General features: G+C 45.6%; 1 long non-coding RNA gene across 1 annotated transcript; it reads right to left on the reverse strand.

Moving 5' to 3' along the window:
* Nucleotides 1-10,242: 10,242 nt before the first annotated feature.
* LOC142786437 (uncharacterized) lies at nt 10,243-58,690 on the reverse strand. Its single transcript, XR_012889048.1, has 2 exons — nt 57,761-58,690; nt 10,243-10,383 (listed from the first exon to the last, which is right to left on the reverse strand). It is a non-coding gene; the product is annotated as an uncharacterized LOC142786437 (long non-coding RNA).
* Between the last annotated feature and the right edge of the window lie 13,399 nt (nt 58,691-72,089).

Consider the following 72,089-nt stretch of genomic DNA (forward strand, 5'->3'; position numbering starts at 1 on the left):
CAGGGTCGTTTGCCAGTAACAGGAGACATGTAAGCTTCAACACAAGCTGTGACCCAAGAACTGACCCTTTATGCGCGCTTGCAAGCGCAATTAGACATATTACTTGACTGTCTTTCATGTCCAAATACATGGAAAATCCAAAGACATCCCCTGGCGGATAACGTAAGATGTATGACATCACGTGGGTTTACGTACCACCTGTGTCGAGTGCTTTGCAGCACTTCAAGATTCAATCACAATGTGACATTGCTGAATAATTTTATAGGCCCAACCACTTGATTCAGCGACGTTTCTGAGGATCTTATCGTGCCATTGACTATACTGATGCCTTGCAAAAGACAAACTTGTAGGCTTGTGTTGATTGCATGGTTCAGCGTTGGATGGAATATATTCTTACTCCACACATTTCTAGGTCTCGTACTGTTGCTCCTGCTTTTGTAGCTGCTGGCTGCATCACTCATGTCATCCTTGGTCCCAACAGATAGAGAAAGCCAATATGGACCGACAGTATTCCACCAAGCCCTACCTCCCAATGAGCAATGGAATTATTGAAACGTAAATAAATGACATTCAAGGCAGAAATTGGTTGCAACACTGTAAAACTTGCTTTAGGCGTGACTGTTGGTCTACCGAGTGACCATGTTCTTTTACTATGATTGAGACGAAGCCCACCTTACTGCCAGTGAGTACGCATCTCGTCTATGTTAAGTCATAAAGAAGCTTCCCCCTGTAGCTGTGTGACAGCGCATTGAAAGGCAAAAATGGTAGCAGTGAACTAGATTCTAGTACACGCATGCATAATGAAATATCGGCTAACCATCCCTCATTGGTGTCATGCTGCCAACTTTAAAAAACCTTTCTCTCAAGTAACTTTTACTGAAGTTTCATAAAAACGAGACAGATGATTCACTTCCTATGCATAAGTCATCATAATACACAAATGACCTGAAACAGCAAAACTATCCCACTTACAGAACATAAATAAACATTCCCCACAATGCCATGAATAAAATTGCATGTTAACTGATTGTCAAGTTAATCTAGCTAATACAGCCTTTACCAGCATCAGTTCTTCTGGCAAAGTGAACGTATTTTTTTGTGTTTATGCACTTGTTATATCTGAAATATTAGCTTATGTGCGAAAAACAAAATACCCAAATGAATTTGTAACACCTGAGCTATGATGGCTACAAAAATCATTTAATAACAGCTGTAATGTTATCATATGATTCAGTAAATCTGTGTTTCGCACGGGTATGCAAATGTGCTAGTTCCCGAGTGCCACAAATAAAAAGTGAGACTCTAATTTCAATATTTGATTGCCTGGTACTTACGCTCAAGTGCTATAAAAAATAAAGGGTAACTTCATGTTTGCTGTGAGCTTGACCTCTGCAACCAGACCTCACTTAAAAAAGGTTGAGGCACTACTCTAAACACCTGAATTTTCAATAGGTTGGAATAAAAGACTGTGTGGATTTGCATTTTGGGCTTTGCTTCATTTGTAGATCAACAAGCTCGTGGTCGTAAGTCATGCCTAATTGTCTTTCCTAACTCATTCACATCATAAAAACACTGAAGCTCGTAAACCCACAATTACAAAAATTAAAGATTAAGACCGTGCATGTGTCCCCGAACAGCAAAGAGCAATATTCACGTAACCAATGTGAAGAATTCTGTGAACCCTGTCGTATATCAAACGGTCCTCCAAAGATTTTGAGAGGTATGGTTGGCAATAACTATGACATGGTTTAGCAATACAACTATAGGACCCAGAAAGCTTGAATATGACTGACAGATTAAGTTGGTATGAATTCAGGATAATAGAACAGTACTACGAGGAAGATTGAAAACAAATCAGTTACAGGATCACAAGTGCGATTCGCGGCTGAAATTTAATAAAAAAACAGTACAGATACATACAACATCCACATGGGATTGCGCAAAACGAACCAGCAATACCAAAAAAAAGAAGTTGTTACAAGAGTCAAGGATTTGTTTACCCTTCAGTATTATTGAAAGAAAGCTGAGGCATCATTGTTTTCCATTTTACTCTACCTTCTATATTAGTGCTTTTTTTTCAAAACTTCATCACAGGACAACTCAAGAAGTTTTTGCTTGCACGTGTTACTCAATCGTCTTTTTTCCTTCTTTGTCATGCCAATCTAAAAACCAGAAAACTTACTGGATATCAAGATTAGTTATAGCAGTTCTTTCCCTACTTGCTTATGTGAAAATTCACTAGTATGAACTCTTTTCGGCTCCACTGTTTCCATAATAGTTGTGTATCTTCTGCCTGAGTAGTTCTTTTTTTAGTCAACTCTAGCACACTGAAATAATGCTACAATTCAGACACCCGGCAGCTTTAGTGCAAGGAACTGAATTTGTCACTGACAGTAAGACAATGCAGCAAAGGTTTTTCTGCAGTTCACTGAATCAAACACATATTCAAGTCAAATCAAGTAAGAGGACAGCTAGTGATGGCATTTTTCATATTGAAAAAGTTGTTTGGAGCAAGGCACAGCATTAGATTTTAAGAAAGGCCATATAAATTTGGGAACATGTCAGCCTTATCTATATACATTTATTATTAATAATCATAATAATGAACATGAGAACCGAGTCTGACAGGGGCTATACAAAAAAGCACGCTCATTGTCATTCCCTGATCAGTTTCCAAGCCTCACTTTACCTTAAGCAAGCCTGGCCTTATCCACTCAATGCATGAAAATAAATAGTAGAAACACACTACAAATATCTTTTTATAAAATACACAATGTCATTACAGCAACGATTTGTTTTTTTTTTATTTTTAACACAGTTCAAGTTTTCAATAACTAAAAGACGTCTCGAAGTTTACATGTCTCCCTTACTGATATTTATGTCTTTCATGCCTTTCAATAGCAACAACTACTACACTAACATGTCAACGAGATAATAAGAAATGGCTCAGACGTGAAACGTGGTCAAGGATGACAATGCAGGCCGTTGCTGATTCATTCGAAGAGCACAATATGCATGCAGCCCCACCAGTGCCATCTGTTTGCTTTAATTTAAACACACTCCCAGCAACGATGAAGTTGGTGAGATTATTAGAGAGAAATTCGGTGAGACGTTTTCTATAAACCTGTAAGCAAGAGTATTTTGATCACGTAAAATGAGGTGTGTCTGTGTGTTATATGCCCCTGTTTCACATCATGGCGATGGGCACCAGGCCATAGGAACATTCTTATCGTGTTTGTGAGGTCGAGATTTTGGTTGGGAACGTTGAGTGTTCCCACGGTTCAAGATTTCTTGCGGTATCTTCTCAAGCATATGTTCATGGTTGGTAGTTGACGTGTTCATTGTGTCGCATTGCAGTCTGCCTTCATGTCTCGTCCACTTGCAGTCAACACTTTTGATGGAATGTTCAAGATATAACTATCAGTTAAAGCATACGAAAAACAGACAGGAAGAGAGGACAAGCGATTTCTCGCAACTAAACTGTTTATTAGAAAGGGCAGAATATATATATACAGGCAATTGAAAAACATGACGCATGCGTGTGCAGGCAAAAAAGTACATCCGTGGCACATCGAGAACACATTGTCAAAAAAGACAAATTATCTCGGAACATGATCTAGAAAAACAAACTCTTTATCGTGCAGCAAAACCGAAGGCTGGCTGACGCATTGTTCCCCTCTTTTTCTTATGTGAAAAGCTTCTGTCAACTCTCGAGTTAATCTATTTTTAAACCGAAAAACCACTTCAGTATCCTGAAAAAGAGGATAACAACCGCACTCTCTACAATGAGCCGCGAGATGCGATGCTCCCAAAGATGTCAAAGAAGAATCGTGCTCTCTGAGACTAACATTGACGCATCTTCCCGACTGACCGATATACACTTTACCACACCTAAAAGGAGTCATTTAAACAACGCCCATTGCGCAGTCCACGAACGTTTTGCTGTGTTTCATGCGACATTGCGGAAACTCTCTGCGCATGCGTGAACAAATAGACTGTAGTTTCCCTTTGGCTGAGAAGAGCACATCTACTTTATATCTATTAGCTAGTTGCTTAAGTTCATGTGAAGTCGTATGAAGGTAACGAATTACTGATATCCTCGCACCTTTTCTACTCTCTTCATGACGCCCCGAGTGGTTCCGTTCAAATTTAAGTTTCTTAATCATGTTGTTACAAACGGACGTGATGACAACACTAGGATACCCTGCTTGTACTAGTTTCTTCACTTGACTATGAAAGTTCATTTCCATTCTGTGTTGACAGGACTTTTTTAGAGCAAAACCCAAACTCGTAGTAACGATACCTCTCTTCATCAGCTTAGAGTGGCTCGACCTGTAATTGAGTATAGGCTTTACGGATCTGGGACAATAATACCAGCAAACATGCTGGGGTACGAAGACCAAGTTAAGATCTAGAAATTGCAGTTGATTTAGACGCGACAATTCAAAAGAAAAGTTTAGTTTCTTGCCTGTTTCTTTAAAAATCTTGAAAATATTCACAACATCTCGCATAAACTCTGAGGACGTAGTGAACACAAGAAAATTGTCGACGTATCTGAATACGCGAACCGGGAGTCCTGAAAAAATGATTTTTAAGTGCTACATATCAAGTTTTCCGAGAACATTTAGCTTAAAATTGGAGCTACTGAAGAGCCTATGCATATCCCTGATCTCTGGACAAAAAGATTGCCACTCCAAGCCACAAAAGTTGACTTCAGGTAGAAGCTAAGGAAATCTAGAAAACTGGATATAGAAGTTTCACATTTCAGTCTAAAAGACAATTCATCATTATCTTGCACGATGCAGCTTTGAACACTCGCCATCAGCTCATCTTGAGGTATCGAATAGTACATCTCCTCAATGTCTATACTGAAAGCCCTAGATTTGCTAGAACTATCGGTGCTCAAAAACTGTACCACCTCTTCGCAATTACTGACGCGATAAGGATCCGGGATAGCAAGAGTTTCTAAACAGCTTTGCAGCTATCTCGAAACAACACTTTGCCACGTGTCTCTTTCGGACACAATCGCTCTGAAAGGCATTTCTGGCTTGTGTGTTTTGACCAAAAAATATATAAAGTTCAGATCGCTTAGCAGGTTTGACCCCAGAAGCTAACCGCTCAAAATTCTTGTCAGACAGCAAAGAACAACCATTTTTCTTTACTTTTGAACTCTTGCAGTTTGCAGGCACAAAGTTTTTGTCGAGTGCTTTCGCGGCCCTCTCCAAAAAGATTCCCTCATCCATAACAACAAAGAAACCTTCCTTGTCAGCTACAAGAAATTGTAGTTTTTTATCTGCCAAAAACTTACAAATTGCGCGAACTCTGTCACTGCACTGTGCGTTCGTCTCAGTCTTAACAATGGCATCCACACACTCCGAAATGCACCTGGGTCGCTCCTCTTCCACCACTTGCCTGGAAATAGACCGTGCTAACACCAACTTGTCCACCCGCTTGAGTGACGGCTCGAAACGAAACTTGGGACCAAGACCAAAAACATCAAGGTGCTTGTCAGTAAGTATTGTGGCGCTGAGGTTCAACACTTTTCCAGTTTGCGCAGGCGACTTCTTGCTCTTTGGAAGTAGTGGAAAAACTGGTCGCCAGAGATACTCGGCCGTGTCGTTGCCAGTGCGGCACCAGTCCCTGTAGAACGACTGCCAGCTAGTACCATGAATCAAGCTTGCCGACACCTTCAACCAGTTCTTGTATCTCCTTACTTCCCAGAGCAATTCGGACCACAGAATTCGGCACATTGTTCTTGAATGCCTGACGGAGGGTTGAAACCATGCACACATGGCTTGATATCGGGAGCACAGGTTCCATAGCGAATGTGCCAAGATGCCACTCTTGCCTTGCAAATGCATACGGCAATCATTTAGGCCAGCGTGGCCGGGTCCGATAAATTGAGGTGAGGAAAAGAATTAGTGCCCTGGGTACTAGAAATAAATTGCAACAGAATCGATAGTTGGGCTAATTGGATATGCATAGTATAACTCTCAGTTAAAGCGTACGAAAAACAGACAGGAAGAGAGGACACGCGCTTTCTCGCAACTAAACTGTTTATTTGAAAGGGCAGATTATATATACAGGCAATTGAAAAACACGACGCATGCGTGTGCAGGCATAAAAGTACATCCATGGCACACCGAGAACACATTGTCAAAAAAGACAAATTATCTCGGAACATGATCTAGAAAAACAAACTCTTTATCGTGCAGCAAAACCGAAGGCTGGCTGACGCATTGTTCCCCTCTTTTTCTTATGTGAAAAGCTTCTGTCAACTCTCGAGTTAATCTATTTTTAAACCGAAAAACCACTTCAGTATCCTGAAAAAGAGGATAACAACCGCACTCTCTACAATGAGCCGCGAGATGCGATGCTCCCAAAGATGTCAAAGAAGAATCGTGCTCTCTGAGACTAACATTGACGCATCTTCCCGACTGACCGATATACACTTTACCACACCTAAAAGGAGTCATTTAAACAACGCCCATTGCGCAGTCCACGAACGTTTTGCTGTGTTTCATGCGACATTGCGGAAACTCTCTGCGCATGCGTGAACAAATAGACTGTAGTTTTCCTTTGGCTGAGAAGAGCACATCTACTTTATATCTATTAGCTAGTTGCTTAACTTCATGTGAAGTCGTATGAAGGTAACGAATTACTGATATCCTCGCACCTTTTCTACTCTCTTCATGACGCCCCGAGTGGTTCCGTTCAAATTTAAGTTTCTTAATCATGTTGTTACAAACGGACGTGATGACAACACTAGGATACCCTGCTTGTACTAGTTTCTTCACTTGACTATGAAAGTTCATTTCCATTCTGTGTTGACAGGACTTTTTTAGAGCAAAACCCAAACTCGTAGTAACGATACCTCTCTTCATCAGCTTAGAGTGGCTCGACCTGTAATTGAGTATAGGCTTTACGGATCTGGGACAATAATACCAGCAAACATGCTGGGGTACGAAGACCAAGTTAAGATCTAGAAATTGCAGTTGATTTAGACGCGACAATTCAAAAGAAAAGTTTAGTTTCTTGCCTGTTTCTTTAAAAATCTTGAAAATATTCACAACATCTCGCATAAACTCTGAGGACGTAGTGAACACAAGAAAATTGTCGACGTATCTGAATACGCGAACCGGGAGTCCTGAAAAAATGATTTTTAAGTGCTACATATCAAGTTTTCCGAGAACATTTAGCTTAAAATTGGAGCTACTGAAGAGCCTATGCATATCCCTGATCTCTGGACAAAAAGATTGCCACTCCAAGCCACAAAAGTTGACTTCAGGTAGAAGCTAAGGAAATCTAGAAAACTGGATATAGAAGTTTCACATTTCAGTCTAAAAGACAATTCATCATTATCTTGCACGATGCAGCTTTGAACACTCGCCATCAGCTCATCTTGAGGTATCGAATAGTACATCTCCTCAATGTCTATACTGAAAGCCCTAGATTTGCTAGAACTATCGGTGCTCAAAAACTGTACCACCTCTTCGCAATTACTGACGCGATAAGGATCCGGGATAGCAAGAGTTTCTAAACAGCTTTGCAGCTATCTCGAAACAACACTTTGCCACGTGTCTCTTTCGGACACAATCGCTCTGAAAGGCATTTCTGGCTTGTGTGTTTTGACCAAAAAAATATATAAAGTTCAGATCGCTTAGCAGGTTTGACCCCAGAAGCTAACCGCTCAAAATTCTTGTCAGACAGCAAAGAACAACCATTTTTCTTTACTTTTGAACTCTTGCAGTTTGCAGGCACAAAGTTTTTGTCGAGTGCTTTCGCGGCCCTCTCCAAAAAGATTCCCTCATCCATAACAACAAAGAAACCTTCCTTGTCAGCTACAAGAAATTGTAGTTTTTTATCTGCCAAAAACTTACAAATTGCGCGAACTCTGTCACTGCACTGTGCGTTCGTCTCAGTCTTAACAATGGCATCCACACACTCCGAAATGCACCTGGGTCGCTCCTCTTCCACCACTTGCCTGGAAATAGACCGTGCTAACACCAACTTGTCCACCCGATTGAGTGACGGCTCGAAACGAAACTTGGGACCAAGACCAAAAACATCAAGGTGCTTGTCAGTAAGTATTGTGGCGCTGAGGTTCAACACTTTTCCAGTTTGCGCAGGCGACTTCTTGCTCTTTGGAAGTAGTGGAAAAACTGGTCGCCAGAGATACTCGGCCGTGTCGTTGCCAGTGCGGCACCAGTCCCTGTAGAACGACTGCCAGCTAGTACCATGAATCAAGCTTGCCGACACCTTCAACCAGTTCTTGTATCTCCTTACTTGCCAGAGCAATTCGGACCACAGAATTCGGCACATTCTTCTTGAATGCCTGACGGAGGGTTGAAACCATGCACACATGGCTTGATATCGGGAGCACAGGTTCCATAGCGAATGTGCCAAGATGCCACTCTTGCCTTGCAAATGCATACGGCAATCATTTAGGCCAGCGTGGCCGGGTCCGATAAATTGAGGTGAGGAAAAGAATTAGTGCCCTGGGTACTAGAAATAAATTGCAACAGAATCGATAGTTGGGCTAATTGGATATGCATAGTATAACTCTCAGTTAAAGCGTACGAAAAACAGACAGGAAGAGAGGACACGCGCTTTCTCGCAACTAAACTGTTTATTTGAAAGGGCAGATTATATATACAGGCAATTGAAAAACACGACGCATGCGTGTGCAGGCATAAAAGTACATCCATGGCACACCGAGAACACATGGTAAAAGAAGACAGATTATCTCGGAACATAATCTAGAAAAACAAACTCTTTATCGTGCAGCGAAACCGAAGGCTGGCTGATAAAGAGTTTGCTGCACCGGCAATAACGTTCGAACGACGGGCCAATGATGCCAGCCTATTTGCATGGTTTAGTCCATATTGACTGCTGGCTGTAACTCGGTCCGTTGTGGCCGTTCTAATACGCTGGAATGGCCAATAATGGCTGGAAGTTCTGAATGCTGGTCCAACATCATTATTCTATTCTGCTGGCACAGCCATTAATGGCGGGACATTGTCACTGCTGGTCCAACAACGCTGTTCTATCAGGATGGCACAGCCATCATTGACAGTACATATTTCATGTTTGTCTAACATCGCCGCTCTATTCGGCTAGATCAGCCATTATTGGCGGTACGTTGTCAAATCTGAGCCATTCTTGGGCCATGAACTGTCAGTCTATCCGCAACATTGGGCCTTCGTTTTGTGCTGCCTCGGGTTATATACAAGCTGTCATATACCTCACGTCTTACTGGTCATAACTCCGTACCAACATCCGAGCTGTACCAAATGCTACAGCTAGGATCATGGTAAGTTTAACCTCACTACATCCAAGTTCAATCCAACCTCAGTTTTGTAAAGTCAAAGTTCAAGCGAAGTTCAGCCTACCTACAGCCAAGTTCGGCGTAATCCAGTAATAAAAAAGTATGAGACCGGTCAGCTTTGCTTTGCATCTAGCTTTGCGTGGATTAGTGCAAATTTAGAGACGTATATTTGTACCTCGGCAAAAACGCATGAGTGAATTATTCTCACATATTTACATGTACAAATAAGTCTATAAACCTCATAATTTTCGTTAAATTTAAGTGCCGCTATCTATGAAGTGATAGCGCACAGATGTTTTATTCGTAATGTCAACTATTTGATTGCTCTTATTGGTTGTCAAACATTCGGGCGTAAAAGAACAGATATGGGCTCTGGTTCGTGCAGTAAACGTGCCTTCGCTGTGGTCCTCACTTTATTTGATTTAGCTGCGAGAGATTCTCCTGAGCGTGCACCTAGTTTATATTTATGTCGTACAAAAGCTTCATCTTATTAATTGTTTTTAAAGTCAGAAACCAAATCTATGCGTCTTCCTATGAAACAATTGGTGTTGCTGTACCATCTTTCATGTAATGCCATTTGACCACACTATTTGAGATTACCTGGAGGAGAGAGAATACATTGCAGATCTCCTTCTAATATGCAAATGCTAGTGAAGTCTATGGGCGAATTTCACGCCTATTTTACTGCTATATACGTGAGATATTTTTTCATATTATAAGGATATTTTATTGCAAAACAAATCAATATAGTGTACATACTGCCGCACGAATAAATTTTTTCTGAAAATTATTCCTGGAGGTTCAACGTGCATTGCAACTTCAATAACTACATTTACCAAGAATCGGTGACAAACCGAGTTAACTTTATTTCTCAACAAAAATAGATCATGCACTTCACAATGTTCCGGGCAGTGTGGGGTGGTTAGTGATTTATTAAAACTTGCAGCAAACTCTGTTCTCAGGGCATGAGTCCTCTGAAGGTTCCCTTCTGCCGCATCCTTTATTTTTGTCCTTGCACTTTCCCCCTCCACGTTGGCAGCCGTATCTTTCCCCGCCTGCCGAAGAAAACAGCTATGTTACTGCATCTCTCATCTTGAAGTGCAATATAACAACTCCAGACTTTGCTGGTGCACTCTCTGTCAGTTGCCAATAACGAACAGCATATAGGCGGCACAATCCTACGTCCTGGCTAAAAACCTGCTTGCAGGGAGCCCGGCAAAAACCTAGCTGTAACACTCGCGCGCCGAGAAAGTACCGCCTATATGCGTGAAACAGGCGTGAAAGAAGGAAAATAAAAGAAAAATGGAGACTAGCGCCAGCGCTGTCTAGTCACCTCGGAACCTCGCACACGCGTTTAGCATGAAATAAAAAAAATCACGGCATATCCACACAGTGAATGATGCTGTGTGGGGCAAAGCATCTCTGTCTGTCTGTCTGTCTGTCTGTCTGTCTGTCTGTCTGTCTGTCTGTCTGTCTGTCTGTCTGCCCATTTGTCGATTCTTCTGTCGACCTGTCCGTGTGTCTGTCTGTTTGAGTGATTGGGTTTCTGTCCTTTAATCTGTGCTTGCGTCCGTCCTTTCATCCGTGTGATCGTGCATCCGTGCATGCGTCCATGCGTCTGACTGTCTCCTCCACTCGGCTTTCTCCATGACCTACCAACGATTCGCCATGTACGGTGACAATTCAGGAGACTGAGAGAGGCACTCTTGCGTCGCGCAACCAGGCACAACCCACGCAGCAGCCAATCGGAAAGTAGTGGTACAGAGCCATCTAGACCATTCTCACGCAACTACAGTTTGTATTGTATGTAGGAGGGATGAATGGATTGATATGGCTTTACCCCTCAGATCGGGCGGTGGCTAACGCCACGAAGCCGTAATACTTAGTGAACCACAAACTTGATTTATTTTTTTCTTTAAATAGCTAGGTTGAGGACTCGTACTTTGCAGCGAAGGGTTTATATTCACTCGTGCCTTGTGTTTAGCCACCAATCAGACAAACTCGTTCTAGTTAAATCTACCCGCTTAAAGTGTATTTGGCCTCAGCACTTTGAAAAACTCTGCGCGTCATACTGAACTATAGAGTGAAGCCTTTTACAGAACAATATCAATTGTTCGGCAGTTTTCTCTTCCACTGCCCACGCACTGCAAACCATATCTACCCCTTCGTAATTGGCCCGATATGTCTTGATTCACAATACTCCCGTCGTGGCCTCAAACAGTAGAGAAGTGCCCTGAGTATAATCATAGATACTTTCCTTGGCAATTTCCTGCTTAAAAGTTCGATAGATCTCTAGTGCGGACTATTTATTCATGTTAAGTCTCCACATTTCAGTCTCAGCTTTTTTGACCTTCTTCTTAACCGATCATTTTTTTATTTGGCCCCTGCTGTTATCTAAGTATTTACCAGTCAATTTTCTGGTTCGCTTCCTCCAAGTTGTATCGATATTCTTCATGTAGAAGTAGCTGAATACCTTCATAGTCGAACGCTCCTCCCCCATTTTTCTCAATCGCTTCTCCAATTTTATCTCGCTGCTAGCTTCCCTGCCCTTCAATGATAATCATCCCATATCACTTTGTACTTCCTAACTTGGGGTATTCCCTGAGCTCCTAAGGCCAGCCTACCTAGTCTACGTTGCTTAATTACAATCTTGCTTAAACTTCTGATCTGATGCACAAGACCGCATTGCTGAACGTCAAACGAGGAACCATGACAAATTTCCATATTCCTCTCACAACATCAAGCCTAGTGTATTCCCACAGAGCCCTGTTTTTCATCCTCGCTGCATTTCTGTTACCTTTAGTAGTCACGTTTATTTTGTGTTCCCTCAGGAACTCGGCCCCATTGCTTATCCTTACACCCAGATATTCGTATTTATCTGTTATCTCTAGCATGACCTCTTGTATTTTAAACTCACTACCTTCATTATCTATAAAATTCATGACTGCTAATTTTTCCGAACTGAATCTGAAATCTAACCTATCTCTCTCATTTTTGCAGATGTCTATAAATCTCTGCAAATCCTCCTTGTTGTCGGCCATTAGCACTATATCATCTGCATACATCAATGCTGGTAGTGTCTGTTCAATGAGTTTTCTTTCTTTGACAAAAGAGAGGTTGAAGGCCAGTCCACTTCCCTCTAATTTACCCTCTAATCCTTGTAGATACTTCATGAATAACAAGGGTGACAGGAAACACCCCTGCCCAAGCTACTGTTTATTTCTGCAAGCTTGAATACCTGTTTTTCCCACTTTATAACTGCCTTGTTATCTTTAGAGATATCCTTTAAAAGATTAGTGACTCCATGTTCCACACCTAGTGTGTCCAGTATTTCCCACAAATCCTCTTGAACGACGCTATCGTATGCTCCCTTGATATCCAAAAATGCTAGCCACAGGGGCTGGGTTCTTGTTCTGCTATTTCGATGCACTGCGTCAGTGAGAACAGATTGTTTTCAAACTCCTGTGTTTCCGAAACCCATTCTGCAGTTTTCCCAGCACCCTCTCGACCTCTATCCATGCCTGCAGTCTTTCCTTTATAATCTGCATCGCCAGCCTGTAGACCACTCATCTTACTGTTATAGGACGGTAGTTGTTAATGTCAGCTTTGTTCCCCTTTCCTTTAAAGATCATGCTCATCCTGCTAAGTTTCTATCCATCGAGGACTTTACCATCGATTATTATATTGCTCACTGCCTCTCTCAAAGCCTGCTTAGACTTCGGACCTAATGTCTTTATCAGCATAATTGGAATGCTATTTGGGCCTGTTGATGTATAACTAGGAACCCTCTTCTCAGCCCTTTGCCACTCTCGTTGTGAAAAAGGAGCCATTGGACACTTGATTCATTCTTGTCTATAGTGGTGCATAAAGCACTTCTTCGTTGAAATTTTTTCGTCACTCTTGTTCTTATATAATTATTAGCTTCAACCCCTTCTAGCCTACCACGTTGAGCTGTAGTTATAAATCTCTGCTCTAGGCTCGTCTCATTTCTTACGGAGTTTAGATGGTTCCAAAATTTCGCAGCTGCCTTTCTATGTTTTTATGTACTTCTGCCAGCCACTGAGCTCCCTTTCTTCTAATCTTTTCATTGATGACAAAGAATGCATCCCTTCTATAGCTTAGAAAGTTTTCATATTTTATTTCAACATCATCTGTCGATTCACCCCGTTGCTTAGCATGTCTCTGTTCCCTAGAGGCTTCGTGACGTTTTGCCATGGCTCTCTTACCTTCTTGATCCCACGATTTCTCGGGTTTGTGTCTTCTTTTCCGAGGTGACTTGTAACGATCCTTAGAAAGCTTTAGCTCAAACTGTCTAATTAGATTCTTGTATGTACACACTGTTTTGTTGTCCTCAGTGATTAGTTTCTCAACTTGTTTAGTAGCTATTCTATTTGCCTTTCTGAATAAAAAATTTCCTGTAGTTGCTCATCTAGTCTCCTTCCCACTTTCACTGCTCTTCCAAAGCTTAGCCTAATACATTTGTAATCACTACCCAGACTTTTGGAGTCACCTTCATCTATCTGTATTCCCCTGAGCTAAACATACCTACTATGTTACATCAGTGCGTAATCTATCGTTGACTGCAGCCTTCCTACCTCCCATGTTATTTGCCCTTCACATTTCCTAGTACTGTTGCAAATGATCAAATCATGCCTTTCACACATATCCATGATCATTTTGCCTGTTGGTCTGTATATCCATGTATATTTTCTATGTGCTCATTCATATCTCCTAGTATAATTATATCGTACTCTCCTCATAACTCCTCAATGTCTTTTGATATACACACTACTATTGCCTGGTTTTCTTCTCTGGCCTTTGCTCCCGTCCACAAGTACACCAAACCAACGAGGGTCATTTGCCTTGTTTCCCTTTTAGCCATAAATGTTTCTTGCACTCCTGATTGACCCTTTGCCAGTCTACTATTATGAATGAATACTCTGATACTACCCACCTTTCTGTTGCTTTCTGTTCTAATGCAATATTCCCATGCATAGTCCGGATTGTTAGGAGGTTGTTCCATGTCCCCAAGATGTGTTTCTACAAAACCGTATACCATGGGCCTCTCCTCTCATAGCTGTTCTTCTATCTAGTTTCACTTCATCTTGTTCCTGCCCCCCCCCCTGCATGGTAATATACCCTAGGTTGAATTGGCTCGGCGCTCGTGGCTACGTCTATTTCTGCCCTGGACTCTACCTTAGATACTGGTGCCACTTTGAAATCGTATATGTCCAAACAACCTGTCAAAGTGTCTCTCTGGTTGTTTTCATTGTTACCAGCTATTCTGCACTTTGAAGGGCCTGCGTGCCCTCCAAAACAGCTACTGCGCCTTCTGCAAGTCGCCAGCCCACCCCATGACCTAGGCACCCATCGAAGCGAATTCTTTCTCGTTGAAAACGACCCCACCGGTGCACCTCTCTGTTTATTTCCATCACCTCAAAACCTTTCTCTCGACTCATCCGCCAATTTTTTCGGTTTGCGTTGACAACCACTTTTTGCAGGTTGCCGTCACGCACCGGTATCTCCGGTATCGTGCATAACACTACCTGTACCTGAGGAGCAGTGGCGCGCATGTCATCGACCCCTTTCGCCAGTGTGGTTTCTAGGCCTGCCGTATCTTCATTTAAGATATTGTTTACACCGCTTGAAATTATCACGAGGTTTCGTCTGTCAGCTGTAGTTTTTAGTATTGCGCTCGCCTTCCTCATGACTGCTTCCAGCTTGCATCCTGGAAACGTCTCTACTGCAACTCTCTTGTCACCTCTTACCCTCTTTCGATTGCTTCTGCGTAACGATTTATATTCGAGTCCCCGGCAATGATCACATGCTCTGACTTTTCAGCTGGAGCATCCTGCACCTGGAGATTACTGGCACCTTTGACGCCAGCTGCTTTGTTCTCTTTCAGCCCCACCACTACTTCGCTGTAGCTGGGCCTTGCGACAATTGAACCAGCTGAACCTGTTTTTTTTTTCAAACTTGCTTGCTCTTTCTTCTCCGCCGTTCTAGTTGCCGGTGCCCTACTGTTCTCTCCGTCGGCCGCTTCTTCGTTCACCTTGGCTAGTGCCCCCTCGGCGGAGTTCAGCTTTTCTCCCATTGCCCTGGTTTTTTCTTGCTGTGTCGCCAACGCAGTCTACAGCTTGGTGATTCTCAACAGGAGTTCACTCTGGGCAACCATCGTTTTCTCCATTTTTTCCTCGACCTCACAATGACTACACTTCGCGTCAGCCTCCTCTCCATTTGCTTCTGCACTTGGGTACATTTTCAAACTCATCCCGCATCCTGAACTCTTTACAGCCTTTTTAACCATGACTTTATGACACCAATTGTGCCTTTGACTTGTCTTACTCTATAATTACAAAACACAATCCTTGCCCTACGATAAAGAGAAAGTCTAAGCTCTATTGCAAAAATTTGCCTGTTCAATGTAAGTGCACCTTCCCCACGGGGTGGCAAGAAAAAAATACAAAGAAACAAACACACACACACGAAAAAACTAGTAAATACCTGACGACTGACACCGGAAACGCTGTACAATGTAATAAGTGCAACAAAAATTTTAACAGCTGCCTTATTAATTATAAAGGCAAGCTCGAAACATGCAAAACCACTTGCGCAGTCGATCGGGAGTGCTCAAAAACACGTCTGGTGGATGGACGGTGGATGTACGGTAGATGGTGGTTGGACGGTGGATATATTTCTATGAGACAATACATCTATTATACTTTTCGGGAGACACTGTGTTTTTCAATCTCGTCTATTCTTGATTCGGTTTCATCTTACCCAGGACAAGGTGAGAGTAAGAGGACCTTCACCCATAAATAGAAGCCACTGCACACCGACCCCCTCTCAAGAACTCCTGCTACCGGAGCCGGTATTTGCTGACGCACACGCGTTCACAGTGGCTTCATGCGCCGCTCTTTCGTACCGCTGTCTTCTTATGGTCGTTTCCGAATCACTCGGTAATAGCAACCACGTGTGCATGTTTTGTGTTAGCAGTTTGACCCTCTTCTAGACGGGACGTGAAGTGAGCTTTGCGCTGCGTATAGTGCAGGCGCGTTCGTTTCTCGCAGGGCTCCGGCCAGCACCTTTCGTTAAAGTGGTCGAGAAATCTCAGCAAGCAACATCTCAATTTTTCATTTAACTGTGTGTTTTTTATTTATTATAAATGTGCTGTAAAGAATTTGTAGATCTCACGTACTGTGGGAATCGATAATATGCGAAGCACCAATGAGGAAGGTTGATATGTCCCTTAATAATCACAAGGTTTCCAGGCGGACGTAAATATAGCCATACATGACTTCCATGTCATGATTATCTTGTGTGAATGCGTTATTTGTCTTCTTCATTATTCATGTCACGTGATACCAAATTTAGTAACACGTGACGTCATATGGGGAGCTAGCAAAACGACCACAAGAAAGTTATGAGCATAGCATGTAGTCGCGTCTTACATCAGACGCATGTCATGATTATCGTGTTTGGACGAGTCATTTACCTTCCTCATCTATTGAGGTCTTATGAAACCAAATTTGGTATATATGGAGCTAACAAAACAACCCCGAGCACGCTATGATCGTAGAAGTCAAGTTTTACATCACACGCATGTCCTGATTATCACGCTTGGACGTTTCATTTACTTTCGTCGTCGATTCACGGCTTGTTATAAGAAATTTCGCATATGTGGAGCAAGCGAAACGGCGACGAACACGCTATGAGCGTAGCTTATAATCATGTTTCACGACACGCATATCATGATTATTATTTTTTGACGTGTCATTTATCTTTCACGTCTATTCTGATCACCTGATACCAATCTCGATATATGTGGAGGTAGCAAAAAGGCTGCGAGTTGGCTATGAGCGTAGCAAGCAGTCATGTTTTACGTGACACGCATGCCAGTATTATCAAGTTCGGACGTGTTATTCACCTTCGTCGACCATTGCTATCAAGTACTAACAAATTTGGTACATTGGACGCTAGCGAAAGGGCCACAACTGCATCACGAGCGTCGTATGTTGTCATGTTCCTACATGACACTCATGTCATGATTAGCTTGTTTGCACCAGTCATATACATTCGTAATCTATTCGCGACTCGTAATACCGAATTCGGCATACGTGAGCGGAACGACCGCGGGTGAACTATGAGCGCGGCGTGTAGTCATGTCATGTCATGACCCGAAAATTATGACATGCATGTCATAACTTCAATGTTAGGGCCCCTCACTCATGTTCACTATGCAGTCATGTCATACCATACCTGTTTTGCAAACTGTCATTTGAACGAATCCACCGAAAAATCAGCAAAACTAAGATACTTTACTTATGACATTCATGACATAAATATTATGATTTTTATGATATGACTAGTCAAATATGATCGTCATACAGTCATCTTATGCCATACCAATTTTGGTATTGATGCTACTATCAAGACGATCAGGAGAGCTAAATGTCGTGCATAGATAGATAGATAGATAGATAGATAGATAGATAGATAGATAGATAGATAGATAGATAGATAGATAGATAGATAGATAGATAGATAGATAGATAGATAGATAGATACGCTCAAAGTCGCCGAAGTTGGCTAAAAAATGCTTCGCTTTCAAAAGTCGAACCAGAATTTTAAATGAAACGTTTATCATGAATGCTGTAAACCTAATGGAGTTCTGTGTTTGGTATCCTTTTTCAAAAAGACTCGTCTGGTGAAGCAGCAAGAGTTTATGGTCTACCTGTTTTTTTTACTAGGTGGTCTGCGACGGCAACATTTTCCAGTGTTCTACGGCACATCTTATTCAGAATGTCATACATCTGCCCGCAATTGAGCACACACTGGTGCCAGCACAGTCCCAGTTACTGTTTTGAGTTCAATAAAAGACTACGAACAAGATCTATTTGATCCGTTGTAAGAATATAACGTTATGACGACAAAAAAATTACTTGCACATGCACCACACCTAACTTATACACTAGCCTGTAAATGTTGAAGCTCGCGTTTTACAGAACAATTTGAAAACATGGTGTTTGAAAAGCTCTGCTCTAAAAAAATAAACGGAAGCCAGCGAGACAGACAGTGATCAACGTTTAAAAGTTGTGGATTGATGTTTTATAATGGTTGTGGAACCGCATGGCAAAATTGAAAAGTACTACGACGAAGTTAGCGGGAGAGTGTCGGTAACCAAGATTTCCTCTCTCTTGAATATCTGCAACAGTTCTTGTATTATAGAACGGCATTTATTATATCGAACTACAATCAAGCCAACGTGTTACCTGTGTACTGCTGTGCATACAATGTACCAGCTATTAAAAAGTCTTTAGTTTCTAAAAAGATACTCTTTCCTATTGAGGATTGCTATAAATAATTATATATCCCGATTCGTTCTGCACCATCTCTCAACTCCGACTACGTGCAGAAGTTGTTTAGAGATATGTACAAAAGCGTTAACTATTTATTTGAAGGGAGACTTACCCGTAACTAATTTGTCGACGTTATAGTTAACCTTGGCACAAGTTTCGGCATCCGCTTGAACAGCAGTGTGATGCAGAGTGAAGGTAAGACTAGGCACTCCCCATAATGAATGATGAAATGATGAAATAAACATTTTATTTTTTGAAACAGTGTTCCTGAGTTGGTGAGGTCGGGGTCAACCTAGGTGGGAGGGTCCCTTTTTTCAGGAATGCTCTGGCCGCAATCGCATCCCGGGCCCTGGCGACAAGTCCTCGTTGGTGGTCTAGGTCGGTGTGCGGCAATCTTGGCCTCCCACGTCTCGGCTAGGAGGTCGATACGTGCAGTCGTTGAGGACTTGGTATTGGCATCTTCGTGGCGCCACGGGCACTCGAGTAGTAGGCGGGCCAGTGTGTCTGGCACGTTGCATATCGAGCAGTTCTAGGCGTATAGCATTGGGTAGATTCTATGCAGTAGGGTGCCTTGTGTATGGCTTGAAGTCTCCAAAATGCTGTGGCCTCTTCGTTAGTCAGCTTGGGGTGAGGTGGTGGGTACACCCTGTGAGCGAGACGATAGTGTTGTAGGATGGCATTGTATGTGGGTGGTAGGGTCTCCAATTCTTCTGCTGCGCTTGCTAACCGCGAGTCAAGCAAGGCGCCGGGGAAGGCCCGGTTGACGTGATTGTGGGCCGTGGCGTGAGCTGCTTCATTTCCCTCGAGCCCTTCACTCCCCGGCATGTATAACACGCAGGTGTAAGGAAACGGAGTTCGGCTTTTTCTCAGAATTTTGAGAGTTTCGGTAGAGATTCGGCCTCGCGTGTAATTGTGGACAGCGGATTGGGAATCTGTGAAAACTACGACTGCGTCCTTACCAGTTCTATTTGCAAGGGCGATCACTGTTTCCTCGGCAGACTCGGAGCTCCGCACCCAGAGAGTGTGGGATGCCAGCTCTTGTCCTTCCGCGTCGAACACACTTAAAGCTTAGGCATTTTTTCCAGGGTATTTTGCCAAGTCGACGTAGCGAGCGTCTGGATCGTGCTGTTGTCTTCTGCGAATGGTGTCTACTCGAGCGATTCGTCTTTCCCAATGGTTCTCGGGATGCATGTTACGCGGTACTTGGGCGATGCTGAATAATTCTCGCATGTACGGCGGCATCTTCTCTTTGCAGTCTGCCTCGCAAATGTAGCTCTCGCTGAAGTCCAAGAGCTCAAAGACGGATCTGCTCATCCACGTAAGCTTAAGTCTCTCGAGTTGGCTGGTCCATTGGGCTTCTGCAAGTTCTTGCCAGGTATAGTGTATACCCATTCTTAGGAGTCTGGTGGTCGACGCCATTGGAGGTAGCCCTATGGCGAGCTTGGTAGCTTTGCGGATGAGAACATTCAGCTTGTCGACTTCAGATCTCTTGAGGGCGAAGTACAGGGCTCCATAGGTGATTCGGCTGGTTGGAATAGCCTGCACAACTCTCAGGGTATCGTTTTTCTTCAGACCACTGCGCCGTTTTGCGACTCTCCTTACGGGGTGCGTGAGCTGAAAGACTTTGCTTTGAAGCCTAGGAAGCGTGGCGGCCCCTGATCCGTCGTAGTGCAGGTGCAAGCCGAGCACGCAAAGCGAGGTTGCCTTCGGTATTTGGACCCCATGAAGGATGATACATGGATCTGGCGATTCGCAGTTTGGAGATCTTCCTCGCGTGGGGTCCTTGAGTACGAGTCATTCCGATTTTTCAGGTGCACTATGGAGGCCGCAGCTTTTGAAGTAGTTCTCTAAGACAGTGACCGCCTCCTAAAGACAGCTGTCTTGATTTCCAGAGCTCTTTCCTCAAGTCCAAAGTGTAATATCGTCCACGTAGATGGCATGACGTAGGCCCTATATTTTTTCGGGATGCCGGGGGAGCTTAATAAGTGCCACTTTAAAAGGAGTGGTGACACAACACAGCCTTAAGGTGTACCCCTGTTCCGCAGCTCAAATGTTTCGCTCCCTATGTTGTATATTCCCACTGTGGCCTTTCGACCGGTGAGGAAGCTGAGGAGATTTTGTAGTATTGCTTTATGGGTAACATTGTCGAAGGTGCTTTTACCTTCAATAGCAAGAAGGGACGACTCGCTATTCTCGCTCAAGCGATCAGCTATAGTTTTCTTGTGTAAAAGGATGTGCCGCGTAGAAAGCAGCTGGCAGAAGCCAAACAGGGTGCCTGGGAAGTACCAGTTGTCCTCAAGGTGCGACGTGAGCCAGTCATGGATCATGTGCTCAATACAGCTTGCCAACGCACGAAGTCAGAGAAATGAGTCTAAGGTTGTCAACAGCTATAGACTAGTTGAGCTTAGGTATTATGATAACTTTCGAATGCTTCCATGCGGCTGGAAGCTTTGTTTTGTCCCAGCAGTGATTGTAGTACTGTAGGAGAGCAGTGTAGCCTGATTGAGTAGCTGTCGGAGGTGATTGTTGACTATCCTGTCTTTGCCTGGACTCGTGTTTCTTGTAAGCTTGGAAAAAGCTGCTTGAAGCTCTGCTGGTGTGAAGGGCCTGTCAAGGTTGTAGTTGGGAATGCCCTTGTATTATGGGTGCGGTGGTGGCATTGTCGCTGATTGGACAGTACCACGCAGCTTGTTGCATAGTTTTTGGAGCAGGTCTTCCTCCGAGCCGTCGTATTTGTGTGTTAGCTGACGTGATCGTTCCGGCTGCTGCGTCTTGGTGGGGCGGTCACCGAGGGGAGTCCGCAGGAGGTGCCGCGTCTTCTTGGTGCTGAGCGTACTCTGGAGCTTATCACAGAAGTCACGCCAGTTGTGTCTCGCTAGGTGTTCGGAACACTGTTGCGCCTCTTTTGTCAATAAGGAAATTCTTCTCCTGAGTTTCTTGTTCAATTTTTGCTCTTCCATCTCTTCTGTAAGACTCGTCTAACCTCCCAGAGATGGAGTGAGTGGAAATCTGTTGCGGCATTATCTTAGTTAAGCTGCATTACTTTGGTGCACCATTTGGCCATATCCAGAATCTTGGTGAGCCAGGCGTTTATGTCCGCTATTGCGTTGTCACCATCAAGCTCGTTTCTGAAGGCGTTCCAATCTGTCAGTCTTGCTGTGCCTGTTTTTGTAGGTCGTTGGTCATATTAGATTTCGAGTTGAATTATGTGGTGATCACTGCCAAGCGTTTGAGGGAGACAGGTTCATCCTTCTTGACATATCGTGTAAAGCTGAGGTCAGGCGTGGTATCTCTCGAGGCGCTGTTTCCCACTCTCGTGGGCTGGAGCGGATCATTCAACAATGTGAGGCCATGCTGCTCAGTGGAGTCGTGAACTCGTGCGCTTTTCGCGGTGTTGATAGCCCTACGACCACTAACCGGTGACCTTTTGTGCTTTTTCTGAGTTTGCGGAAGAGGTAATCGCAGTCTCTGAGCTGATCTCGCAGTGGGCTGTACACGTTATTGACGTAACGGCTTTGTTGCGACTTTTGTTCCAGTATGACTTACAAGAGGAAGTGTTCAACTGTAGTGTCTTCTATCTCGTGGACTTGGACCGCAGCAGTTTTGTTAAGTAGAATAATGGTTTTTGGGGCAAGAGCAACTGTGTTGTATCCTGCGAGCCGCAGTTTTTCAGGATTGTTCTGTTGTAGAGTGATCAGGTCGGGTTGATTTACTTATATATATTCTTGTAGATTATCCAGCCGGGGTCTGCATGATAGACAGTTCCACCGCCAAATGCGAAAAGTTGGTTTCGGAGTAGAAATCCTATTCTTAGAGCCTGCCATTTTCGTAAATATCTGGTGCGTTTACCTGCACGCCATCGGCTAAAGAGTGAGAAACGTTTTCTCTATTTTGGCGTGGTTTTTTCTGCCATGGCAGTCTTCAAGTTCCGTGTGACTAATGCAGTTGTTTTTGACTTGAACCACGAAGTTGGTTAGCTGCGACTTGAGATCGTCGATTTGGACTGTGTGAGTGTCCATCCTACGGCTGAGCGTCGTGAACGTGTCACCAATTAGGGCGGTTATGGGCTTCAACTTCGCCTGGACGAGTGCTTCGAGCATCGACTCGAGCGCTGATGTGCGTTGTAGTTCTACTGTCGCCGTGAGCTGCGAGTCGACAAGGGCGGCGACTTTTGTTTCTATAATGGAGAATACTTTGGCCTCCACGTCAGCTTCAATATCTGGTGTGATGAGTTTCGTGGCTAGTTATTTAGCATGGTGCTCTTCTTTGAAGAGTCAAGTGAGCTTATCTATGCTTGCATTCTGCTTCTTTATGATCTTTTCTTGTTCAAGACATAGTTTTACGAGCTTATCGACAACTGCACCTTGTTTTTGGAGCTGGTCACGCTGGCTTTGCAAAGCTTTTTGCTGATTCGAAATCATTTTTTTTCCAAATTCTTCAAATTCTTGAATGCAGTGGATTCAGTAGATGAGCAATCTGGAGTGTTGTTGTTGTTTTGTGAAGTCAAATCTACGCGTGTTGCATCAGCATAGCTGAAGCGTTGGGCGGAGAGTAAGCGGAATTTTGCGGGAGACCTTGAGCGTGATCGCAGAATAGGCCTAGACTTGCTTCTGCCACGCTTGTCGTGCAATGTGCCGCTGGGCCTAGGAGATGGTTTGTTAAGCTCGGTGAAGTCTTCACTGCGAGAACTACAAGCATTCTCTCGGCCTTTCGCCTTCTCGAGTGTTTGTTGTCTAACTTGAGAAGGTGGTGGGTTTGGTCGTAGCTTCTTCTTGCATTCCTTACTGGAGATTTCGGGGGGGGGGGGGTGTTCGCATATTTTACAGTTAGAAATACATTCGTGATTTGTGGTGACTGCGTCTTCTCTGCACTTGTAACATAAGCCTTCTCTGGGTCTGGGACAGATGTCTTGTCGGTGCCAAATGACACCGCATTCGCAGCAGAACTACGCAGACTTTCGATGGGGTTTGCAGTGGCAGTATCCGCTTTGCTATGTGATGTAGTACAGGACGTGTGGGCATCGAAAGTTATGACGGCAGTGGAAGAATGACCAAGCATGCGAGCGCCAAGGACCGTGTATCATGAGTCGATTCTGAGGCCTGCTACAATTTCGGCACTGCTGGTTCCTTGGAAAAGTCCGTAGATGACAGCTCTGCAGACGTCGTCGGGATGTATTACGTGGGGGTTCACACTGAAGAAAGTGCCGTCTAACTGGACGGTAGCGATCTATCTCAGGTTGTTTGCGCGTTATGTGTCGCGTTATTAGCAATTTTAATGTTTTCAACGCTCTGCACTTGAACTCGAACGTTGTCGTAGAAACCCTGTTGTTTGAGACCGCTTGATCGCCCGATAGCGTGCGTAATTGATGTTAGACTCCATTTCGATAAATTGAGTCCGGCTTGTGGCCTGTAGACGATTTTAAAGTCGCCTGAAAGAAAAGAGGGCATCTTTAAGTTCCGTTTCTTTGAAGCTTTTTGCGTGGGAACGGGCTCTTTCTCGGGCTTCTCGTTGAATGCTTGAATCTAGTTCGGTGCTCATTTTTCTTTGTGTCCGATTTGCAGCCTTTCTATATGCTCCTTTCTTGTTGTTTTGCCACGGTTGACATCATACGTCCATGTCGATATCTCCGTGAGCGTCTTGAAGTTCACTTCAGTTTGCATTGATGTTGGTTCTTCTTGTAGTCCTGTAGCAGCCATGAACACGCTTGAAAGCCTACGTGGCTGGTAGCAAGGGTCGTCTACCTCTAATCATGCTTTCTAGACGAGAAAGGAACACGAAGCTCCTTCCCAGACCCGCGCGTTCGGCGGGTCTGGGAAGTGCAAGACGCACTCACGCGTCGGTCGCGGCGTAAGAGTTAGCGGGGAGCACCATGGCATTGAAATGTTAAGATTTCGGTGTAGATAATCACTCACCACTTGGTGGGAGGTGTCAGTCCTTTTCTTGCAACTTGGTAAATTGTCAAGCGCAAAAACCCGCAAGTAGCACAGCATTGAACCACAAAAACTAGCATGAATTGCAGAAGCTCATGTGAAATGCAGCCGCACTGCGTGGCCCCCTAGCGAAAACTCCCTCCATAATTAGGACCATTTATATACCGACAATGAGTTAAAATCATTCTGTATCACAAAATTATGCGCATAACAGCTAATTGCGGAAAAAAGTATTCGTAGAAATGCTTAAAAGGTGCTGCTGGCCCAGCGTACAGCTCGCAGCAGTCCGCGTGCACCAAAATTCACATGTTAGGGTTGGCACGTTAAAATACTTAAGCAACGTTAAATTCAGAAAGCGCATTGTTTTCAAACAGCTGACAATAGGCTGCTTTGAGTCACACGCTTGGCGCCTCAAAAATCAAATAGGATAAATTGCTCACAGCACACGCACGTGGGAGAAACATACGTATGTTTCGACAGCCGAACACAGCCTCATCGCGCTGTTGTTCACGAATTTTCAGTCAGCAACACACAAGCTGTTCACGTGGAAGCACTAAAACATTGACAGTTCTTGCGTAATGGCGCACCACGAGTTGAAGTCGAATCCGAAAGCGCTCACCATGGATGTCTCGAGTTAATGAAGCCTTACAAACTATTCGCTCATCACATGCATGCGAGAAAAAATGATCATGGCACAAAAAAAGTAAGATTGTGCCACCAATTCTTCGCAAACAAATCATTTAGTAGATATATACACCGCCAAAAAAATTCACCTACATGCGGTAGCTGTGTGGTGCAATTGGTAAGAAGACAGCTTCTTGTGAATGCGGTTGCGAGTTACACTCTATTGCTGAGTGTGCTTTACTTATGTTTTTCGCGGATGCAGTTGATCGCAATACTAAAGGTTTTCGAAATATCTGTAGTTTTAATATCCACCACTTTGTTGGCGCGAAACTGCTCTCGAAAGCGTAAAATAACACTTTTTTCCGCAACCAAGTAAGGGCTGGGCCATCTACGGAAATGTCACGCGTAACCACATGCCAGGAGAAATTTGACTTCAAATTCCGGCTAATTATTGTCCCGATTATTCTGAAGACCCCTTCGAATAGGGCTGCTTCCTCTGGGACGTGCCTACAGAGCTACGTAACAAACTGACTATAAGCGATGAAAATTTGACCTGATTTCCTGCCTGTTGCCTTGTGTTCTAGCCAAGATTTCACTAAGATTGTAGTCGCTGACCGTGCAGGTAAATGTCTGGTTCTCGCTGGTTACCTTTCTTACGTGAGAAGAAAACGCAGGTGCTTTTTTGTGGGCTAAGCGTGAACCCATTCTCGTCAACCCACTTTGTTAGCCTATTGAAGCCAAGTTGTATTGAGCCTTCCACAGCCTTCCACAAATGATGATGAGTAGTTTTTTAGTGGCGCAAGGGCCAATTGATGGCCAAAGAGCGCCATTTCAATTGACTACAGATATGAACAATGATATGGTGCGTGGCTGTAAAGGGGCCTTAAAATTCCTCGCTCTAACGTGGGTTAAAACATGAAAGTAATAAAATCATGACAGTGTCGTGACATATGTGTGGTGATAGCTGATGGCAAAATGTCATGATAATAAAACCATGATGAAGATATAGTCACCGCAGCCACGACCACTCTATAGAGGTCGTGCTACGGATGACCTCGAAATATCGGGTGAAAGTTTTGCACTTCTTTTAAAAATGCAAAAAGTGTTTGCAGTTTAAAAAGCGGATCCCTACCGATGAGCATCCCAGGGTGTAGAGGGAGCTGCTGTCGGTAGGGCAGTAAAAAGTGCTTTTTTCTTAGAGCATCTAGCTCATTGCACTGGACTAGAATGTGGAGAACCGTAAGGGGCTCTCCACATCTCTCACAATATGGTGGATCAACGGTAGACAGAAGAAATGAATGTGTAGAATGTGTGTGTCCAGTCCTAAGCCTTGTTAGTATTACTTCCGTGTGTCGTGATTTTGATAGTGGCGGCCAATAACCTAGTTGCGGCTTAATAGAATGGAGTTTATTATCTGTTTGTTTATCCCACATGCTCTGCCAATACCCCCTGAGCTTTCGTTTTATAAAAGGTTTTAAGTCAAGTGCAGGGACTGGTGTTGGTGCATTGGCAGTAGTGACATTGGCGCAAGCAGCCAGACTGTCGGCCAAAACGTTCCCTTGTATTTCACGGTGCCCTGGAACCCAGCAGACAACGACATGCTGTTTTGATGCGTAGAGTGTGCACAGAAGTGAGTATAGTGACACCAGCACGGGGTTCTTGTGTTTTTTAGGAGTTTTCAGGGCTTTGAGCACGCTTAGGGAATCTGTGTATATTACCGCCTTTTGTAATTTTATCTGTTTAATGTGCTTTACGACCGCCAGTATTGCGTAAGCTTCTCCTGTGAAAATGCTTGCATTAGGATGAAGAACGCCGGCCTCAGAAAAGGATTGGCCTAGTGCTGCATATGACACAGAAGTGTTTGACTTTGACGCATCAGTAAAGAACTCAGGGCATGTGTATTCATGTTGTAGTTCTAAAAAGTATGTATGTATGTGTGCAAGTGGTGCGTGCTTTGTGACATCAACAAAAGAAACATCACAGTCTATAAGCTGCCACTGCCACGGTGGCAGATATGTTGCAGGAGCCATCAAACTGGGTTCAAGAAGAGGCACACCTGTTCCTTCGGCCAAGCTCCTTACACGCAGCGCGTAGGGCTGCCTAAACGAAGGTTGGTTCTCGAAGAAGCCAGAACAAGACAAATCATTATTGTGAAATGGGAAGGATGTTTCTTGTCTGCCTTCACCTTCAAAAAGTACAAAAAGGACCGGGAACATCTTTGTAGGTGGAGCGACCATTCATTCGAATCCACGTACAGGCTCTCCACAGGGCTGGTGCGGAAAGCACCCGTAGAGAGGCGAATGCCTAGATGATGGACAGGGTCGAGAATTTTCAAGGCTGATGGTGTCCGACTGATAGACTATAGCGCCGTAATCTAGGCGTGTGCGTACGAGGCTTTTATATAAGTTAAATAAACATTTCCTGTCACTTCCCCATGTACGTGTGTGACAACACTTTCAAAATGTTCATTGTTTTTAAGCACCTGTCCCTTAAATACTTGATGTGTGGGATGAAAGTTAGCTTAGTGTCTAATATGAGACCGAGAAACTTGTGCTCGGTCTTCACTGACAGAGGTTGACCATGCAGGTCAATGTCGAGGTCAGGGTGGAGGCCCCTCTTTCGGCTGAACAAGACTCAAGTGCTCTTTTGCGCGTTGAGTATAAAACCATTCTCGTTTGCCCATTGAGATACCTTGTTCAACCCTAGTTGAACTTGACGTTGGCACATTGAGATGTTGCAAGATTTGTAACCAATCTGCACATCATCGACATATATGCAGTAAAAAATATTTCGTGGGAAAGACAGGTGCAAGGAATTCATTTTAACTATGAAAAGTGTACAGCTCTATACACCTCCTTGTGGCACTCCTGTTTCTTGGACAAATACTCGAGATAAGACAGTGCCAACTTGGACACGGAATGTACGGTTCGACAGGTAGCTTTCGATAACTGTCAGCATTCTACCCCGCACACCTAATTGTGACAGGTCTCGCAATATGCCGATGCGCCATGCAGTGTCATATGCCTTTTCCATATCGAGAAACACAGAAAGAAAAAATTGCTTATGAACAAAAGCGTCGCGAATTTGTGCCTCGATACGGACAAGGTGGTCAGTGGTGGACCGAGCCTCTCGAAACCCACACTGGTATGGGTCAAGTAGGCCACTAATTTCAAGGAAGTGCATCAGGCGCCTGTTAATCATTTTACAAAGACTTTGCAAATACAGCTGGTTAATGCTATTGGCCTGTAGCTGGAAACTGAGGCCGGGTCCTTGCCTTGTTTTAGAATTGGGATAATGATAGCTTCCTTCCAGGCTGAGGGTAGCTCGCCAGAAGACCATATCGCATTATAGAGAGAGAGGAGAGCTTTCTGGGTTTCAGTGGGCAGGTGTTTCAACATTTCATATGCCACACGGTCCGGGCCTGGGGCAGATTTATTGCAGCAGGCAAGTGAGGCCTGCAGTTTAGCAAAACAGAAAGGTTCGTTGTATGCCTCATGTGTTCGGGGCTTGCGCTCTAATCTCTGTTTTTCTATTGCGGTTTTGTATCGTCGGAACGCTTCAATATAGTGTGTTGAGCTAGAGACCTGTTCAAAGTGCGCTCCGAGAGTGTTTGCCTGGTCTTCCAAACTCTCCCCTTTTGTGTTCACTAGAGGAAGCGAATGTGCTTCTCGTCCTGCCACCTTACCAACCATGCTCCAGACTTTCGACTCATCTGTGTATGAGTTAATGCCCGATACGAATTTGTGCCAACTTTCTCTTCTCGCCTGTCGGCGCGTCCTCCTTGCTTGCGACTTGACGTTCTTAAAGTTTACAAGATTCTCGGCTGTGGGCGAGTCTCTAAGCAACCTCCATGCCTTATTTTGTTTTTTTTCGAGCATCACGGCACTCATTATTCCACCATGGGACTCGTCGTTTGCTTGACGGTCCACATGTTTTGGGAATACATTTTGCTGCTGCATCAACCAAGAAAGCTGTAAAATAGCATACAGCATCCTCTATGCTCAATGCCGCCATGTCACTCCAAGATAATAAAGTCATTTTTTGAAACTTTCCCCGATCAGCTTTGTCGGTGAGCCATTTTGGAACTTGTGCAGGACATGTATTTGTTATTGATGAGCTGATAACGATAGGGAAATGGTCACTACCATATGGATCATTAATAACGTCCCATTTAGGTAGAGGCAGGAGTGATGGGGATATTATGCTGAGGTCTATTGCTGAGTACGTATTGTTAGCAATGTTGTAGTATGTTGGCGCTTTCCGATTCAGAAGGCATGCACCACAAGAAAAAAGAAGCTATTCAATCAGGCGACCTCGAGCATCGTAGCGAGAGTCATCCCACAGATTGCTATGTGCATTGAAACCTCCCAGAAGAATATAAGGTTCTGGAAGTTCGTCTATGAGGGACTCGAATTCATGCTTTTCGAGACGGTGTTGTGGAGGTATGTATAGAGAGCAGATGGTGACGAGCTTATTCAATAGAACTGCTCGAACAGCCACCACCTCAAGGGATGTTTGTAATGTTAGGTGTGTGCATGCAATCCCTTGATTGACTACAATGGCAACACCACCGGATGGCACAATGGCATCATTCCGGTCTTTCCGAATGATAATGTAGTGACGTAAAAAGTTGGTGTGTTTCGGTTTCAGGTGTGTCTCTTGTACGCACAGCACTTTAGGTGTATGTTTGTGTAAAAGTTCCTGGATATCGTCGAGGTTTCTCAACAGTCCTCTGACGTTCCACTGTAGTATTTGTGTCATTTTAATTTAGTGTGGTGCTGTGCATACAGAGGTGTTGCGTTAGTTTACAGGGCCTTTTGAGGGCCCTGTGATTCGAGGTTTTTCTTTTTCGGCGCGCTCCAAGGAGTTGCGCCTATCCTTCGGCGTCTGAGGCGCCGGAGAAGTGGGATTTGTATCCATCACCTCGTGTGAGGTGGTGGATGGTGCCTGCTGGGCAGGCACATTCACTGAACTTTCGGACCGGACTGCGCCTGCAGTGGTCCGAGGTTCAGCAGACACTAGGGTCGATCGGCCCTGTTTGTCAGGTGGCGGAGCAGTACAGGCTGCTCCAACCGGGGGCGCTGGTGGCACGACCGCGGCCACATACTGTGTGGCATTCGCGGGTGCCGAGGCATGTGGCGCGGCGCCCCGGCGAGTCCCATCTGCAAAGGAGGGATAAAATGGGTTGTGTATTGCGAAGCGTTGGCGCGCTTCTTGGAATGTGAAATTAAATCTAACTTTAAGTTCTACTATTTGTTTCGCTTTTTTCCATGCGGGGCATGATCGTGAGTAGGCAGCGTGATCTCCTTCACAGTTCAAACAATGAGTTGTTTCTGAGGTGCAGTTGTCTGATATGTGTTGAATGGATGCGCACTTTGCGCAAGTGGCACGCCCTCTGCAACTCGGTGATCCATGACCGAAACGTTGGCACTTGAAACATCAACGAGGGTCGGAAATGTATGGTCTTACACGAAGCTTACAATAGCCGGTTTCGATTGATTCTGGTAGGTCGCTTGTTCCGAAGGTAATTATTACGTGTTTTGTAGGGGTCAGTTTGTTGTTGCGTCTTATTGTTATTCGTTGGACTTTGACCACGTTCTGGTCCTGCCAACTTTCGAGCAGCTCACTTTCAGAAAGCTCAGTAAGATCATCATCAGAAATTACGCCACGGACAGTGTTCATGGACCTGTGTGGGCCCACCGAAACAGGGGTTTCCCCAAAGGCCACAAGCTTAGACAGCTTTTCATACTGAGCTTTGTCACGAACCTCCAGAAGAAGATCGCCACTTCCCATCTTTGTTACTTTGTAACCTGGGCCTATTGCTTCTGTGAGAGTTTTGGAGACGAGGAAAGGTGAAATAGCTCGGACTGTCTTCTTTTCGTTTTGACTGTGAATTACATGGTACTTTGGGAATATGGGCTTTGGTGTGTTAGGCAAGAAAGTATCTTCGGTGCGCCACCTTTTTAGGGAGCGATCAGGAAGGGGGGGAAAAGATTTTGCCATAAAATACAATAAAGTTCGGCGGCGATGGTGGCCACCCACCACCGAGCCCAACAAGGGGACGCTACAAGGTTGACTAGTGAACACTTGGAGACGCCAGCCATGCATCGCCGCTATAACCGAATATAACTACCCAAGGTTGGGTAACTACACAGGGTTAACCCTCGCCGCCAGGAAATTCTGAAGTAAACGGAAAAGAGGAGAAGACAGGACAGATAAAAAGTAGAGATAAAGACGAAGATGTAGGAAGAGAGAGATAGGAAAAGGCGACTGCCGATTTCCCCTGGGTGGGTCAGCCCAGGGGTGCCGTCTACGTGAAGCCGGGGCCAAAGGGGTGTATTGCCTCTGCCGGGGGACCTTAAAGACCCAATCGTCCAGCGTCGGCTCAACCCCCAGGATCCCCTTTTCCCCGGACACGGCAAAGCCACGCACGGCTAGGCGTGGGGGGGAGTAGAAACTCCCCCGTTAGCTCGGGAGCCTTCCACAAATATCTCGCTTTCTATATTGGCGGCACTCTTTCACACGTGCTCAAAAGCTGTGATATATTGCGGGGATTTCAATGCTCACAATGTCATGTGAGAAAGTGCCTATTGTGATCGTGACGAAAGGACCTTCAAAACGCCATTCAGGATAGTTCATTGTGCTGTTAAATGACGGTTCAGTGACGGTCCTAAAGGACTTCAATTACTCGAGATGCTTAGACCTGACTCTCCACTCACATGATATTGAACTGTGGCTTCATGGCGGATATTTAAACAAGGGGTAGGGATCATCTACCTATCCTAATACAGCATACAAAAGCACGCTTTTGTAAATATAGGCCCTCAGCAAAGATAACTATCTGGCAAGCATTTCCTTATAATATGTCACACCAAGTTGATACTGTTACTGACATAAACACTGACAGCTTAGTATCACTCATAGAAAACAAATAAAAGCAGTGTCCCAAGTTCCTTAAAAGTCCTGAAGGTTACGCTGGAGTAAACGCTGAAAACGAAAGAAAGACTTACGGCCATTTTCCGCAGAGCTGAAAGAAAATACAGACACATGGGTCTACTTGAAGGTTACCGCGACTTTCAGAAAACGCATGACCGCATGAGACGACAACTGGATAGACTAGGCACAAAGCGCTGGCGGAATTCTGCACTTCGCTAATGCCACTTACAACCGAGTCAAAATTATTTAATGTTCTACGCTCTTTAAGTGTGACAGTAACACATCAACAACCATTTAGAGCCTTAGCTTTAGTGAAGAATGTACCGCAAACGACCGTTGCGGACGAACTTTGTCGGCATATTACACGACAAAGGGCAGCCGGGCACACACCTGAATACATTAGGTATGTTGGGGATATCAAAATTACTTTTTCTCTCAGTAGACATCATGATGACCCAAATCATCCGTTTTCATTGCAAGAAATAAGTAACGCACTTGCCACGTGTCCGCAGAGGACCGCAGCTGGTGCTGATGGGATAACATATGCAGCATTAGAAAACCTGGGTCATGTGGCCACATATACTTTGTTGAAAATATTTAATGATGCATGGACAACAGAGTGCTTTCCGCCCACCTGGAAAGTTCCAAGAGTGGTCCCGATTCTCAAACCCCGAAAAACGCCTTTATCCATAGATTCTTTCTTTCCTGTCAGCCTGGCTAGCTGTCTTTGTACACATAAGGAAAACATTATAAACGCTAGACTTTAGTGGTGGGTGGAATGTGTGAACGTGCTTCCAGAAAATATGGCAGGCTTTCACAAACACCGCAGCACCATGAATGCCATTTCAGACTTTGTAACCTATGTAGATCATGAGAGGAGCTGTGGAAAAATTGTCGTTGCAGTATTTCTACATATAAAGCGAACATTTGGAACAACAAGCCACGCTCATCTACTACACAGTTTATTTTAGTTGGGAATAGTTGGCAGAACACTAAGATGAATTGCCGAATTCCTAAATGACAGGCAAATCACCATTGACAAAGCTGACGGTAAAAGTAAAGAGCATGAAGTTAGTCAATGAGTTGTAAGTTATTTATTTGCGTTATGGCTGAAATATCCCATTTCTTGCCTACTAGTTTGAAATATTCAATATATGCAGACGATCTGTGCATTTAGGCGTCAGACACGAGAATTCAAGCAGTTAAGCAAAAAACTTCAAGAAGGGCTGACAATAATCAATTACGTTTTAGAATAGAAGCTCGATTCTTTATAATCAGAAAACATCTGTAATTACAATTACGAGGAAATATTTTAGAAATTCAAACTTCAGATAGACTCTCAGCGCTTACAACTTGTGCGACAGCACATATTCTTAGGGGTTATTTCAGACAGACGTCTGTCTTGGGCTCCAGAGATGAAATCTTTAGAGAAAATCTACTCCCTAATAAACGTATTACGTCGACTGGCACGAGTGAGATGGGGTAGTTAGTATCCTATTTAGGGACGAAGCTCTTAATAGTGACACCCGTTCGTTCCTCGTAGCCGTTGTAGTGTGTAACAAGTGTAAAATTTTGACCTCCAAGGTGGTGCTGGTGAGAGATTTCTTCTGTGCGTTGTTGAAAACTAAAACAATTATGCTCAATGTACATGCCAATGGCTGCTAATGAGGATTGAGATACAGGAGCATTCGGCTTTTAGTTAACGCACACGCTGTGATCTCCATTAGCAGCTATTGGCATGTAGATTGAGCACTATCTGACAAGAACGGGTTGCTACGTTATACTCGCTGGTTGTAATCTTCTTAGTTTTAGAAAAGTTTAGCGAGGGTTCAGCCGCAGTGCCATGAATACAATGAACTAGTATATAACATCAATGAACTCTAGGTGGTTAAAGGTGGGAAGTAGATACGAAGCGCAAGCCGTAAGAAAGTAAAAGCCGAATTCTCCTGTCTCTCATTTTCCTTTAGCAGCCAATGGCATGTACATTGAGCACTATCTGACAGGAAAAAGTTTCTACGTTGTACTCGCTGGGCGTAACCTCCTGGGTTTTAGAAAAGTTTAGCGAGCGTTGGGCCGCAGTGCCATGAGTACAGTGAACTAGTATATACCACGAAGTCGAGGTGGTTAAAGGTGGGAAGTAGACCCGAAGCGCAAGCCGTAAAAAAGTGTGCGTGTGCCACCTCTCATATGGTCCTTGTAATGTCCGCTGGATGGCGGTGCCTATGGGGAATATATGATGAAAAGATGCGAGATGGTGGTACTTGGGGTGTTGAATAGATGGACGAACGGAACACAGGCAGATGCATGAATGGACGCATGAACGTACGCAGGGGCGGATGCATATGTAGGAACGCACGAACAGACGCACGCACGGATGGTCGGATGGACGCATGGATGGCACGCAGACGGACGCATGGACGAACAGAAGCAAGAACGAATGGACGGAAGAATGCTTCGCCCCACTCTCCATCATTCACTCCCTGAATAAGCTGCCATTTTTACTTGAGTGTACATTCAGCAATCATTCGACAAAAAAACAGCTTACTCTGCCCCGGTTTTACATTGGATATCACGTAACTTAAAGAGGATTCAAAGATTGCTGGCCAGAAGCCTTCGTATATATCTTGGTGTACCGCGAGCGTCTGCCAATGCTTTGGGAATTGCGGAGTCGCGTCAACCGACTTTCCATGCTGAGATTTATGGAAACTTGCTGGAATTATCTTCTGTTTGCCGCTCAACACGCTAATGATTGCCTATAACAAGCTATTCAGGAGCGACCAGCTGCAAGAATATATAAAACTATTGTAGAATTCAAGAGTTTACTGCCTACGCACGAATACCGGCCTGCATGTGCATTCCACTCCCCAGGGGAACTTTCTATCTCAGATATTACAACTTTGATTCCGGAAATAAATTGCAAGAATGATATGCCCACTGTTGTAATAAAGAAAATAACTTTAACACACCTTTATACCAATCATGAAGGGTATATTCACGTGTAATCCGACAGATCATATCTGAATCGAAGCTCTGCGTGGTTCTTCGTGCAAGCATTCTAAGCGAGCAAAGCTTTTAATCTCAGCCATTTCACAACATCCACAACGGCAGAACTCTATTCAATACTTTTTGCTTTACGCTTCATATATTGTTACGTGACTTCGGCTGACTGAAACAGGGCATAGTGGGACATACCTAAGAAAGGTTCCTCAGACTGAGTGTGAAGAAGTGAACGTTGTCGGTGAGCTGCGTTGTGGCTGCGACCTGACTACTGTTATTTTCCACGTAACATTTTGATGGAGGTGCTGGGTACTCTTTTGACAACGGAGCTACGCAGTGGACGCCTCCTTAAGTCTGCTACCATGGCTCCGGGTGAGGATAAGGCTTCGCCACCTACCTCGGCAACGACAGAAACCCGGTACGTCACCCTAACACAACACCGTGATCCCGGTACCTTTACTGGATAGGACAACGCAAATGTGGAAAAGGGGCTTAGTATGTACGAGCACGTCAGCAAGCTATATGGCTGGGACCCAACTGTTATGCATGCAAATGTCATATTTTTATTTTGACAAGACCCCTTAAATCAAGTTTGAGACCCATGAGCAAGAAATGACAAGCTGGGAAATTTTTAAACAACAGCTCCGTGACCTCTTTGGCAACCCGTTTGGTCAACAGCTTGATGCCCGAAAGCAATTAGCCGTACGTACACAGACGTCCAATTAGCCCTACTTAACTTAAATTCAAGACGTATTAGCGTTGTGTCAAAGGACTGATCCCAACATGACTGAGGCCGACAAGATTTCGCACGTTTTAAAAGGAATCGCCGACGATGCCTTCAGCCTGCTTGTATTTACGAACGTAACGACCATCGACGCCGTGATCCAAGAGAGCCGCCGTCTCGAGCAGGCGAAGAGTCGACGCATTTTGCAGCAGTTCCAGCGCCTACCCAACACCGCGGCAACGTCGTCTTGCGAAGCCACTCCTTGTCATCCGTCTGCGACCGGAGACGTGACGCGCATCGTCCGACGTGAACTCTAGGCCGCTAACCGGGCTGCCAACAAACCAATGTTGCCCGACGCCTCAACATCAGCTGTCTCCTTGAGCCAGGCTGTTGTCCGCCAGGAATTCGCTAACCTGGGTATCCTGTCCACTGCACCCACCCTGGATAATACTGATCTCTCGATGGCTTTTGTGTACATGACACGTCGCCGTCCGTACTGTATTCGAGCCATAAACCCGTCTGAATGGCGTAAAGCTGATGATAAGCCAATCTGCTTCCGCTGTGGTCACGCAGGACTCATCGCTCGTTACTGCCGCAGCCAATGGCCATCTATGTCCTCTGGCTCGTACCCCGCTTACAGAAACTCATTCCGCCCACCAAACCACCGTTATCCGACCCGGACTGAGTCTACAGCATTTACTGCCTCTGCGGACTACGGCCACTCTGTCCCGTCGTCGCCGCCGCCTCAAAGTCGCCCTTCTCGTTCAAATACGCGTGGCCGTTTCCTTCGCCATCGTTTAACCGCCACATGTCCCCGGAAAAGTAGGCTGCGCAGCTTCAGGAGGTGAAACTGCCCTGTCGAACTTACCAAAAAATTCCCTGTTGCCTTTACGCTTGAACCGGAACACCCTTGAAGTATATGTTGATGGCACACCTGTTGAAGCTTTGATTGATACGGGCGCTCACGTCTCTAATATGAGTTCGCGCTTTCGTCGTCGCATTAAAAAGGTCCTCACGCCTTCCTTGACCAGTGTCGTTCAAGTGTCGTTCAAGAGCTGTGCACACACTGGCGACAGGTATCTGTTCATCAAGTGGTCGTCCTTTTTACCGTGCTTGCGACATGTCTTCACGACCTAATACTAGGCCTCGATTTTCTTGCCGCCACTTCTGCTCTGATTGATTGCTCCGCTGGTGTGCTCCGCCTTGAACTGCCACAAATCAGTGACGCACTGTACCAACCTACATGCCGATTACAATGCAGTGACTGTTCACCTGCCCTGCAAAACTGTGACGTAAATCGATTTTCTGTGCTCACCAGCTGTGCCCGACAGTGACTATGGGCGTAGCTAATGTTCACTGCCGATGCTGGGGTTCCGTAGACACGTGTACACGTGGTAAAGCGGGCCACTCAGAGACAGATGTTCTCTTTTGCGCCACAGTGTCTTTCCGCCCCTCTGGGTGTACCACACCTGATTGTGGGGCCGGGGGAGGTCACTGTGGTCGAGGCGGCGGTGGTGGTGGTGGTGGGGCTCCGGAAATATGGACCACCTGGAATTTTCTAATTTGCATCCAAATTTGTGCACACTGACCTACAGCATTTTCGCTTTGATCAAAAAGGCAGTCACCGCAGCCGGCATTTACTCCCGTGACCTGCGGGTCAGCAGCCGGGTACCTTAGCCACGAGACCACCGTGGCGAGGCGTTACCACTAACTCCCAGCCCTCTCAACAGACATACACCGGTTATAGAAATCGTGCAGAAGTCTTTGTCCTTTAAATATTTCAAAATACATGCAAAATATTACATTCTATACCATCCTCAAGATCGATAACTTGTGTATGTAGCAGTAGTATGTTCTTCTCGTTTCGTTACTTGTAGTGTTACGACTCTGTTACTGTACAAGTATCCATTTCGTACCCTCTGCAGAAAAACTGTGTTTCGCATGTATTATTGATGTGTGGTAATGTATATCTTTGTCCGTGCTCTGAATGGATGCATTCGAATGTACTACCGGTTGTGAAACTTAATATACCACAGGAAAACGATGGCGTGAAACGCCATGCAGTGACAAGACGTGTGAACAAGTGAGTTCAGGGTGACGCAGTGCTTGAGAACGCAATTAAGAGAAGAACGAAGTGTTTAACTAGGGATGCGCGGGCGTCGGTCTCTTCTATATCAGAGCAGTGTCTTTACGCCTTAAAGGAGATTTAAATACCATCATTATGTTTGTACAGCAACTATTGTGAATCCGGTGACGAATGAGGGGATTGTAGCTTCCCCTATCCAAAAAAAACAAATGGTGGGCATGGTGTAAACCACCACCAACCATTAGAGTGGATTAATGTAGTGGGTGAATGGTGGGAAACGTAGCACCCACCATATCCCACCCGGCGCCATGGTGGGATATGGTGGGTGCTGCAGTGCCGGCAACGCTTGAGCGCGAAATTGCGTCAGAATCACCTTGATGAGCTGCCACAAAAAATAAAAAAGAATTGTATAAAAACGGTGTAAAAAGACACCCGTCCCGTAAAAAAACAAGGTGCCACGGAGGATCCAACGTGCAACCTACGGTTTCCATTCGGAGACACTAACCACTGCCCCACACCAACACGACGTTGGCTGTGTGTTAAATAAATAGTTGACATACAAACTTAGTGTTCAACTTCAGTTATGTTTGTCGTGTACACGACATAAACGAGATCTTCACCTGCTACTAAAAATTGCACATATAATAAACACAAGCAACTGCTGCCTGTAACGATTGCCAGTGTGTTAATGGCAGCAGTGCTTTTTTTTACAATTCACAATTACAAGAAAAAAAACCAAGTGGACTGGGGAGCAGCAACAGTTTACTGGTGGGGTCTGCCAAGTTTAATATCCGTTTCGCTCTCGTTCTAAAGACGACATCTACTCACGCTTTATGACGCTTCTAGGCTCATTCCATAGATACGCCCGCCTAAGTTATTTGATTGAGTATTGAGATGCTTTTCGCGCAACGTAGAAGGCGGTCGTGCCAGCGCAATGCTGTAGCTCTTTCGCTATAGCAACAACTACATAACGGCTTGGCCAAGACGAATGCAGTGTGCCGGAAACATTACGGTATCATATTGGTTCCCCAAGCATACGTATTGCTTGCGAGTGCGACCGGTGGCTGTCGGTGAGAAGAGACGTACGTTCTCTTGGAGTGCTTTATTCGCGTCGCATTGATGTTTGTTGCTTCTTGAGCGGACAGCATACACAATGAAAAATGCTTCATTTAGGTTAATTGATGCCATCGCTGCGCTGTATTGTCATTCCTAATCGTCGAAACCATGTATTCTGAAACCTAGAAGCATGGATAACACAATTGTTCGGGCTTGGTTGATAGGCCTAACCTTTGGTGGAAATCATGGTGGTAGAACATGTAGTGTACAGATCCCAGCTTGATACACTCTATAAATTGCCCACCATTATAAGCCCACCCATCATCTGCTTACTGCTTCCCAGATTATCGCAATGGTGGGAAGAGCTTCTCAGCTTGGTACATCATGTGGCCCACCATAATAAGCAGCACCCATCATCTGCTTAGTGCTTCCCAGCATTATCGCAATGTTGGGAAGAGTTTCCTAGCTTGATACACCATGTGGCCCACCATAATAAGCACCACCCACCATATGCTTAGGGCTTCCCAGCGTTATCGCAATGGTGGGCAGAGTGTCTCAGGATTGTCCACTATCTAGCCTCTACTTTCCACCATCATTTCCACTTTACCCATCATCTGTACACCACATCACCCAGTATGTCCCGGCATATCCACCATATTTTCCACTACGTCCCACCATATCCATCATAATTTCCACCATGCCCACTATTATTTCCACAACGCCCACCATGTTTCCCAGTATTCACCATAGCAATTTTTCCCATAGGATCCCTATATAAAACTTTATCGTCTACAAAATTAGGAGCACACGTGCAGTGCCAGCTTATCTAGAAAATAATAGGGCGCCGCTTATAGGCCGGTGCCCCGGAGCATAAGACACATACAACCTCTAGAACCGGTCTGGCATACATGCGGTATATTGATAACAACCTGGCTCTGCGCATTCTTGATATGTTGTTGCTAATGTACCTAATATGCTAACTGCGCTAGCACTCTTTGCTGAAATATATTCAAAGTGGTTTCGCTTTACCTTAAAACAGGGGAATGAATACAGCGCTGCCAACTATGCGAGGTTGCAGGCAAAACCAGTGCTCCTTGCCAACGAACCTTGTTGAACTTTGTGCACCACTAATCGACTGTGTATCTTAAACTAAGGGCTATTTCATCGAAACTAAAGGGCTAAAAAGCCTTATTACTCTCATCAAAAGCAAATATAGATGATACTTGAGAAATAATGAGTTTATTATTGCCGGCCAACGGCTAGAAAATTCGCCGTGAACTGCTCTCACGTCCATAGGCACCGCCATCTTGCCCTGCGCCCCATAATGCCTCACTTTGAAGAAGTTTGCGTAGTGCCTTTAGTAAGAGCTGAGCCCTAAATTCCCTATAAAGCTCAAACATCTTTGCTGTGTAGCTATCGAAGCCTTTTCTTACTACTTTTGGTTCACGTAGACTGTTGGTCAGCCGTGGCCCACTGTAGCCTACTATGCGCTGTGGTATGCATGTAGGTGCCCTGATGTTCAAGAAGTTGAAAATAATCAACCTGTTGTTGTAACAGTGAGCGTGCAACATTGTTCCCTATATGTTCACTGAAGGAGCCACCCACAAACGTGTATAGAATGAGCTTAAAGTAACCATATTATAAGTAATTCTTAGCAATATTGCAAGTGGATCAATCCATCTAGAAACTGGCTCAAAACCACGTTTATCTGTGTGTTTTTTGGCCATCGTCTCTCTTCATGTATTAGGAGCAACAATGAAAAAGGCTATAATACAACGACATGTCAGCCTGTAGGGTTGGCTCAACGCAAATCCCTGACGCACACAAATCAGAAAAATGAAGGTGTTCGCGAAAATAGCGGCATCAAACACACTTTTCATTTTTCTGATCGCAAGAAAGCCATCGTCTCCCAAATCCTATTATCATGAGGTAAAACATACGTCGCACAAAGCGAAACTTGCGTCAATATCTGTCTTAGAGAGCATGAGAAATCACCTTCAGACACCAAACTATTTTGACTCACCACACAATGTAAACAATGTGGTGTCAATCTATTTTTCGCTGACACTAAGATATTGTCACGGCATACAACAGATAGCAAAAGAGGTCATCCAAGCATTCCACATACGAAAGAAAAATGTATCAGTGTACCTTGTATCAGGCTAAGTGATGTGGAATTCTGATACCTAAGCGCCACCTGCATCAGTTGATTACAAAGATTATAAGTTTTCCGTTCAGTCTTTTTGGACCTTTATATTTTTATGTTTTTTTCCTGAATCAAATTTCGTTGCAAATCAGCGCCCGTGTAGTAGACATTCTTTTTTATTCGTCGTCTCCCACAGCGCAGATAAAATCAAGATGAATACGTACCAACTTGCTCAAGTTTCAATTCTCATGATTGCCCATTACAAGCAAGCATACATAACTGAGCTGCGTACGCAACAGTCTTGCCATGTGTATAACCCAAATCAGTTGATGAATGAATATGGATAGTGGGAAAATTGTTAAAGTGTTGAAGTCCTCTGACTTCGTAGATGAAGAAAGAAAACTGATATACTTTATGCGCAAGGCTTCCTAGGTGGCTTATTTCATTCACAAACGTTATGGGAGAACAATGCACTCAAACTGCGTGCCATGTGTTTTTTGTATTTCAGTGCACCAAAGTTCTTGCTATTTAACCTTTAGGTCTGTAAGACACACCTGTGTGGTAGACATTTGTGGGAGTGGAACATTGACAAAATTTTCTCTTGTATGATTAAAGGACATGTAACATTTGTTCGAGGTCACACTCAATCAGTGTTAGTTCGACGATTTGTACCAATGCTAATAATGTTTCGTCATGGTAAGTGGCTGACTCTGAAAAAGACAGCGACCATCTTCTGGTAGTATGTTACATTGTATGTCCATTAACAACTTTTGAGCAGCAACCTTGAGTATATGTCAACCATAAGGAACTTTATATCTGTCTGCGTTCGGCCACTGCGAAATTTTAGAATGACAATGACCAGAAAATAACATCTACGATCGGCTCCATATTATTGGAATGTCTCAGAATGATGAGAAATCTGTTATTCCATCGAGTTAATGGCCATCCTCTAGTTGGTGGACTGATCAATGTACGTGCGATTACAGAAAACAGAAAGCCACTTAAAACAAGCTTCTGCATGTCGGGGAATCGTTGTGAGTTGCAGTCGTCTAGTTCGAAGCACGGAAAAAGCGCAATGAGGGTGTCTTTTCATATCACGTATGTTTTACACATCAACACTACCACAAGCTATCAAAAGTAGAAGAGCGTGTATTCAGATATCATCGCTAACAAGTAACACGCATGTATCGTTAAATTTTAGTTCATCTGTACGCTTTGCGTCCAGCCCCGCCGTGGTGGTCTAGTGGCTAAGGTACTCGGCTGCTGACCCGCAGGTCGCGGGATCGAATCCCGGCTGCGGCGGCTGCATTTCCGATGGAGGTGGAAATGTTGTAGGCCCGTGTGCTCAGATTTGGGCGCACGTTAAAGAACCCCAGGTGGTCGAAATTTCCGGAGCCTTTCACTACGGTGTCTCTCATAATCATATAGTGGTTTCGGAACGTTAAACCCCACAAATCAATCAATCATTCAAGACTTTGCGTCCACGTAAAAGTTGTAATACCATGTTAACCGCGAGAGGCTGGATAGGTTGGGCCATCTGGAGGCGCGAAAAAGAACCTCACAAGCAGGAAGGGTATCCTATTTCTCCGCTGATGCTCATTCGCGATACCTATACTGCATTCACCCCTCTACGTATATCTGAATGCTTTGCACGCCAAAACACAAAAAATAGCTGAAACACACAAGTGAACAAGGCCGAAGCGTGCATCGTCAGGCACCTTTGCAGTGCTGCTTGGAACGGCGTCCATTGCGAATTCACTGTTCTGCAAAAGGTCGATCGAAGCGAAAATAATTTGCGATGGCGCGAATCACGGAGATTCCAAGCTCCAGACTATTGTATCGAAGCGGAGTCGACACTTTGTACGGTGACGACAGCAATGCAGGTGACAAGGCATGACTTGCACCTTGCAGACGAAATGTTTGAGGAGCAGCTAAGCCTGGCGTCACTCTTTTCTGTGGAGAAGTGGTCAGCTGTGTCGTGATCTAGAAATGACCGTGAGGTAGCGCCACTGTTGGTACTGCCAGCGTAAAAAATGGCGGGATCGCCGGCCATTTTTGAGTAGTGCTAGGTCCTAGTAATATAAATCAATAAAAGAGATAGCTATTCATTCCTCAGTTGAGTTTTAGGTAGCGAGTCGTTGCTACGGGGTCTATAGCTACTCGCTGACGCAAAAATCTTGGCATGAATAAATTTGGTGTCAGTGCTTGTTTAACTTTAGGATCATATATCTTCACCCCGCAAGAGATGAACGCCTCGATGGAAGAGATAACCAAAGGTGTAGAACGCTGCTACAGATTCTCTCGAATGTTTGCAACATGCAGGTATCTCAGCACGAAGTTACAGAAATTTCTATATCTTAATTTACAGAAATGGTATTTTGTTAAATGGCGTTTACTGGACCCGATGAATGTAGGTATCAGCGAGATAATGGCTACAAGCAGTAATTATCCCCGCGTGGATATTGAATTTGACGACATTTTCCTTATAATGCAGAGTTACCCCCTTGTCACACTCTAGAGGCTTTATTGCAAGATTACTGGCAGAGCATCAAAACAAGTGTATAATTTCTACGGATCCATCACAGCGTCACAAAAAGTCAGCTGTTGGTATTTTCAGCACGAACTTGGATTGGTCATATTCGCTCCGACTACCCGATTTCATACCCATTTGTACGGCTCAGTTTCTGGCAGTGGTACTCGCCTTACGAAAGTTATACGCGAAAATTTCATCGGCTATTATAATTACAGATTATCTGTCTGTTTGCGCTGAACTTTCTTTTGGTGTTAAATCGCACAAAATAAAGGCGTTTCGTGCATTATTACCCCTATATTTGAGAAAAGTTAATTTATTTTGGGTGCCAAGTTATAAAGGGTTGCTCCTAAACAAAATGGCTGATTCTTTAGAGAAATTAGCAATGAGTGGGCCACTTTAACCTTGTTTTCCATCATCCGCTTATGAAACGGCTGCAAGATTTCACAGCTGTACCATTATGAAAAGCTCCACAGGTACATCACTCACAAATTTTACAGAAGAAAGACGCTTATTATATTCCTGGCGCCGATCTTCTTGTGACACACGTTCACTAGAAGTCAAAATTACAGAGCTGCGCTGTAGGGTCCCGAAACTAATTTATACCAACACAGGTATTGTCAGGCTCTTTCTCCAATGTGCGCTTTCTGCGCCAGAAACTGTGGATCATTATTTTTTGACATGTAGGCGATTTACTACGGCTCTTAGAAAAAAGTCAGAACATTCTTTACATGCTATTGGAATGAATTTATCCATGCCCGTGATCTGTCCTTTGACGCCTCTGTTTCTGCGTTTGACACTGCGAATGTTTGAGAGACAGTGTGGAGTTTGAATAAAACAAAAAGACTAACAAACTAATGGAAATATTTTTCTGTGTCGACATACGCACGAATTCGATCTCTTTTTCTGAGTTAGGTTTTGATCCAGGTTATTCTCTATTACTAAAACCGAAACTTTATAGTATGTACAAATCAGTGATCATCAAAATTTCGTTTAGAGTTTGTAATGTTATCATTTAATAGGTTATTTTACTATGAAATTTAATATTACTTGATAAGACCACTCAAATATTACCCAATTCCCCTTAGTTGGTATGAGGCACAAGTGAAGGTAAACAAAACAAGAACAGCCAGCCTCAGTTACAGGCGTTTTTTCTATTTCTCCATCTACTACATGAAAATTTTTAATTTTTCGTCTTCCAGGCAGATCGGGGAACATCCACGGTATTTTGTTTATTGAAATTTAAGGTTTTGAGTGAACCCTTTTATATGACAAATACAAGAATATAATGAGTGAATGGCGAACGCATGTCATCAGAAGCATGAAAGTTGGAGTTTTCATTGTCTTTTTTTATAAATTAGGGTGGAACATGCTCAGTGAATCTCGCTGTTACCACACGTATTCCACGGTGGTATAGCGGTTTAGGTGCTCAAGCGCTGTCTCAAAGGTCCGGCGTTAGATATCTGCCACCACTGTCGCATTTTGGTGGAAACGAAATGGTGGAAGCCGGGGTGCAGAGTGACGTCAGCACACGTTAAAGAGCACCAGATAGCCGAAATGTCCGGGGCTCCCCCTACAGCAGAGCTTATAATCATGTCGTGGTTTCGGGACGTCGAAGGCCAAATGTCAACAATGCCCCATTGAAAATCCTGGGTTGGTGGATGTGGCACTTCTTGGTGGCTATGGTGGAAAGAATAGTGGATATGATGGAAATGTTAGTGCATATGGCGGAAACTGTAGTGGCTGATGGCGGTGAGAGTGGAAAAATGGTGGCTCATGGGAGTGGTGGTGGCGAGCCAATGGTGGTGATGGTGAAAAATTCCGGCTGATGGCGGCTAGAGTGGAAAAACATTGCGGTAGATGGTAGTGGGGGCGAGCCAATGGTGGTGACGGTGAAAAGTGCTGGCTCATGGTGGCGAAGCAAAACGTGTTTTGTGGAAGGCTTTGTGAGCAAGGTGGATGACGGTGGCATGATGGAAGCTTGGTGGATGACGGTGGCATGATAAAAAGCACATGAGGTATGTGAAATAACTTATTTGTAGTGTTTCATTCTTGAACGCGCAGAGATATATGTTTACGGTCAAAAGAAACCAACGCTGCTGATTAGGCTTGCTAGTGCGTTTATTTTATTCCTGTGGTGTCAACAACGCTTCATTTTTTGTGGAGCATAGAATTTGCGGCCGGGAATACGTTTACATTTTGCGCACGTACTTACACAGTTTGACATCCGCGATGTGTTTCTTTATAGTGATCTTTAGAAGACTAGAGTTGCCGCTGTGAACATGAAAATAAATGTTTTTTATCGGCGCGCAGTTGTCGACAAATGAATGGGCTCCAGTTCGCAATTGCCCCTTTCAATGTTAGAGCAGAACAAAGCGGTCGCTTGATGTCACCACGCTAGAAACGCAACTATGGTGATTCTTGCACACTCTATTGTTTGAGCCGTACCTTTAAGTTAACAAAGTGCGTGCGAAAATGCATAAACTTTAACTTTTGACATGCGTCGAGACGAGCCCCAGCGAATTCGACTTTCACCGTTTTCTTATACCACCATGATTTCCACTAAAGGTCAGTCATATTGACCGAGCCCGTACAAGTATTATCGGCGCTTCTGGGTTTCAGAATACACAACTTGGACTAGTAAAAATGACAATACAGCACAGCTGCGGCATCATTTACCCTAAATAAAGCCTTTTTTATTGTGTACAGTGTCCGCTCAAGAAGCGACAAACATCGATGCGACGCGCTTGCAGCACTTCCATCAAAGGTACGCCTCGCCTCACCGACAGCCGCCTGTCGCACTTGCCGGCGCTTCGCTGGCTCTTATGCGAGAACATCGACACGTCTATTCGTATGCTTACTGAACCAATATGATAGCATAATTTTTCTGGTGCACTGCATTTGTTTTGGCCAAACCGTTGTGTAGTTATCCTAGCGACCGAGCAACAGCGGTGCGCTGGCACGACTGCGGTGTGCATTGCGGGAAAAACATCCAAATCAATTGTGGGGGCGTATCTATCGAATGAACATAGAAGCGTCATAAAGCCTGAACCGACATCGCCCTTCGGAAGGAGCCAGAAGCAGATAATAAACATGGCAGTTACCGCCGATAAACTCTACCGGCTCCCCAGTACACTGAGTTGTTTTTTTACTTGCGGTTGTAAATTGTAATAAAAAGATAGCGCTGTTGCCATTATCGCAGTGACAATTGTTACAGGCGGCAGTTTTCGTGTTTATCAAATGTGCAAATTTTAATAGCAGGTGCAGATCCCGTCCCTCCCAAGTAAACGACAAACAGAACTGAAGTTAAACAGTGACTCTGTGAGTTGATTACTTCCTTAACACCCGTACCGCCATCGGTCGTAGTGGCGCAGTGGTTAGTGTTCTCAGTTCATAATTTAGAAGTCCCAGGTTCGATCTCACGCTGTCGCACTTTTTCTGCGCGTGCATGATACATTGATTGATTGATTGATTTGTGGGGTTTAACGTCCCAAAACCACCATATGATTATGAGAGACGCCGTAGTGGAGGGCTCCGGAAATTTTGACCACCTGGGGTTCTTTAACGTGCGTCCAAATCTGAGCACACGAGCCTACAAGATTTCCGCCTCCATCGTAAATACTGCCGCCGCAGCCGGGAATCGAACCCGCGACCTGCGAGTCAGCTGCCGAGTACCTTAGCCACTAGACCACCGCGGCGGGGCATACATTCTCTTTTATACAATTACTTTTATTACTTCTGTTGACGAGGCCTGACGTAGGACTCGGTAGGGGCCTTCGTACTTCGGCAGTAGCTTGGTGGAAAGACCAGGAACAGATGAGGGAACCCGAAGCCATACCAAGGCGCCAGGCGAGTATGACTGCGGAGACAGGTTTTCGTCGTGACGGTTCTTCTGGTACGCTTGATCTTGGGCGGTTAAGGAACGCGCGAGTTGCCTGCATTCTTCTGCATAGGTGGCGACTTCAGATAGAGTTGTGGATTCCGAAGCGTCTGGATGATACAAGAGAATGGTGTCCATGAATGAGGAAGGTTCGCGCCCGTAAAGGAGGAAGAACGGAGAGAATCCTGTCGTAGACTGAGTGGCGCTGTTGTAAGCGTAAGTTACAAAGGGCAGTATGCGGTCCCAGTTGGTGTGATCAGCGGACACGTACATGGATAGCATGTCGCCCAGTGAGCGGTTAAACCGTTCGGTCATTCCATTCGTTTGCGGATGGTATGCGCTGGTTGTCCGATGCACAACGTTGCATTCGCGAAGAAGGGCTTGTACCGCTTCGGAGAGGAACGTACGGCCGCGGTCACTGAGTAGCTCACGAGGCGCGCCATGGCGTAGAATGAGATTGTGAAGGATAAATAAGCCAACTTCACGTGATGTGGCCTCTGGCAGCGCAGCAGTTTCAGCATAGCGTGTCAAGTGATCAATGGCGACAATCACCCAGCGGTTCCCGTTAGGCGTATAGGGAAGGGGACCGTACAAGTCAATTCCGATGCGGTCGAAAGGGCGGGAGGGGCAAGGCAACGGCTGCAGTTGTCCATTGGCTATGTGTGGTGGGCTTTTTCGGCGTTGACATTTGGAGCACGAACGCACGTACTGTCGGACAAAGCGGTACATTCCGCGCCAATAGTACCGCAGCCGGAGACGTGCATACGTTTTTATCACACCGGCGTGGCCGCATTGAGGATCCGCGTGAAAAGAGTCGCAAATGTCGGCACGTAGGTGGCGAGGAATCACAAGCAACCACTTGCGGCCGTCAGAAAGGTAGTTGCGACGGTACAGGAGTCCATCGCGGATGGTAAAGTGTCGAGCTGTGCGCTGCAGTGAACGATTGGGCGTAACTTGGGACGGCTGAGACAGTAACTGTATCATAGAGGCTATCCAAGCGTCTTGGCGCTGTTCATAGGGCATGTCCGCGTACGAAAGTGCCACAGCATCGAGGCTGGATACAGAAGTATTTCCGTGTTCATGGGGAAGTGGAGAGCGGGAGAGAGCGTCGGCATCTGAATGTTTGCGGCCTGACCTGTAGACGACACGGATATCATAGTCTTGGAGGCGTAACGCCCAACGAGCGAGACGGCCAGATGGGTCTTTTAGTGACGATAACCAGCAGAGGGCGTGGTGATCAGTCACGACGTCAAATGGACGGCCATAGACGTAGGGTCGAAATTTTGTGATTGCCCAGACGATGGCTAGACATTCTTTTTCTGTGACTGAATAATTCTGTTCAGCCCTAGTAAGAGTGCGACTGGCATAAGAAACGACGTACTCGTCGTATCCAGACTTGCGTTGAGCAAGAATAGCGCCAAGTCCGACTCCACTTGCGTCGGTGTGTATTTCTGTAGGGGCATCAGGATCAAAGTGACGGAGAATCGGTGGAGATGTCAGCAATTGACGTAGTTTCGCGAATGCCTTATCGCAATTGGAAGACCACGCCGAAATGCCCTCGGTGTCAGAAAGTAGCCGTGTTAAAGGGGCCATGACAGATGCAAAATTACGGACAAATCGGCGAAAGTATGAACATAAGCCGATAAAGCTCCGGAGTTCCTTAAGTGTCGATGGCTTCGGAAACTGGGCGACAGCACGGAGTTTTCCAGGATCAGGTAGAACGCCGTCCTTGCTGACAACATGCCCTAAGATGGTGAGCTTCCGGGCGGCAAAATGGCACTTTTTCAAATTTAGTTGGAGCCCAGCATGTGTAAGGCAATGCAGGACACTTGCGAGGCGCAGAAGATGGGTATCGAAGTCTTTTGAAAAAACGACGACGTCGTCCAAATAGCAAAGACACGTCTGCCATTTAAGGCCTCGAAGTATGTTGTCCATCAGACGCTCGAAGGTGGCTGGGGCGTTACAAAGGCCGAACGGCATCACGTTAAACTCGTACAAGCCGTCCGGAGTTACAAACGCAGTCTTGGCGCGGTCAGCTTCATCCATGGGTACCTGCCAGTATCCCGATCGAAGATCCAGCGAAGAAAAGAATTCTGCACCTTGCAAACAGTCGAGAGCGTCGTCAATTCTGGGGAGCGGATAAACATCTTTGCGCGTGATCTTGTTAAGGCGCCTGTAATCCACACAGAATCGGATGCCCCCGTCCTTCTTTTTGACCAGTACCACCGGGGAGGCCCACGGACTGTTAGACGGCTGTATAACGCCACGATTGAGCATATCAGACACTTGATCGTCTATAACTTGGCGTTCGGCGTGGGAGACCCGGTATGGACGCTGACGCAATGGTGCGTGGGTGCCAGTGTCAATACGATGGACAATTGCAGATGTTCGGCCCAGACTGGTTTGTTTGAAGTCGAACGATGAGCGGAAGTGGTCGAGAAGTGTCAAGAGTTGAGTTCGTTGGTCAACAGGAAGGTCAGGGTCAATCGATGGAAGGAAGACGTCGAGGGAAGAGGTGGCGGATGTGAGAGCGGAAGTAACACTGGCGATCTCAAGGCTTTTTGCTTGATAGGGCAGTTGACTGGTGCAAACACAATCGATGTCCTCAAGGCGGCCGATGCATTCGCCACGGAATAGGGTGACTGGTACAGAAAGGAGATTCGTGGCATAAATGTTTGCGCAAGTGGCTTCGACCGTCAGAAGAGCAAAAGGCAGAAGAACGTTTTTTCGAGAAGTGAAGTCTTCTGACGGCGTGAACATGACGTCCGAAAAAGCGGCATGGTCGCACGAGATCGGCACAATAACAGAAGACATAGGTGGAATATCAGTCTCCGCGGCGACGACAACACGAGAAATAGAAGGCTTATTATAATCGTCGTCGGAGAGCGATGACAATTCTAGTTCGGCCCGGGCACAATCAACAACGGCATGATGTGTGGAAAGGAAGTCCCAGCCTAATATGACGTCGTGTGAGCAGTGCGGAAACACGATAAATTCAACCACGTACAGAACGCCCTGGATGATTAACCGAGCCGTGCACGTCATAGAAGGGTTCACGTGATGCGCTGTTGCCGTACGAAGGGAGAGACCAGAAAGCGGAATCGTAACTTTTCTTAACTTGCGACACAATGCTTCACTCAATACAGACACGGCAGCTCCGGTATCTATTAATGCTTGAACGGGGATACCTTCAATCAAGACAGTTATTTCATTATTCGGTAGAGAACGAGGCCTTGTGGAGTTCGACGGTGGCGCAGTTCTTGCCTCCGGAACTGCGATGGTCAGTTTTCCGTTTGGGCAGGTGGTGCACGCCGAAGCATTGGCGAAGGCGAACGTCGGCGCGGGGAAGGCGATCAGCGTGGGTTGAAGGCGCGGCGGCTCGGCGGAGAAGTGTCCGAAGCTGCATGGAACGGCAGCGTCTGTGGTGGTTCTGTGGGGGCGTAGCCGTAGGTGCCATCAATAATGCCTGAGTGAGGGACGCGCCGGCGACAGAACCGCTCAACATGGCCAGGCTGACGACAGTAATAACAGATAGGTCTGTTATCCGATGTACGCCAAGGGTTGTTGGGAAGCGTTGAAGGACGGCGGTAAATGGGAACATGCGAGCCTGCCGGTACGTGTGTTGCGTAGAAGGCGTTCGCTTGGTGGGCAGGGTCGACGACGTTTGACGGCGCATGTACCTGCCTTCGCGCGACGTCAGCGTAAGTCAGGGGAGCGGACACAGGTGGTGGCTGGTACGTGGGGGGAAGTGCCTCGCAGACTTGCTCTTCGATGGTTTGGCGCAGTGACGAGGTCAGCCCATGCGTATTGCTGGGAAGCAAGGGGGCAAGGGACAACTGGCGTGCCACTTCCTCTCGGATAAATTGCTGGATTTGCGGGGTCAATACAGTCTGTTCTGGAGATATTGCACCAACGGTCAATGCTGGCGTGCTGGTCATGTCGAAAGTAGGCCGTCGCGTTGAAATGCGCTGTTTTCGCAACTCATCGAAACTTTGGCAGTGTTGGATGACTTCCGAAACTGTTTGCGGGTCTTTAGCCACCAGCATGTGGAAGGCATCGTCCTCGATGCCCTTCATAATGTGTTTTACCTTGGCGGTTTCCGACATGTCAGGATCAAAGCGACGGCAGAGGCCTACGACGTCCTCAATGTAGGACGTGAAACCCTCTCCCGACAGTTGGGCGCGATCCCGCAAGCGCTGTTCTGCACGGAGCTTGCGCACTGTCGGTCGGCCAAACACGTCCGCGAAGGTGGTCTTGAAAGTGGCCCAGTCGGTAAGCTCGGCTTCGTGATTGTTGAGCCAGAGCTCTGCTACTCCTCTGAGGTAAAAGTGGACGCGGCCCAGTTTGTCGTTTTCGTCCCACCTGTTGTTGACGCTTACTCGTTCGAACGAAGAGAGCCAGTCCTCGACGTCCTGCTCATCGGTGCCGTTGAAGATGTCTGGATCTCGCTCTCTCGGGACGCCGGGACAGTGGACAGGTGGAGATGTAGGAGCCGTCTGCTGTGCAGCGTCGATGGACATTGTTGATGGCGAAGGTAGAGTTCGGTTGCGGAGTTCCAGGATGGAAAAAGGTACCCAGCACTCTCCACCACTTGATAGTACACCTTTAGTGGTGAGCAGAAGAGACGTTTACTTTGTGGAAAACGTAGCGGTAGAACCGACCAGCTGTCAAGCGGAGCGAGCGCGAGCAGCAACAACACTCTTCCTTCTCTTCTTCAGCTGGCGTTCCGGCCTGTGCCAAATATCAATGCTACACTTCTTTAGTGGCAGCTCGTCACAGTGGTTCTGACGCTGCTTCGCGCTCCAGCATTGCCAGCTGGAGCGGGCCATGCACCACCCACTCCACCATACGTCACCATACACCATTTGCCACCATTTCCACTGCCATATTTCACCAAAATGGTGGATGCTGGAATCCACCATTCATATGGTGGACGTTTTTTCAATAGGGGCGACAGTGTTAAATAGCTCGTCTTGCAGAAATTCCGACGTGACCACCGGCAAGTAGGTATTCTACCCCACAACTATGCGTCTGCTTGCAAATACAGCAAAATTAATTGCTTACGCGTGTAAATGCAGTAAAATTACTGATATACGCTTCACACACCAGCGCTCTGTGTATATGTTTTGCTATACAACGCGTAACATGAGGTTAATGATGCGTAGTACAAGTGATATGGCGTGAGAACATGTGATTATTCTAATGACTTCGTTGTTTAAAGCCAGCAACCCATTACAGAAGGCCAACGCGTTTCTGCGCGTATTCCCTTACAAATCCGTATTTTTTTCATAGCAAGTTTTAAAACAGATCAGCGACATATTTGCGACTGGTCTGACGTATGCTACTCATTACACGGAACGCAGCCATATAAAAAAAGCTTCACTAACACAAGCTACTTTCAACTTCTTTGGTTACAATGTAGTAATTGTCATTTATGACTTTTTTCAGTTTTACGACTCAATAACAAGTACGGTTGAAGTGGTGGAAACACACAGTAGGGACAGGATGTCACTATCGCGTTCAAATCTTAAAGGCAATTCTTAAGAATCTCCCGAAACAAAAAATTACTAATATAATTGATACCACGAACCAATTATTTGAGTTATCTGTGCTCGATAAACGCCAGTATTCTGTCTAATCCCGCTGCATAGACGTAACAAGGGATAGAGTAGCTGCCTTTCTAGAGCCCGTTATAGGCTTTGTCAGGACAACTAATAGAAGTGCTCTTGCATTTAACGCACTACGCTAGAGAGGAGCAGCTATAAAGTACCACAATATTACGATTTATGAAAAGAGCCACGTTTTGGAGTGCTCATCACGACAAAAGGTCGTAACGTAAGTTTTATCACTCGTATCATTACCTAAACAACCAACATGGTCAGGCGCTCCACAAAGGTCTCCATGAATTGTGGAAAGTTGGGGGAGGGAAACCGCAAATCGCACCACGCCATCATAACAAGCCAAATCACGTGAGGGCCCACCGTGCATTAATGGCACGGATACGAGAGGGCAGAGCTCAATGCGCTGATACGTAGCAGCATCAAAACAGTTCTCGTCGACTCAATGGGGGCCATAACGGATGAGTTTATAGGATGCGAGTTCACAACACTCTTGACAAGGTTGTCGAGGCACAGCAGATGACGCAGGTTGCCTGGCTCTCTTACTCGCCTGTGGGAAGGCGGGTTTTTGAGACTCTCGGCTGCAATTATTCTACCATCTGAGAGCGCTGGTGCATCCTCGACGTGCAGACATGGGAGGCCTGCCAGGTCTCACCAATATCGCACAACGTGCACCAGCAACCCAGCAGTGGCAGCCGGAGGGCCAGGATGATCACGCTTTTCAAATCTGTTGCCATATTTCTCGAATTCGTTGCTGGTGACCCGCCGGTGATCAAATTCGTCGACACCACCCAATACGGGTCATCCGATTGGCGGAATTCGTAGAATAGAGGGGCAATCTCAGTAACGTTGCGTTTATGCGGGGCTCGTCTTTGACACTGGCAGAGTATGTGGCTGTAGTCGCCATCTAGGATGATTGCAGTCGAGTGTCTTCACACTGGCCTCAGCCTCTTTGTTTTGTGGCATGGGCGTCGGTCTCCATGTCTTTACTTGTTCTCTCAGCCACATGCGGTCTGGGCTTTCATGGATGGGATTGCAAAAAGAGTACAACTAAGAGAGAAAACCGACGCACATACTGGCACATTCGCGCTCAAATACAAGACTGGCAGACAAACAAGCCCGCGTCGCTATCTTAGAATCCTATCGTCATTCTTAACGCCAACGAGCTGGCCTACGCCCGCGTGTGCAAACTTACCTACCGAGCTAGGTAAATGGTGCGGCGTCTGCACACTTGGTTTCAACATGACTCGTTCCACACATCCAATAAGGCGACGGAGCACTGTAATCAATGAGCAGGGTCTATCTCCTGTCTCACACCAAGCTCTGCAGCCTTCAGTCTTCACACCATCGCACTTTGAAAACTAGATTCTATTTCGACGTAGCCATCTTCAGCAGGTATGCAAACTTCAATGAGCCCCATTTTTCGGACTCTAGAGGTACTTCTGCGCTTTGAAGCACATGCTCTGGTGGTGTTCCTGGTTATTGGACAATGATCGTCCCACCAGAGAAGCAGAGTGAGAGAGGTTGTTCAAAAGTCAGATGAGGCACTTGGACATGATCCCTCTGCTACGAGTTGCCCAGAGGACCGGCAACGTCATTGCCAGGCACAGTCTTCCCGTCTCCAATGCGCGACCTACTCGTGGCGGCTTCACCTCCGTAAGGGTACTTTACAGTCACCTCCGAGGAGCATCATATAGTTCACCTCTGTATGACGGAAACAGCCAATTCGCCAGTATTTGTGAATTTCAGTAAATGCGAAATACCAACTACTCAATGTAAGCCACTATGTACACTATTCTGAATGAATAACTCAACGATGAGCAAATACTGCTGAGCCTTTTGAAGTGCGTTCAAAGCTCCGAAAAAGGCACTAGTGACGTGGCTTCAGCGTTAATATTGTTGTCAGAATAATTTTTACTAAAATAGACTACGCTCTATGGTGCGACTAGAGTGGTTTAGCGACAGTTCCTCAAGTAAGCTCAATGATTGAGCATTGCGTGCCTTTGCTTAGGCGTGAATGCGTAATGTTTGACATGTTACGATCGCTGGTTGCGAACACTGCAAAGGCAGCAGACGTCGTCACGAGCTAACAACCTTATAGGGTCTTTGAAAGATGATAGTCTTTCTTGGGGACCTCCGACGCAAAAAATTTTTTCTGACTTGACTGTCTGTATAGTTATCTATTTGTCCACCATAGCAACACCCTAAAAGAAACCGGAGTGACCAGTGTATACCCAAAAACGGCCGATCTTGCCTACAGCGCCCTTCGATATTGCTCAAGTTTAGGCGTTCAGTCTTGTGTGATTTTCAGTTAAGAAGCAGTTATTGCGCATATCTCAGGCTCTATAGCAACACGTCAATATTTTGTATGTATATATTTTACTAGACGAGGCATACATAAGAAACTCCATGGACCGTAGCCTTTGCCACACTGCGCTGACCATGCAACGCTTGCAAAAAGGCAAGTGTTTCCAATAGTTTACTAAGACAACATGGGTGTGGCACCTACCCGTCGCCTTTCGTTCTACGCTATATCACTTTCACGACGGGCGCGCACGCCGCACGCACGCTTCGTTTTCCAAGATAACTGCCAGATGGCACTCATGTCTCTTCTGTGACGTCACTTGATTCGCTCGTTCGCCTCCGCTGCAAGCTCAAGGCACTCTAACGCAGTGCCTCCAAAATACCATCTACCAGTTTTCTTCCACAAACTTCAAATAAACGCTTTGTTCACTCTCTCTAGACGCAAAGCTATCGTCTTTAACCGACATTTGCAGTGTAACATGCAGATATGGGGCCATTTTGTCATCAGCACTTTTGAGCATCTTGTATTTCTGTAGATGAATATTTGACTGCGATGCAGAATATCCGGGTCTTAGTGTGGTGTTAGCAACGACTCCAATATCTCCAATATTTTCGTCACCGACAACGCTGACAAAAACAACACAAAATTTTATTTGAAAAATCATAAATAGTTTTACCATATAAACATTATTTAAACTCTGTTATCACTTTATCTTTATAATACAAACTTGGAATATCCTCTGGCTCACACACGCAGACTATGCCCCGTGGTACACTGCTGAGTGTAACTCACGACTGAAAAAAGTGTTCTCATGACCTTTATGCGAAAAGTATGTCAGATTATACATTTCAATCATGTTCGTCATACAGTGTCATCTTTTTGTGCAAGTGTGTTGTGTGTCAAGAAAAGTAGACAATTAAGTAAACATCCAAAGTTAGATGCCTAGAGAAATAAGTGTGTGAAAATTCGGCAGACCCCACGTTAAGAAGGAACCGTTGATATTCCAGGCAAGAATGAAGAAGGTTGATATGTGATTTTAAAATCAGCACAACAATAGGATGTGGACGTAAATTACGTCGTACAAGATTTTCATGCTTTGATAGCGTGCACGTTATCCTCGGATGGCCGAATGCCATTTTTGTCCAGCACGTGACCAGATACGCCACCGATGTTTCGAAAAACTTGCACTTTTCCTTGCGCAATTTAATGCCTCGTTTGTTTAACCTTGTCAGCACGCTTTCCACCTTTTTCCAAATCTACTCGAAACCTTCACCTGCAATCAACACATCATTCAGGTAGCAGGCTACTTTATCTAGGCCTCCTAGAACATCGTCCATGACTGCCTGGAATATCTAGGGTGCACTGGTTGTCACATACGGTAGGCGCGTAAACTTAAACAGCCCCATGTGCGTACTTATCGTGAGCAAAGACTGCGAGTCAGGGTGCAACTGCAGCTGCGGATACGCGGTTGAAAGGTCAAGCACAGTGAAATATTTGCACACATGCAAAGCTACAAACGAATCTTCCATGACTGGCAGCGGATAATGATCGGTGCGCAAGCAGGGATTCACCGTCATTCTGTAGTCTCCGCAAATCCTGACCGTTTTGTCTCCTTTTAGAACCACCAAGGTGGCGTGGCTCAGTCGCTTTTTAGGACGGGAACAATCACCCCTGCGTTCTGCCAGGCCCTCAATTGTTGGGAAACGGGATCTCGGAGTGCGAAGGGCACCGGTCGAGGTTTACAAAAGACCGGTGTTGTGCCATCCTTGAGCAACAAGCTTACTTGACAATCCGTTATCTGTCCGAGCTCTCGTTCAAACACCTCCGAGGAGCTTTCAAGCAAGCCAGCTACTCGATCGATCCCCACCCCACTCACATTCAACCAATCCATTTTAAGAGATTCCAACCAGTATCGCCCTAGCAACGCAGTCTCACTCTTTCGCAACGTATGGACCACGATCGGACGCAGCGTCGTAGTCTGGTTGTTGTGCTCTACTGGCATCATCAGCTTGCCCAGAACCGCTAACGGCGTTCCCCCATAGGCTTGTAGCTTTACGCTACACGGCAACAACGGTCTCCCGGCCCAGTGTCGCTGATAGAGAGTCTCGGGGACGATAGAAACAGACGCGCCCGTATCTATCTGCATTGGCACATTACGACCCCCGACCCGTACGTTTACAGTACAGTTTCAGACACTCTCGTCACACGAAAATACATTCTGTAGCAAAACGTTGTCCTCACCACTACTGTCCTCCGCATAGTGCGCGGTGCTGGCGAACGATCGGCACGCTCTTGCCAAGTGGCCCACTCGTTTGCAGGCGCGGCAGCGGTATTTCCTGAACGGGAACCTTTCGTCGGTGTGGGAGGTGGCTCCGCAGCGGTAGCAAGCCCATCCGGTTGTTTCTTTCGTTGCTCTGGTTTCCATGTAGTCTCCACGCGGCTGTCCCGACCTTGAACTCGGAGCTTGTCGTTGTACGGCGTGGACACCCAGTTCTGGCCCCTCCAGCTGGAATTTCTTCGTCTCGAAACGGGCTAGTTCGGTACTTCGGGCTAGTTCGCACGCCTCTGCAAACGTCAGTGTGACCCTCTTCAAAAGCTCTGCTTGTGTTGTCTCGTCTTTCAGCACGGCACCGAAACGGTCCCGCAAAGCATCATCCAAAAATGCCCCGAAATTACAGGAGGCAGCCAGACTCTTCAATTCCAACGCAAAGCCCGCCATCGGTTCTGTGTCCTGCTGACTCCGGTGGTTGTATCGGAAAAGTTCCGCTATGACCATTGGTTCCGGAGCATAATGCTTCTTGAGGGCTTGAATTAGTTGCGCATATTCTTTCCCCTCGGGTTTCGTGGGAGCTAGTAGATTTTTAAGCATGTGATAGGTTTTCTTCCTAATAGCGGTAACCAGCACCAAAATTTTGAGGTCGTCGCTCACCTGGGTCGCCCGAAGGAAGTGCTCGAACCGCTCTATTTACGATTCGAAATCCTCGTCTCCGTCCTCGAGGAAGGGTTCGAACTTGCCAGCCTCTGCCATGTTGAAGTCTTCCGCTCCCAAAAAGGCCTGGCGTCTGTCGGCAGTGCAGATTCACACGAGTCCCACCCTCGCCGCCACTATCATGTCTTCGTCTAAACAGGGGCGAGACCGGCAGGCAGCACACGGTGACTAAGTGCAACACATGTTTATTCGGTCACACAACCAACTATTTTACAACCAGGAAGGAAAAAGGGGCGGTTGCTTATATACACGATCGAGCCACTATCACACCGAGCATTGACGTCACGAAGCCCATCAGTCCGAGTCCGGGTCACCGCTGATAGCGAAGCGCGCCTGCGTCAGCCCCCCTATGCACAAACACGATAACACAAGAGCTTCGCTAGTCACATATACCAAATTTGGTATTACAGGACGTGAATGAATTATGTAGGTATGATAATGGTGCATATACAATATTAATGACATGCGGGTCATGTAACAATATGTCTACATGCCACGCTCATGGTGCATTAAGTCGAGTAGGCCGAGACGTCGAACTACCCTGTGCGGTCCGAAGTACCGTTGTAAATGTTTTTCACTCAGTCGACGTCGGTGTCCACACCAACACACGGTCACCGGGTTGGTATTCCGTGAAGCGTCGTCAAGGATTGCACCATCGGCTGTCGATTTTCTGTAGGTTCGTGATGCGGAGGCGGGCGCGTTGTCATGCTCCTCCGGTGCGCGCTGGAGGTAGACAGTCACGTCAAGGATTTCTTTGTGAGCGATGTTGGGCAGCTTGGCATCGAGCCTCCTGGCCGAGTTCTTTCGGCAAAACAACTTTTATGACAACGTCGCCGTCGTCTCCTGCACCACCGTGTTATATGCGAAGATCACTCACAGAAGGATGGAGTCGCGCGCCTTGTGGCCGACGTACGTCCCAGCATAACGGTGATTGTCTAGTTTATCCGCTCGGTAAAGCCGTTCGTCTGTGGGTAGTACGCTGTTGTCGAGCAATGGCTTCTCTTGATGCTAGCCAGCAATGCCGGAGTGAACTCAGCAGTGAAGGCCCTACTTCCATAGGTAATAAAGACCTCTGGGTCGTGGTGACGCAGGATGATGTACTCGACGAAGAACTTTGCTAGCTTGGTGGCGCTGTCTTTGGGCAACACGCTTTTCTCGGCGTAGCGGGTGAGGTAGGAAGTAGCTATGACGACCTATTTGTTTCCGCAATTACTTGTCAGAAGTGGTCCCGGTAGTTCTATGCCAATTTGCTAGAACGACCGATGAGGTGGCTCGATGGGCTACAGAAGTCAGGCTAGCCTAGTGGGTGGTGTATTTTGTCGCTGACAGTCTCAGCAGCTTTTTACGTAGTGTTAGACGTGGACACTGAGGTGCGGCCAGTGATGCTTCATCTGTATCCTCACCGGTGCGCGGGGGAATGCAAGAAGTGCCGCGGTGGGGCCATTATTTACAGAACCCAGAGTTTATGAATGTAAAGCCGAAAGTTTTACGAGGAGGTAATTTGTCTGGTGTAGTGAGAAGCTTTTCTTGACAGTGATGCCGTTTCATCATTCCTCTCTTGAATACCTTTGGAAACACGGAAGCCTTGCCCTCGTGGTTGTTCACAAGGCTCTTGATTTCAGGGTCGGCTTGCTACTCTTCAGCAGTGGTCGAGCCAGCGTCCTCGTTGTCCTGCGACAGTGGGTCAGTGGGGGCGCAGGATAGACAGTAAGTGTCCGAGTAGAATCGCCCGACTTGGAAATGACGGCAATATCGAGTTCTGAAATCGCAGACGCCTACACGCGATGTGACTTGAAGGGTTTTTCAAGTTAGCAATCCAACGGAGGGCGTGGCAGTATCTCAAAACATAGAAGTGTCTGCCATATGGGTAGGGGCGAAACTTGGAGGTAAACTAAATGATGGCAAGACACAATTTCTGTTGTACAATAGTTGACTACCGCCTTAGATAGTGACTGGCTCGCCTCACTGATGAACATTTCAAGTCTGTCAGTCTTCTGCGAGAGAATGGCCGCATGCCCAACACACTACATGAATCTTTGAGGATTTCTGTTTTGGCGTCTTCGTCGAAATGAGCAAGTATTGGCGGTTTCTGTATGCATTATTTTAGTTCTAAGAAAGCTTGCGCGATTTCCCGTTTATATGCGACGTCCCTCTTTGTGAGGTTAGTAAAAGGCTCAGAAATGAGGGCAAAAGTTTTTTTTATAAAACGCCTGTAATAGGTGCACAGCCCGATAAGTCACAGCACGGCGTTTTTTTCGGCTGTTGGTGGGAACGTAGCGATAGCGGTTGTCTTGCGCGGGTCAGTGTACTCCGAACTTGGTATCGTATGTCCAAGAGGAGAGGATTCTTCGAATGTGAAGCGCCCCTTTTCTGGCTTCAGAGTGAGTCCGGGGTCTGCATTTCTTGAAGTACAGCTTCTAGGCTCCGAAGATATTCGTTGAACGCTGAGTAAAACACGACGACATTGTCCAAGCACACAAAGCAAGTATGCCACTTGAATCCAGCTAGCCGGTGTCCATACCGCGCTGGAACATCACAGACGCCGAGCAAAGACCAAAGAGCATCAGCTTGAACTCGAAGAGATTATCTGGTGTAGTGAAAGCAGTGTGTCCTTGGTCTCGCTCGGCTACATTTATCTGCTAGTGGCATGTCTTGACGTCCATCGATGAAAAGCACTTCGTGTTGTGCAGTCGATCACGGGCCTTGTCTATTCTGGGAAGGGAGTTTACGTCTTTCTTCGGGATCTTGTTGAGAGGCCGATTGTGAACGCAGGAGTGTAGTGTTCCTCATTTACTTCACTAACACCACCGGTGATACCCTTCGACTCTTTCAAGGCTGGATAATATCATCGCGTAGCGTTTCAACGTGTTAATTTATGGTCTCACGTTCTCAAGTCGAAACTCTGTATGGCCTCTGATAGTGTGACCTGGCATTCTTCTGTTATGATTCGATGTTTTGTGATAAGGTCTTAGAATCCTTGACGACTACAAAAAACAATTCCTGTGTTTCAGCAGCATGTTTCTGAGCTTTTTTTGTGCACTGAAAGGTCAGAATTAACGTCGAAAGCTGTTTAAAGGGTTGGCGTTATCGAAGTAGATTTGAAGAAATAAGTAAGGGCGAACGTGTTGGTGGCTTTCAGTGTTTCTTAGTTGTGGTCAGCTGTTCTGCCTTTGCTGACGCGCTTATATTCCCTGGTGAAATTCATGAGCATTACTGTTACTTTTTGTCTACGCAGCTCGAGGATTTCTTTTGCGACGCAAACATCGCAGTCACCGAATGGGTACTGATTGCCTTCATTGACACTGGTGAGGCCTTCTGATTTCCGGATGACGATGCAAAGGATGACACTTGAGTGAGACGGAATGATGACTTGTTCTGTCGGCACGTTCAAGGCTCTGCTTTCTGGCGGTGTGCATGGCAGTAGTGCTTTTCTGCTAATAGTGCTATCAACTTCGTTCTCTGGCTGATGATGGCACAATGGAAGCTTAAGAAGTTCACACCAAGGCTGACAACTTTGGAGAAACGCCCTAGTAGGTCGAAGCTTGAGGGGGAATCTGGCTGGTAATGGTGGCTTTCGCTGTACAGATTCATGGCAGTGTAACTAGGTGACATTTAGTAGAATGAATTCCGGTGTCTTCCCAGGTGGTTTTAACGTCCTTCAACTTCGCTACAAACGTCCCATAGATGACGAAACAGTCGGTTCCGGTGTCGGTGAGAACCGTCGTCAGGGCCACAAGTTCATCGCATTGAAGTTGAGTCATGGGGTAGGATTGCTACTACGAAGGTTTGTACCACTTCTTTGACGTTGCGTCGTCAGCTGTTCTATTGGCCTCAAAGGGTCGACGTCGGAACTGCGTGTAGGTAACGGGAGGTTCTTGACCCTGCCTCTCGTCGTCATCGTCGGTCGAAGAGAAGTTTGAGTAGTTCATCGTACAGCGACCGCACCTCCATTAGTTTCTGCCATTCGTTTTATTGCGAGTGCGAATATATGGACACTATCGGCTGGATTTTGCCGCCGGCGTCGTTGTCGATGTCATCCACTGCATGTGTATACGTATCTATATATGTGAAAACGCTAGAAAGAAAAAAAACAGAATAGAGCACTTCGGCGCGCGGAATCAAGCGGGGGACCTCTGCGTCGTGAAAGCGAGGCGTAAACCACTGAGCCACCCCGCAGAACTCTTTACCATTCAAACGGCAAGCTGTTTATATATGATCCTAAACGAATATTAGCGCGACAAAAAAGGGGACAGGGAGAATCAGTTGTAGGGCCCTAGAGTTGGTGCAGTTCTATTGTTTAAGATGGAAGTAAACAAACTCGCCCAATTGTCCCTTCTGAAGCTATTTAAATCTGCAACTCACCCCTACTTTCTTTTCGGCATTACCAGAAAGATGGCGCAAAGAGCGCACGTAGCCACTTCATGCAGCAGCGCCCGCTCTAATTTCCTACGCGCACTTTGCCCCGCTCACAGAAGGGGAGCGACCCTCCTCTCACGCCTTTATCTTGCGGTGGCGAGGAGGGAAGGATTGTACGCCTTGGCTGGTTCCGGGCTTTACGTGGAACAATTCTGCTGCCGTTATCAGGTGCACAAAGTCACTGCAATCATTTCAGTCTACTTTTGAGAAAAGTGTGCGCTTTTCAGACTTTGTGAAGTAACAAATGAGACGCCTATTCGCGTGCATTCAAACCTGTAAATACGTTTCGTGTGTAATTTGTGCGCGAGAAACGAGGGCCGCGTTTTGATATGCTTTCCATTGCCCGCTTGACCTTTCAAATTGTTGCTATTGCGTTCACTGCTACGCCTTCGTGGAAGCTGAGATTTTTTTCTGATACGGGCTAGGTGACTGGCCTCGGTATTGGCCAGTGTACTGCTGATGGTGCGATGACATGTCGTGGCCGATTGAGGGTGAACGACAATTTGCCCGGAGGGTCGTCTGCGCTCCGGCAAAATTGTCGGGGATGTCAAGTGGTTTCTCAGCGCACTGTGGACGTGGCGCGTCGATAGCGAAACCACGTAGTCTAATCTGGCGGTACTGGCAGGGGCGGTACTGTGCCCGGTAGCACTGTGGGTGGTGGTCGGGGCTATCCAGACGACAGTCTTCTTGGAAGCGTAACGCTGGCCGACAGATGGGCGGCATGGCGTTAGTAGTAGCTGCGGTGGTGTCTGGCGGTAGAACTGCGGCCGAGCAGTGTCCCAGACGGGGCGTGTTGGAGTGGTGCAGTGCACAGCAGTGGCGTAGATCATAACTTCCGCCTCAGGCAGTGGTGCTTCGGGGTTCTGAGGTGACTGCCGAACGTCTTTGCGAAATATGCCGACGATCGAATTACCTTCAGGCTGCGCCGAAGCTAACAGCTCGCGCAGCTACCTCTGCCTAATGACTTCAAGGGTCTGGCGCTGGTTGTTGGCTCTGTGAAAATTTCGGTGGAGTTGAACAATGCGGGGTAGTTGTACTGAGTTGTCCGCATCTCAAGGGCGTTTCCTATACTCTTGACCTCGGTAAGAAATTCATTGACAGCCTTGCACGGGTTCTGAAGAAGCTCCGCAAACAGCTCTTGATTGACCCTTCACCTGAAGAACCGGATATTAGTCTCCTCAGCCATGGCGGGAGACTTTTTTCCCACTTGGGCTGGTTCGTGGCATAACGGGTACGTCCGTAGCTATAATGAAGGAACATTTCCATCAGTTGTCATGAGGTCTCGACGTGGATGAATGCTGCACACTTGATGTTCACATAAATCTGTTTATTCGGCCGAATTCGTGGCCAGCAAACCGAAGGCCAGATCACAGCAAAGCTTGGGCACTGATAGCAACGAATGGAGCATCGGCCGGCGATCAACTGACAAGCAGTGAAGCGCGGTTGCATTCACACATGATTCGTCGAATATTTTAGCCTTATCACAGTTTGTGTGTCTGACGGTAGCGCAAGCTCTGGCAAAGGCTCGAGTGTTCGCGTTTAGCGGGCAGTCTTAACAGAATGCTCCAAGCAAGGATTCGCAGTCCGCGCTGAGAATTCCTGACCCGAGGTTTGTGGTAAAAAAACCGAATTGACCAAAACTGAAAGTAAGAAACGCGCGTGGCAAAATTTTGTGTAATATTTTGGTAGGCGCGCCTTTTTCCTTATATAAATTGAGGCAGTGGACAAATGTTGAAAATGCAATGTCGAGTTTAAACCCCCAACAACTGTCTTTCCCGCTCTCCTAATTAAATTACCTCCTAAATATTAGAGTAAATTGTTAAGTGATTTGTCATGAGAATTACTACTTCGTTGAATATATGGAATTGCTTCGATATAAACTGGCCAGAAAGGTTTGCCAACACAAAGGCTACTTGCACAGGAAAAAAATTGACGATTCATTGCAAATGTCAATCAATAAATGCCTTAGCTACAAAATGTAATTTTATAGTTAGCGAAGGTGGCAGCTATGTCTTTTTAAATCTGATCCCATGTTACTCCACAAAACGCCGATTATATGGTCACTCCAAAGACATATTTTGCACGGTTTCTTCGCGTTGAGAACACAGCACAAAGAGGGCCTATACTAGCCACCCACTAATGATAGCCGGGATAGCGAAATAGTGAAAAATTGCAGAGCAGCCACACCTGTAAATTGACAGTTCCGAGAAGCTGTTCCAGCAGCCACCACGTCTTCTTGTGTGTCATTTCTTGCTTGTTCAAAATGGCGGAGAATTACCTGTCTTATTGCAAGTGGTGTCCGAGTTACATGGATAGACTGGCTTGTTTGATCTCTGCTTCAGCCGTGTACATCAACTCCACTTGCACGCTATTACCCGCGGTATCGTCTAGAGCACGATAGTGAACCTTATCAATAAGCTTCACCATCATCGCTGTATTATCGCTACCGGATATTACGGCGAATGTAACGAAAATTTAGTCACTACTATCCGCAGTATTGCTACTGCTAAATAATAATAATAATAATAATAAGATAATAATAAAAATAATAATAATAATAATAATAATAATAATAATAATAATAATAATAATAATAATAATAATAATAATAATAATAATATTAATAATTCTCCAAGACAGGGTTTTGAGGGAAAATTCTTGACGCCTAAAACACTACAAGAGGTAAGACACACCAAGAAAGAGCGTCTTTGTGTGTCTTTCGTCTTGTGTTTTAGGCGTCTCGAAGTTTCCCTCAGTATGACGATCCAACTAGGCGAGCAAGAAGTACTTTCTAAGTTCTCGACAAGCCTTTTGACGAAGCTCCATGCACATGTAATGGAGGCCTTTTAAATCGAAGCAGCACCGGTTATCTACACTTGGTAAAACAAAAAACACGAAAGAGCATGCTTGCAAAAGCTTTCTGAATATATGGAAACGAAAATCAATAAGAGAACAATAGAAAACAAGCACAAAACACAGCAACACGCCGAAAAATACACTTAAGGTATCAATTGCTTCCTACACGATCTTTATACAGATGCAGTGAGATTGACAAAGTGTTTGTAAAATGGCTACATCAATACAAACGTGTTCACTTAGACGCGTGAACACAGTAAACGCCACACATTGCAAATAGTTATATTTTACATCGCGCCTACACGTTCCTGGTATACGTGCTATGTCTTGTCTTCCTGATTGATATTATTGGAATGTTGTCAGGTGGTTGGTGCTGTGTGCGTTCGCACAAGTATCAGGATGGTCCAAGAATCGTTCGTGCGTCATCCCACCTTTAGGAAAATGGAAAATGCTCAAAGTGTGTAACATTTTATTTCTCGCAATAATTTTAACAGTGAAAATTACAGACGAGAAGTTAAACCATTTATTTCCATTGGACAGTGCATGAAAAGGAAGGACCTACACTGGAATAGCACAATATATTTATATATGCTCTGCGTTTGATTACCCACAGAAAAAAAACAATTGTACACACTACCGTACTACCTTGGACTTAACAGAGTATCGAGGGTCTTGGAACATATTTGAGATCCATGACTAGCGGACCCTGCAAATCAGCGCTGACGCATTGCAATCGCTGTGGCTCTCAAAAGCTGTTGATCATGGCGGTGTGAGTAAAACCAAATGTCGTATGGAGTGTGGAATGCGTGAACATGTATCAGTCAGCCAGCACTTTATGCCCGTCACGCTGTTCTCACGTGAACGATCGAGTAATTTGAATTTGGTCCAGTCAGTATACCCAGCCATAGAAAAAAGGTGCCCCGCCACGATCGTCTAGTGGCTAAGGTACTCGGCTGCTGACCCGCCGGTCGCGGGATCAAATCCCGGCTGTGGCGGCTGCATTTCCGATGGAGGCGGAAATGTTGTAGGCCCGTGTGCTCAGATTTGGGTGCACGTTAAAGAACCCCAGGTGGTCGAAATTTCCGGAGCCCTCCACTACGGCGTCTTTCATAATCATATCATGGTTTTAGGACGTTAAACCCCTAAATATCAATCAAAAAATAGAAAAAAGATACTCGTACAAAAAGTTTGGCCAGACTGCTGCATTTCTACACACTGCGTCTGGGCAAAAAGAGCCATTTTTCTACAAGATTGAAATCCAAAGAGCGCCCAAGTTCTTGGATGCAAGTCGTGTAATTGATCTGCTGCTACCGATATTGATTGGTTGATATGTGTAATCTAACGTCCCAAAACCACCATATTGTCACAGAGTCATAATGTGGTGTATTGGAACACAGTGCGAGTTGAATGACAAACTGTTTATTTGGGCGAACTTTAGCTCTATAAACATAGAGTCGGATTACAGTAGCAGTCTTGCCCTGATAGCTGCGAACAAAATGTCGGCCGTCGATCAACGGACAAGCGGCGCAGCGCGGTGGCATTTATGCCCTTGCCATCGAATATTCTAGCGTTATCGCTAATGGCGGCTTAGGTTCCCTAATAATCAGTTACGTTCACAGAGTGGGCGTAATGTTAGCAAAACGATCTACTAAAGTGTAGAAGCTTCTCGATCATCGTAGGCGCGGTTTGCGCTGAATGTAGTGTATCGGGGTGATAACAAAACTTGAGAAAAATAACGTGGCATTGCCTTCCTCTGAAAAAGGGCATAATCTCGATGCTGTAATAAACGACGACGTTATAATAATGAAGACAATAAACAATAGGTACAGCAACAACAACAAAAGGTAGTCCCCAGGTTCGCGCAAGAAATGGTTTGAGGCGTACCATATGGACGACTTCACCTCGAGCACGGCGCTGTTGAGAATTCGTAAAGCTGTCGGAAACAACCCCGTAGTCGAGTGGGCCGAGATGCCCAACTATTCTGTACGGTCCGAAGTACCGTCACAGAAGTCCTTCACTGAGCCCACGTCGGCGCATCGACGTCCATACCCAGACATGGTCACCGGGCTTCGTACTCAACGAAGCTCCGTCGAAGATTTTAATGGCGGCTATCGGTCGCCTGCTGATCCTTGATGCGCAGGCGTTCGAGCTGATGAGGTTCTTCTGCGCTCTGAAGATAAGTAGTCACGTCGATGTTCTCTTCGTCAGCGACGTTTGGAAGCGTAGCGTCGAGTGTCGTTGCCTGGCTCCTTCCATAGACCAACTTGTACAGCGTCATCTGCGTCGTTTATTGGACAGCCGCATTGCACACGAAGGTCACCTACGGAAAAATTTCAACCCAGGTTATGTGTTCGATGTCGACGTATAGTAGTAGTATTAGACTTTTATTCAGCCAAGCTTACAGGCTTACAGGCGCTCTTTGGATTTCAATCTTGTAGAAAAGTGGCTCTTTTTGCCCAGACGCAGTGTGTAGAAATGCAGCAGTCTGGCCAAACTTTTTGTACGAGTATCTTTTTTCTATTTTTTGATTGATATTTAGGGGTTTAACGTCCCAAAACCATGATATGATTATGAAAGACGCCGTAGTGGAGGGCTCCGGAAATTTCGACCACCTGGGGCTCTTTAACGTGCACCCAAATCTGAGCACACGGGCCTACAACATTTCCGCCTCCATCGGAAATGCAGCCGCCACAGCCGGGATTTGATCCCGCGACCGGCGGGTCAGCAGCCGAGTACCTTAGCCACTAGACGATCGTGGCGGGGCACCTTTTTTCTATGGCTGGGTATACTGACTGGACCAAATTCAAATTACTCGATCGTTCACGTGAGAACAGCGTGACGGGCATAAAGTGCTGGCTGACTGATACATGTTCACGCATTCCACACTCCATACGACATTTGGTTTTACTCACACCGCCATGATCAACAGCTTTTGAGAGCCACAGCGATTGCAATGCGTCAGCGCTGATTTGCAGGGTCCGCTAGTCATGGATCTCAAATATGTTCCAAGACCCTCGATACTCTGTTAAGTCCAATGTAGTACGGTAGTGTGTACAATTGTTTTTTTTCTGTGGGTCATCAAACGCAGAGCATATATAAATATATTGTGCTATTCCAGTGTAGGTCCTTCCTTTTCATGCACTGTCCAATGGAAATAAATGGTTTAACTTCTCGTCTGTAACTTTTACTGTTAAAATTATTGCGAGAAATAAAATGTTACACACTTTGAGCATTTTCCTAAAGGTGGGATGACGCACGAACGATTCTTGGACCATCCTGATACTTGTGCGAACGCACACAGCACCAACCACCTGACAACATTCCAATAATATCAATCAGGAAGACAAGACATAGCACGTATACCAGGAACGTGTAGGCGCGATGTAAAATATAACTATTTGCAATGTGTGGCGTTTACTGTGTTCACGCGTCTAAGTGAACACGTTTGTATTGATGTAGCCATTTTACAAACACTTTGTCAATCTCACTGCATCTGTATAAAGATCGTGTAGGAAGCAATTGATACCTTAAGTGTATTTTTCGGTGTGTTGCTGTGTTTTGTGCTTGTTTTCTATTGTTCTCTTATTGATTTTCGTTTCCATATATTCAGAAAGCTTTTGCAAGCATGCTCTTTCGTGTTTTTTGTTTTAACAAGTGTAGATAACCGGTGCTGCTTCGATTTAAAAGGCCTCCATTACATGTGCATGGAGCTTCGTCAAAAGGCTTGTCGAGAACTTAGAAAGTACTTCTTTCTCGCCTAGTTGGATCGTCATACTGAGGGAAACTTCGAGACGCCTAAAACACAAGACGAAAGACACACAAAGACGCTCTTTCTTGGTGTGTCTTACCTCTTGTAGTGTTTTAGGCGTCAAGAATTTTCCCTCAAAACCCTGTCTTGGAGAATTATTAATATATTTTACTATTAATAATAATAATAATATTATTATTATTATTATTATTATTATTATTATTATTATTATTATTATTATTATTATTATTATTATTATTATTATTATTATTATTATTATTATTATTATTATTATTTAGCAGTAGCAATACTGCGGATAGTAGTGACTAAATTTTTCGTTACATTCGCCGTAACATCCGGTAGCGATAATACAGCGATGATGGTGAAGCTTATTGATAAGGTTCACTATCGTGCTCTAGACGATACCCCGGGTAATAGCGTGCAAGTGGAGTTGATGTACACGGCTGAAGCAGAGATCAAACAAGCCAGTCTATCCATGTATCTCGGACACCACTTGCAATAAGACAGGTAATTCTCCGCCATTTTGAACAAGCAAGAAATGACACACAAGAAGACGTGGTGGCTGCTGGAACAGCTTCTCGGAACTGTCAATTTACAGGTGTGGCTGCTCTGCGATTTTTCACTATTTCGCTATCCCGGCTATCATTAGTGGGTGGCTAGTATAGGCCCTCTTTGTGCTATGTTCTCAACGCGAAGAAACCGTGCAAAATATGTCTTTGGAGTGACCATATAATCGGCGTTTTGTGGAGTAACATGGGATCAGATTTAAAAAGACATAGCTGCCACCTTCGCTAACCATAAAATTACATTTTGTAGCTAAGGCATTTATTGATTGACATTTGCAATGAATCGTCAATTTTTTTCCTGTGCAAGTAGCCTTTGTGTTGGCAAACCTTTCTGGCCAGTTTATATCGAAGCAATTCCATATATTCAACGAAGTAGTAATTCTCATGACAAATCACTTAACAATTTACTCTAATATTTAGGAGGTAATGAAATTAGGAGAGCGGGAAAGACAGTTGTTGGGGGTTTAAATTCGACATTGCATTTTCAACATTTGTCCACTGGCTCAATTTATATAAGGAAAAAGGCGCGCCTACCAAAATATTACACAAAATTTTGCCACGCGCGTTTCTTACTTTCAGTTTTGGCCAATTCGGTTTTTTTACCACAAACCCCGGGTCAGGAATTCTCAGCGCGGACTGCGAATCCTTGCTTGGAGCATTCTGTTAAGACTGCCCGCTAAACGCGAACACTCGAACCTTTGCCAGAGCTTGCGCTACCGTCAGACACACAAACTGTGATAAGGCTAAAATATTCGACGAATCATGTGTGAATGCAACCGCGCTTCACTGCTTGTCAGTTGATCGCCGGCCGATGCTCCATTCGTTGCTATCAGTGCCCAAGCTTTGCTTTGATCTGGCCTTCGGTTTGCTGGCCACGAATTCGGCCGAATAAACAGATTTATGTGAACATCAAGTGCGCAGCATTCATCCACGTCGAGACCTCATGACAACTGATGGAAATGTTCCTTCATTATAGCTACGGACGTACCCGTTATGCCACGAACCAGCCCAAGTGGGAAAAAGGACACTATGCCAACCCAGAACAGCAAACAATTTGCAGGTAGAGGAGACTGCAACCACATTGTGGGCCCTTTCTTGAAACAGGCAGCCCCAAATAATGATATCGACAGCAGCAACAATGACCGCCGCTATGCAGCCTGCCCCAATCGTTTTTCTGCAGCCTAATGAGCCGCTAAACGTTCTGTGGATCGTCAGTCGAGCTCGGCTAGCTGGATCGAGATATGCGACTGAGTTCCCACCTTGAACCGCTGGGACCCCTAAAAAAACGACGCTGCTTCTACCTATACCTAGAAGAGGCTGCGAAGACGTGATTTGAGAACCGGGAATCTACGCTACAAACCTGTGATCTCTCTCGGACGACGTTCTTAGGCACCTTCATGACCATCGTTAACAAGGATATGGCCTGCACTCTGTCAGAGGCACAGGTACAAATCTCTAACAAAAACTTGACCGTCTTTATCGGAGAGATGACTCAGCTCTTTTCTCCCGCTTATCCCACCATGGCTGAGGAGCCTAATATCCGGTTCTTCAGGTGAAGGGTCAATCAAGAGCTCTTTGCGGAGCTTCTTCAGAACCCGTGCAAGGCTGTCAATGAATTTCTTACCGAAGTCAAGAGTATAGGAAACGCCCTTGAGATGCGGACAACTGAGTACAACTACCCCGCATCGTTCAACTGCACCGAAATTTTCACAGCGCCAACAACCAGCGCCAGACGCTTGAAGTCATTAGGCAGAGGTAGCTGCGCGAGCTGTTAGCTTCGACGCAGCCTGAAGGTAATTCGATCGTCGGCATATTTCGCAAAGACGTTCGGCAGTCACCTCAGAACCCCGAAGCACCACTGCCTGAGGCGGAAGTTATGATCTACGCCACTGCTGTGCACTGCACCACTCCAACACGCCCCCTCTGGGACACTGCACGGCCGCAGTTCTACCGCCAGACACCACCGCAGCTACT

Source organism: Rhipicephalus microplus, chromosome 2, assembly GCF_043290135.1.
Source record: "Rhipicephalus microplus isolate Deutch F79 chromosome 2, USDA_Rmic, whole genome shotgun sequence".
Taxonomy (NCBI): domain Eukaryota; kingdom Metazoa; phylum Arthropoda; class Arachnida; order Ixodida; family Ixodidae; genus Rhipicephalus; species Rhipicephalus microplus.